The following is a 60,948-nucleotide window of genomic DNA, read 5'->3' on the forward strand; positions in this document are numbered from 1 at the left end:
CTATTATACAATGATCCTTAGGTAGCAATTCGAAATTCTCAACTTTGGAAACCAAAATGTTATTAGTTTTTGCAAAGCTAATAAGTGTTGCCTCCATCATTATGCCAATGAGTAATGTTAGAAGTTCATGTATCCTTCTTATGTCACTACAAAAATAATGTAACTTTTAAAATCACTACCGGTCCACTGGTCTTGTGATAGATACCATATGTTCAATTATAAACCATTTAATAAACAAATATCCATTTTGGAGCATTATAACATTTGATAAAATCATTAGGCTCATGACTCTTAAAATAAATTAAAAGTCTGCTCAGTTCATGAAACATATTGTATAGTAAAATAAAAAATGTATGTGTAAGTATTTAGTTACCTTAATCGATCATCTTCATTTTGACATGTCTTAACCTTCATGTCATTGTAATACATACCTTAATATTAAACATGCAGCACACTAAAACCTTTACCTATAAGCAGAACCCTAATCATGCATATAAACCCTAATTATTGGTTTATGTTTTGAGTCGATCATTTAATGCTCAAGGGTCAAATGTTTGATGCTTTGTAATAAAGATAGTTAGCAGAATCTAAATTGTAAACCTATTCTCAAACTTAAAGCACAACTCATATTGGTCCTAGAAGTCCTAACAATCATCATTTACCATATTACAACATGTTAAACACATGTATAATCATAAGCATCTAATAAAGATGTAAAGGATTCCAACATACTTCTTGATATTATTAATCCTTGCTAATAATCTGAGATAAGTGCATCAAAACAAAGTGTAATATGTATTAAAACATGGTTTATGAAGTAAGGAAATCATATCTTTAAATCTACAACTTTCATGCATGGATTCTCCCCCTCTGTAGAAATATCAATTTTAATAGTTATAAAAGTGGTTGAGCATATTATAATACAAGTTGTACAATAATAAATCATGCTTAAAAACGAGCTTAGAGGATGGGTTAAGCTTCTAGCCACAATGGTAGGAGCTTCTCCAAGCTTTGAGGAGAAATCTTCCAAGCAAATGTGTGTGTGTGTGTGTGTGCGCGCGCGTGCGCGGGGGGGGGGGGGGGGTGGTTAATGAAGCAAATGAGTATAAAAAATGAAGCAAGGGGCGAAAAGAATGAATATATAAGCTCAATGCACGTTTTTGGAATTGGTGTCCAAAAATAAACGATGTAGTTATTCTTGAACATTCCAAGTTGGATCCAACAGTCGCATCTCGATTGTCCAAGATTCCTAATTTCCTTTATAACATTTGAATTACCCTTGACCATTTTATTTTAGAGTATAATATTTTGAGTATTTGTTTGGAAATTTATTTTCTCACAAATAAATATTTATGGGTTTTAGGTTTTGGAATTTACCACTACTATTTTTAAATAAATTAATGTCATGTCTTGGTTGGGTGTTACACCGACAACATCAAACTGACTGACCACCGATGACGTCTATAGCACCCCCAATATTTACACAATTTATAAATTACCTTACAGCTCTACCACTGTACCATGATAATAAACACGTAGTAGAATTTGCTATAAATGCACCAAAGCTCTCAGGCTTAAACACCATGGCATTCCTCTATGACTATATACATTATAAGCATCACCATTTACAAATTGTTTATATATCATATTCTGTCATCATAATTATACAAGTTATAATTACATAATCAAAAGGCAACAATGTCATCTAACTGAACTTGTAGTCACTTCATGGCATTATTCCATTTTGGACCCAAACTATATACTCAAAATACGAAGGACCATGTCTAACATCTATTATTGCCCATCCTCTCTTTCAACTTTGTCGTCTGTAAAAGTATAATGCCCTTCAAATTAATTAACTCAAAGTATTACTCGTAGTACTCCTAATATAATTATCTAGTAATTAAATAAAAGTGATTCATGTAACGACAAATACCATAACAAAATGCAACAGAGAATGAAATATTGATCTAAGTTGAAAGACTAAATACCTTTAGCGTCATTTTCTATCATCAATACAAACTAGAGTCTCAAAGGACCAAAAAAATAAATAAAAATTACAAGTATACAATACCATCTCAAGTACATATATACACAAATAATATATATAAATCTGCTTCTATAAGACTTCACTCAGCGTATCAAGCCTTGCGAACAACCCCGATCCACCCTAATGGGGTAACACTGCTAAACTATACAACAAAGATGTTTTACAAGTGAAAAAGTAGTTGTGTAAGTACATGACATAATAACTAAATCGTGACTGGAGCCTAGCCCATGTAGTGAGCCAGGTTTAATTGGAAAGAAGTATAAGGAAATGGGCATTTTAGAATTGTTTTGAGATTTGAGTAAATTATGCTCATGATCATTATCTCCATAATTACACCAAAAAAAATAGTACATTTGTAATGCAATTAAGGCATAATTATGGGGACAACACATATAGCAATTTAATTGTGAAAATCATGCTAATGGAGTGTGCAATATACTATTCATATTGACTCACAATCCAATATTGTTCCATCGTGGCCTACCTGCTACTCTTATATTGTTAAAAGGACAAAATATTAGTCTTTTAATAATAATACTAGACTAATAGACTAGCAAAAATAAATACGATAATATTGCAGTGAGTACTTGAGTTATGAATCATCCCAACAATTTATGGAAGCTGTAACTATAATACCGACAAAGACCTTCCTATTTATTTGAAAAAAAAAAAAAAAAAACTAAGCCTTGTTATTTTATAAGAATATGATTATACTTTTGATATTTTGAACATATGTTAAAAAAAAAAAAAAAAAGATGTTTATGAAAATTTAAGAGTTAATGAGTAAACCCTAGTTATGTGAGTGGCATTGGCGATGAATCTAAATTCCATTTAGTAAATTGGGTGAGAATTTACACTCCAATAAACTTAGGTCCATTGTAAGTTATAAATTTGATTTAGTTCAATCAAACCCTTTTGGGAAAACTGTTGTTGAGATATGCGGTGAAATGAGAGGCATTATGGAGATTGGCGATCGAAACTAAATATGATTGTACAAGGGCTAGTTAATGTTCTAAGGAGGTGATGGAGTATGGTGACATTTGGAGTGGGAGTTTGGAAACATATTAGATAAGAATGGAACAAATTTTCTAAATTTGTTTGTTTTGAGGTGGGAGTTGGGTCAAGAGTTAGTTTATGACATGGTATTTTGTCCAGTTAAGATATGGAGATAATGCTAGATTAGGTAAAATGGGCCAGTTTGATGTGAAGTTGTTCTTTAAAGTGTTAAGTAGCCCAGATGGTTTTTCTTTCCCATGAGGAGTATTTGGCAAGTAAAGGCTCATTCGAGGGTGGCTTTTTTTAAAAAAAAAAAAAAAAAAAATTGGCATGGACAACAGTTTAGAGAAAATTTCTACGCTTAGTAATTTGGGAAAGAGGAATGTTGTAGTGGTTGAGTAAGGTTGCATGTGTAGGAAGAGTGAGGAGTCAATGGACCACTTATTGTTTCATTGTGAATTCGCGAGAGATCTAAGGAATTTTATTCTTAAATTGTTTGGTGTAAAGTGAGTTATGCCGAGACAGGTCATAGATTTGACGAGTAGTTGGGGTGGTTTGGTTGGGCGTGGTACCGTAAAGGAAGCATGGAGGCTAGTTCTATTGTGTTTAATGTGGTGTTTTTGACATGAGAGAAATGCTAGACACTTTGAAGATGTAGAGACATCGATGATGAATTGCGAGCTATTGTGGTAAACACGTTACAAATTTGGATATTGGCACATCATAATGTATTTGGTTCTACTTTTGTATATTTTTTTACTTTATGTTCTTCTCTGTCTTCATCTTTAGGGTTCTCTTGTATACTCTTAGTGTCGTAAGGTTATGCCCCTTAGCAATATTATTTATGATATGATATTACTTATACTTGGTTCATAGATTAGTTTGTCTAGATTTTTTGATTTGTATATAGGTTTCATGTAGATGGAGTGTTTAGACAGAAAATAGAGTAAGAGTTGATATGCATTTCAATTCTGTTGTTAAAAGAGTTTGGTTTGTAAGCTGTGTTTTGCAGCTTTTGATCCAGTTTTGTTAAACTGCGAGTGTTTTTGAAAATTTTGTGTTTCAGTTAGTAAAAAATCATCACTGAAAAAAAAGAAGAGCCATGTTCAACAAATACTGAGATGTACATTCAACAAATTTTTCACATGATCATCAAAGGATAGAACAAAGTTCAAAAGAGCTAACAAAATAGTTTTCTTTAAGTGTGCTACACCCTTTGGTTATTCCAAACACTTTAGAGTAGTGAACTGCATAGAATAAACATGTATGTGTCATAACTTGAGTGTTGAGTACAAAAAATTGGGCGTTACAAATTAGATAGTATCGAAGATCTCACGTAGTAATAAAAAGTATAAGCAGCTTTCAGGAATCTTTGCAAATAAAAAGAATGAATCATGAGGCTTAAACTAAATCTTTAAACCAACCCCAGCAAGCAACTTGGCAATGTTATTACAACGAATCATGAAACTAAATCTTCTTTTCAATTCATAATCCTGAGCACAACAGAGATATCATTACAATGAATCATAACAAATGGCATAGTTATGATATGACATTTCAATTACATGATGTAAATGAGTAAGGTAAGGCTGTCAAATTCACAAAGCTAGATAACAGATAAATGGTCAAAATTGCTTTCTCCTACTCTTCTCAATGATTCCTGTTAAGGTAGCTTCCTGTAATAATAACAGATAAAGTATTATGGGAGGCTTCTCAAAGCAGTCAAGGCAGCTTCCTGTAAAGGCGCTAGAGCATAATCTGTAAATTTTACCATGAATGTTTCTGATTGCAGTCTGCAGAGGCAATGAAAGCCAGAGCAATTGCCCATCCAACCCGCTAACCTGAGAGTAGCATACAAACATCGTAACAAAGCGGTTCTGAACAACAACAAGCAATAATTCAGCACCAATTGTTAAAAGGAGAAATATATGATATAGAAACTATGAGGATGTAGATACTAATTGCAAAAAATATGAAGAAAGAATGGCATTTCCAGCATGAGCAAATCTATATTAAAACCATTTTGGGTAGGATGTCACTTTAACATGTAACATTAAAAGTTTTAGATAAGCAAGATGTAACAATTTTCTACTCTAGCACTCTTGTAAATGAGGCAAGGGATATGTGTTTCTTATTGTCAAATTTTGTATGTACATATACCTGCAAAGACATTGAGAAAGTCAAACAGCTAATTTCTTTAGACATTAGAGAAATTGGACATCATCTCTCTTGTTTGTCAGCAGTTTCAGCCAAAAAAGAATTCAAGTACATATTGAAAGCAAAGAATGAATGGGGATTTCACTTTGCTGAAAAAGAATTTTTTTTTTAAAAAAAAAAAAGCCAAAAAACAAAATAAAATAAAATCTCAGTAAAGCTATTCAGGTTGTAAGTTTGATCCGGTTGTTGTGCACATTGCTTCTAACCCAGTGTTCCATAAGAGAACAAAGCACATTGAAGTTGCTTGTATTTCATTCAGGATAAAATATTGAGTTGAGATATTTCTACATTTTTTGTAAAATATGGAGATCAACTTGTTGATGTGTTTGCCAGGTCTCTTTGTTAGGTGACTAGAATTTATCTGTTTCAAGCTGGACTTGTATGATATTTTTGCTTCAGTTAAGGGGAGAGTGTTAAGAGTAAATTGTGAAATAACATGTAATTTCCAAAAAATATAGGAAGTGATGTGTAAACCTTCAAGTAGAGGTCATGTGTCCTAGTGAGTTGTCCCAATGGCTGTCATAGAATATTCTTACATTTTGGTTCTATTAATGAATGAAGGAAGAGGAATGAGCTACATAGAATTAGTAGCTCCATCATAGTTTTCCTTCAATTACAGTCACATTCGATTAAATTATTTTCAGCTTAGATCCCAAAAACATTTGTCTTAAAATCCTTACCCTAGGAATAATCAAAGGGACCTAGCTAATCAAGTCTAGGTCTTAGCACACTAAACCAAGTTCATTAGAGATATGTTGACTAAATTGTCTGCATTTATTAGTCTTTCTGGGAAGCAAATTGTTCATACCAATAGAAGTAAAAAAAAAGCACCACCCACCATCAAGGAGGTACTGGTGTTTGTGCTTTGACTTAGGTGTTCATGGTTCATTGCATTTAGAGTTTCATTCATCATCCTAGGGCATGTCATGTACACATGCATGTTCATTCATTTTGAATGTTTTTTATTTGTTATTGCATTTCATCTTAGTGTATTTTTCATTTTTATTTTGGATTGTTTTCAAATTCTAAAAAAAAAAAGTGTCTTTCTTGAATGCTCAAAACTCTATTTTTAAACTTAATGTGAATAATGTAAGAGGAGTTTTTTTTTTTCTTGGAGTCATTTTACACAATTGTGTATAAGTAGTGCAAAAGAGTAGCTATTGCTTGTATCTATTTGTGCACACCTTTCAAAATGAATTTGAGTTTAGTTGCACGTGTGAGTGATTAGTAGATAACCATTAGTGATGATAGTATAATCTTGAGGGTTAAATCGACCATAAACTAGCTGACCTTCGGACTTGTTCAAAATTGAGCTACCCCTATCATTAATGCACACATGAACTATAGAAAAAGTTGAACATTAGCATGACCAAAAATAAAGATTCATATGTTTCTATAGAAAAATATGATGTTCATGCTGATGCAAAAGGCAAACATTCAAACAAGAAAAATAATGTTTAGACCCCAAACACTATGACCAACAAATACAATGCAGTAATATATCTCAAAATAAAAATTCTGCAATGTTTAAGATAATCAAACCACCAAAAACAAATAAAACACCGAACACCAATGTTTTAGTTGATAAAGAGGAAAAGCTTTGACCCTTTAAAGGAAAACCTCTCTAGGATGGCCAAATCCAAAAAATACTAAGAAGAATAACTATACAGACAAGACACTTACAACCCCTGTAGTTCTAGACTATGCGCACAAATGAGCTCTTCATTCACCTTTCTGGTTTCTCAGCACTCTCATGTTCCTCACTGGTCAGACTTCTTATACTTTCCTTATTGACCTACTAGTAGACTTTCGTTGATGAATAGTTGATACAACAACACCATGGTTTGATCAAACTCCAAGAGTCTTCACTTCAAGTGAACAACCTCTTGTAACACAACCCTAAGCATCCCATGTATGAGTACAAAAAATATCAGTGCTTGGTAACACCAAATTCTCTGAACTCCTATGGAGCTTCGTGAAAAAAATGTAAGAGAGATACATCAAAGAATGAGCAGAACAACCTTTAAAAAAGACTTAGGTCCCGTTTAGTTTGAAGAATAGACTGAGGAATTGAATGGTTATTCTATAAAAATAGTCATTATTTCATTTAGTAAGGATCTATTCCTAGGAATAACTATTCATTTTCAAAGAATAATAATTATTCCTCCTAAAAATTAGAGGAATAGTTATTCCTAAGGGAATAGACCAAGTTTTCTAAAAAGATAAAACCTTATATCTGGATGAGGCGTAAAACATGGGTTTTACAACCTCCAATAATATGGTGACATCTCAGATAAAGCATAAAAATTGCACAAAAATATCATAGAACAAATACAACAGATTTTGGACTCAACAGAGAGAGAAAGAAGAGAAATAGTCGTGGGTCTGGCTTGGAAGAAGAGAGACAGCCAAAGAGACTGGATAGAGAGAAAGAAGAGAGACTGGCTAGACCCACGGCCAATGGGTCTGGCGTGACCCAGCCGTGGGTCACCCTCTCCGGCCTTAGGGTGATAGAATCCCTAAATGGTTAACCTTTCAACTCTAGGTTTTAGGTTTAAATCAAGAAACGGGTTTTAAGTCATTAGAAATGGGTTTTAGGGGTGGTGGTCGGTTGGGTGATGGGTTTTCTGTTTGGGTTCTAGTGGGGGTGGGTTTTTTGGCTTTTCTGGTTGGGTTTTGGTGGAGGTGGGTTTTCTGGGATTGGTTGGTTGGGTGATGGGGTCCAGCGGCATCTACCTTTCTCTTTCCAGCGGTGACTCCATGGATTCTGGCGGTTGCGTTTCGCCGGAGAGGTGAGGTGGTCTATGGGTGGGTGGGTTTGAAGGAGATGTAATCATGTGTGGTTAATCTTATTGTATTTTGGTGTTTTAAGTGAGGTGTCAAAGTTTGATTTGATGCTGTAGAAGATGTGCTTTAAGGAACGACCTGATAGTAAGGGCTCCCTTCCAAGAAAACTAATTTTTAATTATTTTTTTTTTCTTTCAAACTTAAAAAATAAATAATAAATTAAAAAATTGTTGAACGTGTGGGTGGGCACGCCACCCCCGATTCACACTAGGTGTGGCTGTGGCCACCCCTGACGACACTTGGGGGTGGCGACAACCAACTTTGGAGGGCTTTGGGGGTGGTTGTGGCCACCTCGGATTCTTACTAGGGGCGGAATGGCAGCACCACCCCCAAGGTTTGCTGTGGGTGGTTGGTGGCCACAGAATGTTCAAGTTTTATTTATTTATTTTTATTTTTAATTTGAGTTTTGGAAAAATAAAAATCATATGAGTTTTTTAGAAATTTTAGTCAAATTTCAATTATTAAATATGTGTGGCTACCAAACTAAAGAATATGAATAATTATTTTATTCCATCATCCTCCACTCTTAGTAATGACTATTCATTTTCCTAATGAAATACACATTTTGCAAATAAAACGAAGCCTTAGAAAATCGATTTTACATGGTGACGTCTGGACAAGTAAAAAACATGTCCGGCCATGATTAGGTTTTCAAGCCTAACATGCCTTCATCTCTAGAGAGCGACGCACAGTTTAGGAAACATGCACTCTCGGATCTCCATCATGTTCGAATATTTGACGGCCATGTTCGGACATCACTTCCAATGATGCTTTTTGACCTAGGCATGTTCTCTAGCATGTCCAAACATGTTAGACAACATGTACTCTCAGGTTTAGCCCATGTTCGAACACAAGTCTTCAATAATTGAGTATGATCGAATACTAGGGAACATGGCAAAGACCAAGCCCTCTCAGGTCTGGACAATGTCCGGACACCAACTGCAGTACTTATCTTCTTGAAGCATTCTTCACCATCTTCAACACAAACCCAAGTGTAGCAACTACCCGTGTCCCAATAAACACATGTATTGGACACCGAATGAGACAACCAAAGAACTTAACAAATTTTCTTTTTGACCATTCAGCGACAGAATTATGAGTTACAAATTTCCCACAAAACTCAAAAACTAACCTATCAAACCACAAATAGGTATGACGTAATCTTGACTGAAATTCTTGAAACACTGAACAAACTTATTAAGCGAATAGGAATAAAGCAAGTATTGAAATAGTTCAAAAAGTAAAAATTCAAAACATGCAGCAAAATTTCAATACCAACAAAAAAAATTGATAAACAAAATATTTCATACATAGATACACCATAATATAAAACATATAAATCTATCCTGTCATCCATAATAAATACACCAAATTGAATAATGTAAAATAACATTAAAACAATCAATCATGACAGATACACCAAAGAACAATTCAGATGAATAGCAGTTTGCACACACCAAGAAAGATATATCATACTCCATACTCCATCAGACGCCTTGCAAGTATGAAAACATTACCCACATGAGACTCATTATGTGAGATCTATTCAAGAAAATCAATTAGGAACTGATGAATAAAACATGTCATCTTATCACTAAGAACTTCAAAAGGGAGGTGTTTCAAAAAAAAAAAAAAAAAAAAAAAACTTCAAAAGGGAGGAGCACAAAAACAACAACACAAATTAGGATGCAACTGAATTGGGAAAATGCAGCAAACAACACAACACAAAAACATGCCAAAGGACAACCAACGCAACATGGCAACCATTCCTAGACATATATGGTGAACTCTAACTAAGTTCACAGACCCCAATGGCTTGCTTAAGAGACCCAAAGCGATGACCATCCAATGTTTGGGTAAATAGCTCAGCCAATTAGTTGCCAGTGGACACAAACTCCAATGCAATTAATTTATTCTCAACCAAACCACGAATAACATGATACCTAAGATCGATGTGCTTGGTCCGAGAGTGTTGCACATGATTCTTAGAGATGTCACAGCAAATCATCATAGTGTCTTGATCAAGTCCATAGTCCACCAACAGTTTCTTCATCCACATATATACTCTACTTCAACAATGGAAATAGAGACAAAGTTTTGCTTTTTGCTCATCCATGCCATAAGATTTGTCCATGCACAAAAGCATCAGCGAGAGTTGCTTTTCTTATCAGCAGCATTGCTAGCCTAATCAGCTTCTACATAGCCAACCATAATCAGATTGGTATCTCTAGATTACCATACCCCATAATTCACTGTGCCACTCACATACCAGATGATTCTTTTCACTGCAGCCATGTGAGATTCCTTGGTGAAAATTATAGTCCAAAACTCCAATAACACCTAGAAAGGGAGTTGAATGGGTGTTTATAAAAATAACATGAAATTTAAAAATAAGCACCCAAACAAACTTTCACCAAATATAATGAAAGAAATAAATCAATCAAAACAAGTAATTTGATAACGAAGTGGAAACTTTTTGAAAAACTTTTCAAAAGTAAAACCACTACAGGACAGTCAAACTCATGAAATAAATCCACCATATAAGATTGAAAATATAAGTTCACAATTACGAAATCTTTGAAGCTGACACTTTCTTGCATTAGACAAATGATCCACTTGTCTACTACCACAGTAGTTTCCCTAGAATGTTCAAAAAATTCTTCTACTTCCTCTCCTTTACCGAAACTCCGAAAGTCATCAATTATTATTGATGAACAGTTGTGGTTTACAACAAAGACTGTAAGATAGGAGCAATTCAAAGCAAAAAAAACCTAAATTTTCTCTCTTCGCATGTGAAAAAAAGAAAAGAAAAAAGGTTCTTTGTTCTTTGGAAATACTGCGTCCAATCCCCATAAAAATCATGCTCCAAAAGCCTTTAAATAGACTTGACAAAGTAGCCATAAAATCTTAAAGTTGGTTACCTTGTATTTTTTTTGCTCCCTTTCAAAATGTTTAATGCCCAGATTGAACAGGAACAAGTTATCTGTGATCCAACTTTCAGTCTTCTCTTTACAGCCGTTTTGACCCCTTCATCTCAGGAATTGGAAACTTTTCATGAAAAACAAACTTTTAGCATTTTGAATTAGCTTTCCAACACCACCAAGTTTACGCTCATCGGATTTCAAAATAAAAAGTTATGACTATTTTCCTCTAGCAGGGTCAGTGTTGGAACTACCAATTCGAACTGAAATAGGGTGCCGAATAGAACGGCCAAACTACATCAAAGTATTTTTGGCTCTAAATTAGCCAACACTAAAAACATAACACTTGGGATATTCCTAAAACCTCACACAAACTCTAACATATCTGGTCTACTAGCTGTGATAGAAAAGACTCCTCATCATATTCGATAAAGTGTTTGATCAACACTTTTATGTGCTAGTTTTGCACCAAGTTCAGTACTTGTTCTCGTGGGAGTGCGTGCATGGCTCATTGCATTCAATTTAAATCTCTTCACAAGATCCTTAGCATACTTGGATTGAGATTTTTTATTTTTTTTTATAAGTAATGTTGTATAGATCAAAAAAAGCACAATGCGCCTCTAAGTACACAAAAAGTATACCAAGAAAAACTTGCAAAAACCCACAAAAAGAAGACCATATACAAACCCTAAAAACCAAAGAATCCTCCAAAACCCACAAAAACCCAAAATACAATTGACCATACTAGAGCCACGACCTTTAGCCTCAAAATTAATGGAGCATTCCAAATTTTTGAACTCCCTCTTCCCCTTAACCTTTCGAACAGAAATGTCATTTTTGGGCTCCCACTCCTCTTCAATGATTGAAAAAATATCCAAAAGACTTTTCTTGTCACCTCCACAAGACAAACCAACAGTGGAAGTGAACTTTATCACATTGAGCACCACCTTGGAATAGCCCTCCACCCCCACCACCTTGGATTGGGATATGAACATGCCTTCTTTAGATTGCTTGACTTGAAGGCCCAAAAAGTAAGTCAGCTCTCCAATCATACTCATTTCAAATTCTTTCTTCCTTTCTAAAGCAAAATCATGAGCATGAGAATCGATCATGGCCCCAAACACAATGTCATCCAAGTATATTTGGGCAATCAACAGATGATTCCCCTTTTTTTCTGGGAAAGAGAGTTCGGTCAGCATGTCCTCTAAAAATCCCATGGTCCAAGAGAGGCCATGAACCTCACATACTAAGCTCGAGGCGCTTGCTTTAACCCATAAAGTGTTTTTTAACTTGATGGTGTGATCTGGAGGGTAAGGGTCAATAAATCCCTTTGGCTAAGCCACATGTAATTCTTCTTACAGAAGTCCATTAAGGAATGCGCTATTCGAATCCATCTGATACAACTTGGACTTCTAAAAGAAACTGGATAAACTCGAGCCGAGCAACTGGGGAAAACATCTTGTCAAAATCAATACCCTCTACTTTGAATGTATCCTTGCGCAGCCAAACGAGCCCTGTTTCTCACAATCGTACCATGTTCATCAGATTTGTTCTTGAAGATCCACTTGGTACCAATGATGTTGTGGTCGGTAAGCCTAGGTTCTAGGCTCCAAACGAGGAACCCCTTCAAGGCGAGGGCCGTTTCGTGTACCCATTCACGTCGGATCAACCTCAAACCCTTGCTAAGTGCCCCCTCCACACAGATTGGGTAATACTCGAGCTTCACTAGCAGGCTGGCCCCTAAAAAATTATTCACACTCAAGGGGATTCAAACCTTAGACCTAATGGGATTGGGAAAGATACCAAGACCAAAGCGCTTAACACTTGATCCAACCCCTTGGGGTTTTCAAATGAACACTTAAGAGTCTATTGACAAAATCCTTAGTTTCACTTAATTCCTTCTAAAGAATTGTGACCTTGTTGTTCATCAACAAAATGTTCACTTTGCAATGCATCACAAATCTCATGAGTTTTTTTTTTTAATCAGAGATCTAGCGTTCTCTCTCATGCCAATCTTTATGAGTTTTGTAAAAACTCTTTTGCTCATCTTTGATAATTTCACAAATAGATTGTTTTTGTAAAACTGCACACCATTAACCTCTTTAGAGTCATCCTTCGACAATTATCCAGAGTGAGAGTCACGAGACTCTAAGAGGTTTTTCAATGTTCTCCTTTTCATGCCATCGCTCACACCTAACACAACTTGCAAGGTTGATTCCATGACAACAAAAGGCACACTCAGAAAATTAATTTCAACAGAGTGCACTAACTCTGATGGCAATTGAAAAATATTGTTTAGATCCCGAACACTATGAGCAACAAACACAATGAAATAATATATCTCAAATAAAAATCCTGTAATGTTAAAGATAATCAAAGCACCAAAATCAAATAAAACATGAACACCAATTTTTTTTTTGACAAAGACGAAAACCATCGACACTTCAAGAAAAAACCTCTCCAAGGCAACCAAACCCAAAAAATTACTAAGAAGAATAATTACACAGACAAGCCACTTACAACCCTTGTAGTTCTAGACTCTGTGCATAGATAAGCTCCTCACTCACCTCCATGCTTCCTTAGTAGGCTTTAGTTCCTTACTGGTCAGACTTGTTATGATTTTCTTACCGACCTGCAGGTAGACTTTCGTTGATGAATAGTTGATGCAGTAACACCATAGTTTAATCAAACTCCAAGAGTGTTCACTTCACGCAAACAACCTCTTGGCACACAATCCTAAGCACCATATGTATGAGTAGTAGTGCTTGATACCACCAAGTACCTTGTCGATTATGCACGGCAATGTCTTGACATAATTAGGGTTTCATGCCTTCACGTCGCACATGATTGGGAACATGCACTCTAGGATCTCCACCATGTTCGGACATCACTTCAAGTGATGCATTCTGACATAGGCATGTTCTCTAGCATGTCTGGACATGTTAGAGAACATGTACTCTCGAGTCTAGCCCATGTCTGGACATCATCGGCCTTGTCCGAACATCAGTCTTCAATAACTGAGCATGTCCCAAACACGAGGAAACATGGCAAAGAACATGTGCTCTCAAGTCTGCACCATGTCCGGACATGTTTCCTCCATGTTCGGACACCACCTCCTATACTTGTCATCTGAAATCATTTTTCACCATCTTCAATACAAACCTAAGTATATTTTTGTGCTCAATGATAGGGGGAGTGATTTTATGTGTGTCCCTAGCTCTTAGTATTTTCGTTTGACTGTTGACCTTTGGGAAGTACTTATGTGACACAAATGATTTCATACATTAATATATGCAACTTGACCCGCACAAAAAATAAAGCTTTCAGCTCGCTCTTCGAAAGCGAAACACACTTCACACAAGCATTAGTTATGATTTGTAAACTTTGAATGTCACCGGCGTGAAAATTGAACCATACTCACTCCTTGAGCATTTAAAACATAGGGGAAACTTCACTTTCCCTCCCTGAACTTACGCGCTTTTTGCAAACTCCCTCCAATCTTTAAAGTCTCTCACTTTGGTGTATCGAACTTTCGTTTCAATTACCCCCCTCCGTTAGGATTTTTGTTAAATCCTAACGGAGGGGTTTGAAATTTCTAAAATGCCCTTATTTTTTTAAAACAACCTCTTGACCCGTGGGTTCACCGGTGGATCTAACCCACCTATATTGTAACCCACGGGTCATATTATTATTATTATTAAAAAAAAAAAAAAAAAAAACAAAAACAAAAACAAAAATGATGGTGTGTCACCTTGGTGACTAATCATGGGTCACCAAGAGACCCGCCGTGGGCCACAAAGTGACCCACGATGGGTCATTTTTATTTTTTATTTTTTAACATAATAGTTATAATAACAATTTTTTTATTTATAAATAAGGGTAAATTTGAAATTTTTAAAATTTTAGGAGTATAAAGGTCTTTTAGGTGTGAGAGTAAGGAGGAGATGCTTTCATAAAATTTGAGCATATTGTACATCTTTGTCTTAGACCTTGTATTCCAAATCATGTTATGTTCATGCATTTTTCTTTTTATTTTTTTTATTTTTTTATTTTATTTTTTTTGTGAATCTAGGTCTTCCCATGTACACTTAGTTGTGTTTCAGCCTAAGTCATTCTTAGTTGTGCTTAGGATTTGCATAGCTAGCTCCTTGCACTTTTTCACCACACATCCTGCACTCTGTTTCCTTTATGTTTCTTGGTGTGTTGTTCTTCTTCCCTTTTTGTTACTGTTACAACTTTCACCTCTTGATGTCTATCTCACCAACAATTAGTATTAGAGCCCATGGTTAGCTTCATCTGCTGCTCATACGAGTGTCTTGGTTTAACGCGTTTAGTTAGACTCCAATAAAGAGACTGTTGTTTGTCTTGGAGTGCTCGTGACACTCTTGTGCGAGGGGGAGTTGAGTCAATATGTAAGAGACATACAAGTGATGAGAGATTTGTTGTGCATGCACTTGTGAGTTTTGTGTCCCACATTGATAAAGTATAAAGAAAAAGAGTACTTAATATACCTAAGTGCACCCATGCACGTTAGCTTAGGCTTTTGGGCAAGAAGTGGTGTCTTAATATGTATATTAATTTACTTTTGTTTAACTCCCATGATGTCTATCTCCCCAACAAGTCCAATTTTAGCTCTTTTGTAAGATTGCTTTGTATTCCAGTGAGTTGTAATTTTTTTGTTTGTATTACGTGACAAAATTGATAAGGGGAGAGATTGTTGCGTTTTACATTAGTGTGGCAAATTCAAGCGTCAAAACATGGGGGTTTCAAGTTGTATTTTGTAGTAGTTGAGTTAGGGTCGAATCTGGTTCAACAATTCAACTTTATGAATGCAATCAACGAAATTGATAATCCTGAACCCAGCAGAACAGTTAGATTAAAATTGATTTAAAGGGATAGATTTTGTATTTCACAAAAAAATTTCAATTCCAATGTTTACTAGGTCAAAAAGAATTGTCAATCGAAACTTGAAAATCTGGTGTAGAGACTTCAACCGACTCCCAATCGATCAAACTTGTGCATCAAGTGTAACACTAAAACTTGAGAGTACGATCAACCACCGCTCTAGAAACATGCAGCAAATTGTTTCTCTCATAGCACGACTTTCCTTGTTTATCCCAAGTTTTACCCTACGTATATAAGCCTTGTTTATCACGATTTTCCTATACGGATGTGCAGCCATTCCATACCCTTTTGAGAGTGTAGCTATTCCGACCCTTTTGAGTGTTCTAAGCCTCATGAGCCAAAACAGAGATATCAATCTCACCTTGTTAGACTTAATCAAACAACAGAAAACCATCAGTTATCGGAGTTCCATGTTGTAGCGAGCAAGTTCATTCGTAGAAGAGGTTCCAAGAACCACTGCAGTGGGAGGCAAATCAGTCATTTGCTAGGGTTGCAAGCCTATGTCTAATTACAAAGGTTTTGTAAAAATAGACAGGCTGTAACAATTGTTCTTCTATAGTGGAATTCTTTTAGGGTTGGCTAACCTTTTTCGATTTTGGTTGTATACGTTTTGAGACGAATGAGATAGGCTTTATATAGTCTTCTCCATAAAGCGTCATTTAGGTGATACAATACGACACCTTTGTAAATTAATTTTTTAATTTTCTTTTTTCTTTTTTACTATGAAGCCAGGTCAGGTTGAAAGGCGGAACTTTTTCCCCTCTTCCACCTTCTGACCCAAAGTGGTCGGAAATTAGTAATCCCTTCAGCCTCTTGATCCGGCCTTGTCGAATCCAACCCACGCAGGTCGAATGCGGGTGTGGGACAGAATTTGGCTAAAATACACACCCCTAATCCCATGCATGTCCATGTAAATTGTCAAAAGTATCATGGCACGCAATTATGCTGAAGATAATAACAATTTATCACTAAAATAAAATGGTATAGCTTATTCAAGCCAACCTTTACTAATTCCATACACATACAACACATTCTGCTAGAAATATATAGAGAAACCATCCACCCTGGATCAAAGCATTGGGGCTCTAAATAATATGTAAATGATCTTCAGAAAAAAAAATGTACTAGATACTAAACATTTTACTGAGGAGAATTAGACTTCCCTGGCCCTAATGTAGAGCAGCTCACCAACGCAATTGATTAGGTGAAAACAAAATTTAAAAAAGAAATAAAACGTGAGAGACAGGTCACTGAAAGCTTCAATGATCAATAATTATTTTATAACATTATAATTGCATTTTTACAAAAGTTATGCCATTGGCATAAACAAATGTATGCCTATGGTAGAAGTTTAAGATAAACCAAAGTACTTCTTGAATCATGGAAATTCAAATTTTGTTAGAATTTTTTCTGACACCATTCTCAAGTTAGTTCAGACCAAAAAAGATCAGAGCACTACAACCCTATCTGCATTGATCAAATTACAGATGATGAGCAGATTGTTGGGAGGAAACGATCTGTCTTCAGAAGGATCTCAGATGAGCCTATTTTTATAATGAGAAACTTCTGCAAAAGGAAAAGGGAAGAAGCATCAGTACAGAGAACATGGTGAGCTAGTCAAGAGATATCAGCCATGGAAAAGCAGGAAGGACCAGGACTAGACACATAGGGAAAGGGTTGCAGCCATCCCTACGTAGACAAGATAAATGACATGAACCAATATGTTAAGCTGGAAAATGTGTTTTGGGAGGTGTGACGTAAAGGTGAAAAATATTTTGTATTTTGAGTTGTTTGTCAATGTATTTGTCTTAAAAATAAATTACAATCCTATGTAATTTATTATTTTGAAAAATGTGTCACTATCTTATGCAATTGTGACACATCATTTGGGGAGTAAATTTTGGAAAAAAAAAAAAAAATCGGAAGTGTAGAACTCCTAAAAAAAATTTGGGAAGTGTAGCACTTCTAAATTGAACTTTCTATTGAATTGAGATATTCACTTATTAATTCAAGATTGGGGCCAATCACAATTTTCAAAGTGTAATAGTTTCAAAGCTCTTCATACATGTCCCAAGTGATGATGCCAAAATGTGCATTACCAACTGCCGCATTCTTTCCCTCCGAATCCTTCCACTTTTGGGAGAAAAAAAGTGGCCAAGTGGCTTCTCACTTCCTGCTTTAACAATTTTAGCTCCCAACTGAGGAACTGCACCTACGTTTTCCCTCTTCCTATCACTCAATCCCTCCATCTCACATCAATTATGGCCTTTACTTGGTGCCTAAACTAAATGGGTGCCACGACAGAACCTTGTAAAAAATATATAGGCTCTAACATGTATGTAGATGCATCTGTTCAATATATGAACCATTAGCAATGTATGTGCCTTCAGATTTTGATATGCCCAATATCCATTTGTAATGTACAGGTTATTGTTTGTGGGTGACAACCAGCTAAATTGGTAGCAGCCTCTTGTCAAGAGGCTGGGGATTGAATCCCTCCTACACCAAGGGAGGTAGATTTTAAGAGGACTGTCTCTTGTTGCATAGTCCATACAATGGACCGAAAAAGGAAAAACGTATGGGCTTGTGTTTTGATACACTTAGTGATTCGATTTCTTAACAAGGATCAAAATTGGAATATATTCCTTGGATAAGTACAACGTAGACTGACCCTGTTCACAAGGGTCATTTAGGGTTCTCGACAAAAAGAAGCAATGACTGCAAAGTCCCATTTCATCCCACATTGTGTGCAGCTTAATGATTTTCACTTCTCATTGCATCTAAAACTTTGGATTATTTCTTAGTATTTCACCACTCCACAACATATTCTCTTTTAACAAAACATATTTTTCCAATTAAAAAAAATGACCTATAACTATGACTACAGGTGAGAGGTGTTAGTCTTCATTATACACTAATAAATGTAGTTATCTTTCACAGCCACAGTTATTCTCTCTCCCAATTGTTTACATAATCAATTAAGAATCTAGATGCAGCATAAATCAATTACTGATATTCTGACAAAGCAGGACATAATGTACAAGGTATAAACTTATTTCATGACTTGTATACCCAAACTAGAATCAAGCAAATCTTAAGGAAATTCCATAAACAAAGAGACATGAGAGGACAAAAAGATCTGATATAATGTTTGCTTACCTCTCTCATTCTCCTCTCCAATCTATTAATTCAGTGCGAGGTTCATATAGCTTTGCTGCTCGCTCTTCTGATTCAATGTCATTAACTACACCTCGGCATCTTGGGAAGCCACAATAACATGCTCATCAATTGCAAAAAATCTGTAATACAAAGATAAAAAAGTTCAGCACCTAAAGAAAAAACGAAAGAAAACAGCATTTGGACATGAAAAAAACCTATAATCATATATATGTGAGTTCCTCCCATCTCTTAATCTCTCTCTTTTCAAATATAATTATATGCTCGTCACCGTTGACACTTATAACTCTTGAATAGCAATTTGGCAGCACAGAAGAAAAAATACAATAGGTAAGCCAGTAACAATCTAAAATCCAGATCCCCCTACCAAAAAATATATATTAATTTGTGTGGCATTGCTTCCACTAAAAACTCAGTATACATGTAACATTAGAGCACCATAAAGTTCTTCATGACAAGTGAATGGCTAGACAAAAGTAAAGAATGAAAGCAAAGAATGAATGTGGATTTCACTTTGCTGAAAAAGAATTTTTTAAAAAAAAAACCAGCCAAAACACAAAATAAAATAAAATCTCAATGAAGCTATTAAGGTTGTAAGTTTGATCAGGTTGTTGTTCAAATTGCATCTAACCCAGTGTTCCACAAGAGAACAAAGCACATTGAAGTTGCTTGTATTTCATTCAGGATAAAATATTGAGTTGAGATATTTCTATATTTTTTGTACAATATGGAGATCAACTTGTTGATGTGTTTGCCAAGTCTCTTTGTCATGGTGACTAGAAATTGTCAGTTTCAAGCTGGGCTGATATGATATATTTGCTCCAGTTAAGGGGGAGTGTTAAGAATAAATGGTGAAATAATATGTAATTTCCAAAATAGAATAGGGAGTGATGTGTAAACCTTCTAGAAGAAGGTCATGTGTCCTAGTGAGTTGTCCCTATGGCTGTCATAAAATATTCTTGTATTTTGGCTTTATTAATGAATGAAGGAAGAGGAATGAGCTACATAAAATCAGTAGCTCCATCATAGTTTTCCATCAATTACAGTCGCATTTGACCAAATTATTTTCAGCTTAGATCCCAAAAACATTTGTCTTAAAATCCCTACCCTAGGAATAATCAAAGGGGCCTAGCTAATCAAGTCCAAGTCTTAGCACACTAAACCAAGTTCATTAGAGGTATGTTGACTAAATTGTCTACATTTACTAGTCTTTCTGGGAAACAAACTGTTCATATCAGTAGAAGTAAAAAAGCACCACCCACCATCAAGGAGGTACTGGTGTTTCTGCTTTGACTTAGGTGTTCATGGTTCATTGCATTTAGAGTTTCATTCATCATCCTAGGGCATGTCATGTACACATGCATGTTCATTCATTTTGTATGTTTTTTATTTGTTTTTGCATTTCATCTTAGTGTATTTTTCATTTTTATTTTGGATTAATTTCAAATTCTAAAAAAAAAAAAGTGTCTTTCTTGAATGCTCAAAACTCCTTTTTTGAACTTAAAGCTTAGATATCAATAAGTGAATTCCTTGCATGTGAATAATGTAAGAGGAGTTTTTTTTCTTGGAATCATTTTACACAATGGTGTATAAGTAGTGCATAAAGAGTAGCTAATGCTTGTATCTATTTATGCACACCTTTCAAAATGAATTTCAGTTTGGTTGCACGTGTGAGTGTTTAGTACCATTCGTGAGGATAGTATAATCTTGAGGGTTAAATTGACCATAAACTAGATGACCTTCGGACTTGTTCTAAATTGAGCTACCCTTATCATTAATGCACACATGCACTATAGAAAAAGTTGAACATTATTAGCATGACCAAAAATAGAGATTCTTATGTTTCTATAGAAAAATATGATGTTCATGCTGATGCAAAAGGCGAACATTCAAACTAGAAAAATAATGTTTAGACCCCAAACACTATAACCAACAAACACAACGCAGTAATATATCTCAAAATAAAAATTCCGCAAAGTTTAAGATAATCTAACCACCAAAAACAAATCAAACATCAAATACCAATGTTTTAGTTGATAAAGAGGAAAAGCTTTGACACTTTAAAGGAAAACCTCTCTAGGACAGCCAAACCCAAAAAATACTAAGAAGAATAATTATACAGACAAGACACTTACGACCCTTATAGTTCTAGACTCTGAGCACAAATGAGCTCTTCATTCACCTCTCACTGGTTAGACTTCTTATACTTTCCTTATTGACCTACCTGTAGACTTTCGTTGATGAATAGTTGATACAACAACACCATGGTTTGATCAAACTCCAAGAGTCTTCACTTCGAGTGAACAACCTCTTGGAACACAATCCTAAGATACCCATGTATGAGTACAAAAAATATAAGTGCTTGGTAACACCAAATTCTCTGAACTCCTATGAAGCTTCTTGAAAAACGTGCAAGAGATACATCAAAGAATGTCCAAAACAACCTTTAAAAAAGACTTAGGTCATATTTGGTTTGTAGAATAGACCCCAAGAAGCCATTCTTTCATTTTGTAAAGATCCATTCCTAGGAATAACTATTCCTTTACAAAGAAGAATAACTATTCCTCTAAAAAATTAGAATAGCTATTCCTAAGGGAATAGACCGAGTTTTCCAAAAAAACTATTTTGTTTTTTTTTTTAAGTTTTCTTTCAAACTTAAAAATTAAATAATAAATAATAAATTAAGAAAAATGTTAAACGTGTGGGTGGCCGCGCCACCCCCGATTCACACTAGCGGTGGCTGTGGCCACCCTTGACGACACCTAGGGGTGGCGCCAACCACCCTTGGAGGGCTCTAGGAGTGGTTGTGGCCACCCTGGATTCTTAACAGGGGTGGGATGGCAGTGCCACCCCAAGGTTTGATGTGGATGGTTGGTGGCTACCCAACGTTCAAGTTTTTTTTTTTTTTTTTTTTTGGAAAAATCAAAAATCATATGAACTTTTTAGTAATTTTAGTCAAATTTCAATTATGAAATATGTGTGGCCACCAAACTAAAGAATATGAATAAGTATTTCATTCCATCATCCTCCATTTTCAGTAATGACAACATGATTAGGGTTTCAAGCCTAACATGCCTTCATCTCTGGAGAGCGACGCACATGGTAGGGAACATGCACTCTCGAATCTCCATCATGTTCGAATATGTGACATCCATGTTCGAACATCACTTCCAGTGATGCTTGCTGACTTAGGCATGTTCCCTAGCATGTCCAGACATGTTAGAGAACATGTACTCTCATGTTTAGCCCATGTTCGAACACTAGTCTTCAATAATTGAGTATGTCCGAACACTAGGGGACATGACAAAGATCATGCGCTCTCAGGTCTGGACAATGTCCGGACACCAACTGCAGTACATATCTTCTTGAAGCATTCTCCACCATCTTCAATACAAACCCAAGTGTAGCAACTACCCATGTCCCAATAAACACAACATGTATTGGACACCGAATGAGCCAACCAAAGAACCTAACAAATTTTCTTTTTGACCATTTAGCGACAAAATTATGAATTACAAATTTCCCCCCAAAACTCAAAAACTAACCTACCAAACCACAAATAGGTATGACATAGTCTTGATTGAAATTCCTGAAACACTGAACAAACTCATTAAGCGCATAGGAATAAAGCAAGTATTGAAATAGTCCAAAAATTCAAAATTCAAAACATGCTGCAAAATTTCAATACCAACAAAAAAAATTGATAGACAAAATATTTCATACATTGATACGCCATGATATGAAACATATAAATCTATCCCATCATCCATAATAAATACACCAAATTGAATAATGTAAAAAAACATTAAATCAATCAATCATGATAGATACACCAAAGAACAATTCAGATGAATAGCAATTTGCACACACCAAGAAAGATATATCATACTCCATCAGACGCCTTGTAAGTATGAAAACATTACCCACATCAGACTCATTGTGTGAGATATATTCAAGAAATATCAATTAGGAATTGATGAATGCAACATGTCATCTTATGACTAAGAACTTCAAAAGGGAGGAGCACAAAAACAACAATACAAATTAGGATGCAACAAAAAACACAACACAAAAACATGCCAAAGGACAACCAACGCAACATGGCAACCCTTCCTAGACATGTATGGTGAACTTTAACTAAGTTCACAGACCCCAATGGCTTGCTTAAGAGATCCAAAGCGATGACCATCCAATGCTTTGATAAATAGCTCAGCCAATTAGTCGCCAGTGGACACAAACTCCAATGCAATTGATTTATTCTCAACCAAACCACGAATAACATCACACCTAACATCAATGCGCTTGGTCCAAGAGTGCGCACATGATTCTTTGAGATGTTGATTGCACTTTTGTTGTCACAACAAATCATCACAGTGTCTTGATCAAATCCATAGTCCGCCAACAGTTTCTTCATCCACATATATACTCTACTTCAACAATGGAAATAGAGACAAAGTTTTGTTTTTTGCTCATCCATGCCACAAGATTTGCCCATGCACAAAAGCATCAGCGAGAGTTGCTTTTCTTATCAGCAACATTGCTAGCCTAATCAACATCTACATAGCCAACTAGATCCATATTGGTATCTCTAGAATACCATACGCCATAATTCACTGTAGCCATGTGAGATTCCTTGCTGAAAATTATAGCTCAAAACTCCAATAACACCTAGAAGGGGAGTTGAATGGGTGTTTATAAAAATAACGCAAAATTTAAAAATAAGCACCCAAACAAACTTTCACCAAATATAATGAAAGCGATAAATCAATCAACACAAGTAATTTAATAACAAAATGGAAACCTTTTGAAGAACTCTTCAAAAGTAAAACCACTCCAAGATAGTCAAACTCATGAAATCAATTCGCTATAGAAGAATGAAAATATAAGTTCACAATTACGAAATCTTTGAAGTTTACACTTTCTTGCATTAGACAAATGATTCGCTTGTCTATTACCGTAGTAGTTTCCTTAAAATGTCTGGAAAATTCTTCTACTTGACCTCCGAGAAACTTCAATTATTATTGATGAACGGTTGTGGTTTACAACAAAGACTCTAAGATAGGAGCAATTCAAAGCAAAAAAAAAAACCGAAATTTTCTTTCTTAGCATGTGAAAAAAAAAAAAAAAAAAAAAAGGCTCTTTGTTCTTTGGAAATATTGCCTCCAATCCCCATAAAAATCATGCTCCAAAAGCCTTTACATAGACTTGACAAAGTTGCCATAAAATCTTAAAGTTGGTTACCTTGTAGATTTTTGGCTCCTGCTCAAAATGGTTAATGCCCAGTTCAAACTGGAACAAGTTTTCTGTGATCCAACTTTCAGTCTTCTCTTTACAGCCCGTTCTGACCCCTTAATCTTTGGAATTGGAAACTTTTCATGAAAAACAAAATTTTAGCATTTTGAATTAGCTTTCTAATGCCACCAAGTTTACGTACATCGGATTTCAAAATAAAAAGTTATGATTGTTTTCCTCTAGCAAGGTCAATGTTGGAACTACCAATTCAAATTGAAATAGGACGGCGAATAGAACTGCCAAAATACATCAAAGTATTTTGGGCACCGAATTAGCCAACGCTAAAAACATAACACTAGGGATTTGCCTGAAACCTCGCACAAACTCTAACATATCTGGTCTACTAGCAATGATAGAAAAGACTCCTAATCATACTTTGATAAAGTGTTTGATCAACACTTTTATGTGCTAGATCTGCACCAAGTTCGGTACTTGTGCTCATGGGAGTGCGTGCATGGCTCCTTCCATTCAATTTAAATCTCTTGACAAGATCCTTAGCATACTTGGATAGGGATATGAACATGCCTTCTTTAGATTGCTTGACTTGAAGGCCCAAAAAGTAAGTAAGCTCTCCAATCATACTCATTTCTGAAGCAAAATCATGAGCATGAGAATCGATCGTGGCCCCAAACACAATGTCATCCAAGTATATTTGGTCAATCAACAGATGATTCCCCTTTTTTCTGGGAAAGAGGGTTCGGTCAGTATGTCCTCAAAAAAACCCACGGTCCAAGAGAGGCCATGAGCATCTCATACTATGCTTAAGGCGCTTGCTTTAACCCATAAAGTGCCTTTTTTAACTTGATGGCATGATCTAGATGATAATGGTCAATAAATGATTTTGGCTAAGCCACATATACTTCTTCTTGCAGAAGTCCTTTCAGGAATGCGCTCTTCGAATCCATCTGATACAACTTGAACTTCATGTGACAAAAAATTGCAAAAAGAAACTGTATAGACTCAAGGCGAGCAACTGGGGAAAACATCTTGTCAAAATCAATACCCTCTACTCGAGTATATCCTTGTGCAACCAAACAAGCCCTGTTTCTCACAATCGTACCATGTTCATCAGATTTGTTCTTGAAGATCCACTTGGTACCAATGATGTTGTGGTCAGCCTAGGTCCTAGGCTCCAAACGAGGAACCTCTTCAAGGCGAGGGCCGTTTCGTGTACCCACTCACGTTGGATAAACCTCAAACCCATGCAAAGTACCCCCTTCACACGAATCAAGTAATACTCGAGCTTCAATAGCAGGCTGGCCCCTAAAAAATTGTTCGCACTCAAGGGGATTCAAACCTTAGACCTAATGAGAATGACACCAAGACCAAGGTGCTTAACACTTGATCCAACCCCTTGGGATTTTTCAAATGAACACTTGAGAGTCTATTGACAGAATCCTTAGTTTCACTCAATTCCTTCTCAAGAATTGTGACCTTGTTCTTCAACAAAATGTTCACTTTGCAATGCATCACAAATCTCATGAGTTTTTTTGAAAAATCAGAGATCTAGCGTTCTCTCTCATGTCAATCTTTATGAGTTTTTTAAAACCTCTTTTGCTCATCTTTGATAATTTCTCAAATAGATTGTTGTTGTAAAACTACCCACCATTAACCTCTTTAGAGTCATCCTTAGGCAACTATACAGAGTAAGAGTCAAGAGACTCTTAGAGGTTTTTCAATGTTCTCACTTTTCATGCCATCGCTCACACCTAACACAACTTGCAAGGTTGATTCCATGATAGCAAAAGTCACACTCAGAAAATTAATTTCAACAGAGTGCACTAGCTCTGATTCCAATTCAAAAATATTGTTTAGACCCCAAACACTATGAGCAACAAACACAATGCAATAATATATCTCAAATAAAAATCCTGCAACCTTAAAGAATATCAAAGCACCAAAAACAAATAAAACATCAACACCAATTTCTTTGTTGACAAAGACGAAAACCTTCGACACTTCAAAGGAAAAATCTCTCTAGGGCAACCAAACCCAAGAAATTACTAAGAAGAATAATTACACAGACAAGCCACGTACAGCCCTTGTAGTTCTAGACTCTGTGCGAAGATAAGCTCCTCACTCACCTCCTTGCTTCCTCAGTAGGCTCTGGTTCCTTACTGGTCAGACTTGTTATGATTTCCTTACCGACCTACAGGTAGACTTCCGTTGATGAATAATTGATGCAGCAACACCATGGTTTAATCAAACTCCAAGATTCTTCACTTCACACAAACAACCTCTTGCCACGCAACCCTAAGCACCATGTGTATGAGTACACAAAATAGCAGTGCTTAATACCACCAAGCACCGCATCGATTATGCACGGCAACGTCTAGACATAATTAGGGTTTCGTGCCTTCACGTCGCAAATGATTGGGAACATGCACTCTAGGATCTCCGCCACGTTCAGACATCACTTCAAGTGATGCATTCTGACATAGGCATGTTCTCTAACATGTCCAGACATGTTAGAGAACATGCCTTCTGACAGTCAAAATGCATCACTTGAAGTGATGTCCGAACGTGGACATGTTAGAGAACATGTACTCTCGGTCTAGCCCATGTCCGAACATCAGCCTTCAATAACTTAGCATGTCCAAACACGAGGAAACATGGCAAAGAACATGTGCTCTCAGGTCTGCACCATGTCTGGACACCACCTCCTGTTCTTGTCATCTTAAATCATTCTTCACCATCTTCAATACAAAACCTAAGTATATTTTTTTGAACAATGATAGGGGGAGTGATTTTATGTCCCTCGATCCTAGTATTTTGGTTTGACTGTTGACCTTTGGGAAGTACTTATTTGACACAAATGAGTTCATACACTAATACATGCAGCTTGACCCGCACACAAAATAAAGCTTTAAGCTCGCTCTTTTAAGTTGAAATAGATGTTGAAGGAGGAGATGCTTTCATAAAATTTAAGCATATTTACATCTTTATCTTAAGCCTTGTATTCCAAATCATGTTCTGTTCATGCATTTTTTTTTTTTTTTGAGTGAAGCCAGGTCTTCCCATGTACACTTAACATGTCCATACAAGGGAAGGGGGGAAGAGATTCAAACTAGTGACCTCCACTTCATGAGGTATGGTTCACAGCCGATTGAGCTACCCCTTGGGGACTATGTACACTTGGTTGTGTTTCAGCCTAAGTCATTCTTAGTTGTGCTTAGGTTTGCATAGCTAGCTCCATGCACTTTTTCACCACACACCCTACACTCTGTTTCCTTTATGTTTCTTGGTGTGTTGTTCTTCCCTTTTTATTACTGTTACTATTTTCACCTTTGTCATTTTGTGACAAAAGGAGGAAGTATTCATATGAGGAATAGGCTTAGGGGAAGATTTCTAGCTCATGTTTTATATGCATATTATTGATGTTATATTGTTTCTCCTCTGCATCTGTTCTTTATGCATTTAATGGTTGTGTGCATGTCTCAGGAAGATACGTTTGGTTCACCAACGTAATAGAAAGTAGTTCTGTTGTGCATGCACTTGTGAGGTTTGTGTCCCATATTTATAAAATATAAAGAAAAATAGTACTTAATATACCTAAGTGGACCCAAGCCCATTAGCTTAGGCTTTTGGACTAGAAGTGGTGTCCTAATATGTATATCAATTTACTGTTGTTTCACTCCCTTGACGTCTATCTCGCCAACAATTGGTATTAGAGCCCATGGTTAGCTTCCTTTGCTGCAAATACAAATGTCTTGGTTTAACGCGTTTGGTTAGACTCCGTTAAAAAGACTATTGTTTCTCTTGGAGTGCTCATGACACTCTTGTGCGAGGGGGAGTTCAGTCAATGTGGAAGAGACATAGAAGTGATGGAAGATTTGTTGTGCACGCACTTGTGAGGTTTGTGTCCCACATTAATAAAGTATAAAGAAAAATAGTACTTAATATACCTAAGTGCACCCAACCCCATTAGCTTAGACATTTGGGCTAGAAGTGGTGTCTTAATATGAACATTAATTTACTCTTGTTTGGCAAATTCAAGTGTCAAAACGTGGGGGTTTCAAGTTGTATTTTGTAGTAGTTGAGTTAGGGTAGAATCTGGTTCAAGAATTCAATTTTATGAATGCAGTCTAGGATATTGATAATCCTGAACCCAGCAGACCTATTAGAGTAAAATAGATTTAAATAGCTAGAATTTGTATTTCACAAAAAAATTCCAATCCAATGTTTACTAGGTCAAAAAGAATTGTCAATCGAAACTTGAAAATCTGGTGCAAAGACTTCAACCGACTCCCGATCGATCGAACTTGTGCACCAAGTGTAATACTAAAACCTGAGAGTACGATCAACCACCGCTCTAGAAACATGCAGCAAATTGTTTCTCTCATAGCACGACTTTCATTGTTTATCCCAAGTTTTACCCTACCTATATAAGCCTTGTTTAACACGATTTTTCTATACGGATGTGCGGCCATTACATACCCTTTTAAGAGTGTGTAGCTATTCCGACCCTTTTGAGTGTTCTAAGCCTCATGAGCCAAAACAAAGATACCGATCTCTCCTTGTTAGTCTTAATCAAACCACAAAAAACCGTCAGTTATCGGAGTTCCCCGTTGTAGCGAGCAAGTTCATTCGTAGAAGAGATTCCTAGAACCACCATAGTGGCAGGCAAATCAGTCATTTGCTAGGGTTTCAAGCCTATATCTAATTACAAAGGTTTTGTAAGTATAGAGAGGCTGTAACAATTGTTCTTCTATAGTGGAATTCTTTTAGGGTTGGCTAACCTTTTTCGATTTTGGTTGTATAGGTTTTGAGACGAATGATATAGGCTTTATATAGTCTTCACCATAAAGCGTCATTTAGGTGATACGACACCTTTGTAAATGAATTGTTTTAATTTTCTTTTTTCTTTTTTACTATGAAGCCAGGTCGGGTCAAAAGGAGGAATTTTTTCTCCTCTTCCACCGTCCGACCTAAAGTGGTCGGAAATTAGTAACTTCTTTGGCCTCTTGATCTGGCCTTGTCGAATCCAACCCACGCAGGTCAAATGCGGGTGTGGGGCAGAATTTGAGTAAAATACACCCCTAATCCCATGCATGTCCATATAAATTGTCAAAAGTATCATGGCACGCAATGATGCTAAAGATAATAACAATTTATCAGTAAAATAAAATGGTATAGCTTATTCAAGCCAACCTTTACTAATTCCATACACATACAACACATTCTGCTAGAAATATATAGAGAAACCATCCACCCTGGATCAAACATTGAGGCTCTAAATAATATGTAAATGATCTTCAAAAACAAGAGTACTAGATACTAAACATTTTTTAATGAATTTTACAGAATCTACATCAACGTATTTTTGACATTTAATTCCTTTATGTTATATGCAAACGAAAAATTAGATAACCTAACAGACCCACCCATGAAGCATTCAGTTGTGAGCATGATAACCAATCGCATTTCACATAGTCAAAATATATGATCAACACCTATATAAGATGAAGATAAATGTTTCAATCCATCCAAATTTACCAGAATTACTCCCAATAAGAAAAAAAGAAAGAGAAAAAAATCAGAGACAGAATCACTGAAAGCTTCAGTGATCAATAATTACTTGGGGGATTTTTTTTTTTTTTAATGAGGAGAATTAGACTTCCCTGGCCCAAATGTAGAGCACCTCACCTACGCAATTGATTAGGTGAAAACAAAATTTAAAAAAGAAATAAAAAGTGAGAGACAGGTCACTGAAAGCTTCAATGATCAATAATTATTTTATACCATTCTAATTGCATTTTTACAAAAGTTATGCCATCGGCATAAACAAATGTATGCCTATGGTAGAAGTTTAAGATAAACCAAAGTACTTCTTCAATCATGGAAATTAAAATTTTGTTAGCATTTTTTATGACACCATTCTCAAGTTAGTTCAGACCAAAAGAGATCAGAGCACTACAACCCTATCTGCATTGATCAAATTACAGATGATGAGCAGATTGTTGGGAGGAAACGATCTGTCTTCAGAAGGATCTCAGATGAGCCTATTTTTACAATGAGAAACTTCTGCAAAAGGAAAAGGGAAGAACCATCAGTACAGAGAACATGGTGAGCTACTCAAGAGATATCAGCCAAGGAAAAGCATTGAGTTGGAAGGACCAGGACTAGACACATAGGGAAAAGGTTGCAGCCATCCCTATGTAGACAAGATAAATGACATGAACCAATATGTTAAGCTGGAAAATGTGTTTTGGGAGGTGTGATGTAAAGGTAAAAAATATTTTGTATTTTGAGTTGTTTGTCAATGTATTTGTCTTGAAAATAAAAAGACAAAACATAGAAAACAAAAACACAAACTCCCAACACGTCCAGACGTTTACTGTGTATAGTTAATTACTGGCACAATAAAAATGCAAATATTGCTTCAAAACAAACTTCAACTTGGAGAAAAATGATCTCATTATTTTGAACAAATTTCAATACTTCTCCAGTTCAAATAATTTTGACTAGACATTTCCGAAGTAGACAAAAAAAAAATGCTACACTTCCCAAAACTTTTCTCCAAAATTTGCTTCCCAAATGATGTGTTACAATCCTATGTAATTTATTATTTTGAGGGGAAAATACATTTTACCCCCCCTGAACTATCCACCCATTCACTTTTAACCACAATGTTTAAAAAGTGACACTTTACCCCCCCCCCCCCCCAAACTTCCAAATTGTTGCAATTTGACTATTCTGACTTTTTTTTTTCCCAAAATACCCCCATCCCATGTTAAAAAAATTAAAATTAAAATTAAGGGATGGCCGGCCACCCCAGTTGGGCCTGAGGGTAGCTTTGGCCACCCCAGACCGGCCACCCCTTAATTTTTAAATTTTTTTAAAAAAATTGGAATGAGAGCATTTTGGAAAAAAAAAAAAAAAAAAAAAAAAAAAAAAAAAAAAAAAGTCAGAATGGTCGAATTGCAACATTTGGAAGTTTGGGGGAGGGGGGGGGGGTGGGGGAGGGGGGGAGGAGGAGGGGTAAAGTGTCACTTTTTAAACATTGAGGTTAAAAGTGCAAATAGGTGGATAGTTCAAAGGGGTAAAATGTATCACTATCTCATGAGATTGTGACAGATCATTTGGGGAGCAGATTTTGGAAAAAAACAAAATGGGAAGTGTAGCACTTCTAAATTGAACTTTCTATTGAATTGAGATATTCACTTATTAATTCAAGATTGGGGTCAATCACAATTTTCAAAGTGTAATAGTTTCAATGCTCTTCATACATGTCCTAAGTGATGATGCCAAAGTTGAGAAGTAGAAGTAGACAACTTCGCCAGCCAACAATAAGCTCTCCCTGACTAGGTAAAATATTGACATGAGTAGACCAAGGAGTAACTTATTCACATTTGAAGTCAGGGATTAAGTTAACACTCATATAAATATGTAAGGATAAATTTGTAAAACTCACTAAAATTTATTACTTACAAAATGAGTTTCTCACTAAATAAGGAAACAAGAAAGAACTAGGAAAGCTGAGAAAGCAAAGCATGTGAAGTACTTTTTAGTGGTGGCAACTAAAAGCCAAATAGAAATCAAATTACCATGCAGCACGCATGTTGATTTGGATCAAGCGCAATACCCACCGAGTGCAATAACTCTTATCTGGGCCATTTTAAATGACATAACTGTCATTTTCCTTCGCAAAAGAGAAGTTTGTGTTTTTGTTTTCTCCTTTGGGAAAAATATCTTGTGTGATAGAAAAATTTGGGTGTATAGGGGCTTTGGCTTCTCAATGATTTTCTTTTCACTATTTTGTATTCTATCTTTACTAGTGAATTTCTTTGTGGTCGTCTTCGCCAGTAAACGTACCTCACATTGAGAGAACCACATAAATTTTAGTATTTCTATGTGTGATTATTTTATCTTATTTATCATAATTATAGTCCTTTGCACAACAACTCATATCAGAGCCAAACTTGGTATTCAGATTGACGATACAATAAATATGGCAAGCACCAAGTATAGAGTAGAGAAGTCTAATAGCAAGATCAATCTCTTCTTGGCAAAGCAGGATGAAAAATCTTTTGATTCATCAATGAGTTTACAAAGCATTATTGGGAAATGCAAAAAAAAACCCAAAAGATGGATGATAATGAGTGGAAAGAGATGGATGTCAAGGCAGCCGATACAATCCGTCTTAATTTGTCAGATAAAGTTATTCATAATATGATTGATGAGGAGAAGGCAGAAATTAGAGTCTTTGTATGGCAAAAAATTTGACAAATAAGTTGTACGTGAAGAAGCAATTATATAAATTACAGATGGAGGAAACTATTTGATCTGCTTGAGCACCTCAACAAGTAAACATGTTGAATACACAGTTGTTAAACTTTGGAGTGAAGATTGAAGAGAAGATAAAGTAATACCACTTTCCCCTTCATATGATCACCTGGTTACAACATTATTGTTTGATGGGGTTGTAAGGACTAACTAATGCTAGATATGTTCCAGACCATAAAAAAATCCTAATATCCTTAGGCACATTAGATCATTCGGGCTTTAGTTATTCAGCCAAAGATGGAGTTATGAAAATAATTAAAGGTGTTTTGGTGGCAATGAAAGGGAAGAAAATTGGCAATTTGCATAAGTTACTCGAGATCACACTTACAGGTGGAGTTGCAACGTCCACTTCGTCAAAACCAAATAATAATGATTCAATTTTGTGGCATATGTGGTTTGATCATTTCGGCAAATGCAATGTGTTTGAGCTTCGCAAGAAGAATTTGTTGAATAGTGTTAAGTCAAGCAAATTGGGATTCTACAAGTACTATTCACTCGGATATTTGGGGACCAGTAGCAATATCTTCAAACGAAGGTGCATATTATTTTGTCAATCTAATTAGTTATGGTGGAGTCTAAATTTGGTAGTTCATGGGGTGAGTGGTGTTCCCTTGAGCCATCGTGAGCATTTGGGGTGGGGCGTTGGAAGAATATCAAGAAAGACTAGATGAAATTTTCATGTTAGATCAAATTTGAGGTAGGTGATGGTTCTAAGATTAGATTTTGGCATGACCAATGGTGTGGAGATATGGCACTAAAAGCAGCTTTTCCAGTATTATTTGGTATTGCTCGTGCTAAGGATGCCTCTTTTGCAGCTCATTTGGAGTCTTTGCTTCCTTTTCCAGGTGTTGCACTCGGCTAAAGTGAGAAGAAGTGAAGATAAAGTTGTGGTGGCTCTCTTCCAAAAGAAGGTTGTATCCCACATATGCCTGATTAGTATTAACCGCCTTAGATTCTCATTGATACCTTGGTGGGGTTGGGTCAGGCTATGGCTCAGTCGGACTTGAGGAAGTGCCTACGGTTCCCACTGTCTAGGCCCCTTTTGTGCGGCTCTCAGCGGGTAGGTGCTTCTATAGTCACGTCCAGATAGGATAGCCACAATCGATGTCCTTGACTTACCCTTTTTGCTTAGAAAAAATAATAATAATAAATATTTCCTTCTCTCTGGCATGCTTTGAAGGTTTGTGCTTCCCTTGAAAGAGTGTATGGCGGACTCAAGCTCCTTTGAGGGTGGCCTTTTCACATGGTCGGCAGCTCTGGGTAAGATACTTATCGTGGATAGCCTCAGCAAGCAGCATCTCATCCTAGTGGACAAATGTTACATGTGTAAGAGGTATGGAGGGGAGTCAATGGATCACCTTCTTCATTGTGACATGGCTTATGCCCCTTGTACTGCCTTCTTCCGTCGTTTTGGGCTGTCCTAGGTTATGCCTAGGCGCGTAGTCGATGGATCACCACACAACCCAAAAGCTTAAACCCATGAGTATGTGCCCAACAATGCCATATTAACCACTCACACTTCTTATATATTTCCAATGTGGGATTCTATTCTTTTTTACACTCACATATACTCAACAATCTCCCCCTTATGTGTGAGTTCATCACCACATTGGACCAACTCCTCCTTGCTCATGAGTCTTTTTTACATTTCCAAGAGCGTCATGCGTACAAGAGCTGCGGGAGCCAACACAACTCCAAACCAGACGCGTTCCAAACACCCATCCCAGGAAACTAAACTTGACCTTGATATCATGTTAAACTACAAGTTATCCCAAAAGCTAAAGCTGATAAGAAGAGATAAATTTAATCATTTAATCAACACTTTAACAGATTTCTCAAGTCGAATTATTTTGTGTTGACCGACTTTTGGTCACTATATATATATAAGTTGTTCTATTTGGCCAGTTGTTTGGGTGTGCCAAAGAGTGAAACATAGAAAATCAGGCGCAACACAAAGAGTTGTTTAGAGGAGCTGCGCATGACAAAGAAGAAAAAAAGAAGCCGAGACAGTGAGAGAGAAACGGAGTTGCAAGTGTCCCTACAAAAGAGAAGTTTGTATTTTTGTTCTCTTTTGGAGAAAATCTCTTTTGTGCGATAGTGAGATTTTTGTGTATTAGGACTTTGGGTTCCAAGTTTTTTTATCTTCACTATTTTGTATTACATCTTTCATAGTGAATTTCCTTGTAATTGCCTCTACCTGTGGACGTACCTCACATTTAGAGAACCAAATAAATTTTAGTATACCTGTGTGTGATTGTTGTAACATATCTAAAGAAATAATCTTTTTTTTTTATAAGTAATAATGATATATATCAAAAGCGCAGAGGGGCGCAACCCATATACACGGGAAGTATAAATAGAGAGCACCTAAGAGAGAGAGAAATGAAAGACGAAGTCAAAAAAACTAATTACTAAAGGATCTAGCCAAGCAGCCGTCAAAGAGTAAAGAGTAAAGAAGAAAAGATGAGTCAGTTCCTCTATAGTCCTAGTAAAGTCCTCAAAACATCTAGCATTTCTTTCAATCCAATACATTACATAAGACATAGAGGGATCATCTTCCATACTACCGCGCTTCGAGCACGTCCTCCCAACCACCAGCAATCGAACAAATCCCTCTCTGCAAGGCATAACCCAATGCAACCCAAACCGGCTAAAAATAGAATGCCAAAGAGTTCTTGCGGTTTCGCAGTGGAGAAGAAGATGATCTACTGACTCTCCCGTCTTCTTGTACATACAACACCACTCCACCACCACAAGGTTTCTCTTACGCAGATTATCATGAGTCAACTTTGCCTAGGGCCGCGGTCCACCTGAAAAAAGCCACTCGCAAAGGCACCTTTGTGCGCCAAATAGTCTTCCAAGGAAACACCTCATGGTCAAAATTAGACAAGGCCTTGAAGAATATCTAAAGAAATAATTAATGTTGCACTATTGCAATTTTAGGAGATTTGTTAAGAATCCAAGATATTCTTGTCATAAATTAAACTAAAACATCTAAACTACAAGGACTCAACATTTCATTCTTATAGTTCCCCAAATAATAAGTTTAAAGATTTTGGATTACACTGTGACTTGAAGAAACTCCATAACTTACAATTTTAGAAAAACCATGGGGACAGTTTTCATTGTTCTCATCTCAAAAGAAATATTGCCACGCAAATATGGTAACACATGAAACAATATGAGCACTAAACAAATTTAATTTTGTAGAAATTTTAATATTATCTGATCAAAAAAATTTACAGGATCAGACTTTAGAAATCTAGAATTAAAAAAAAAAAAAAGGAAAAGAAGGATAGGAGAATGGAGGGACAAGAAAGGGAAGGCAAGAAATAGAACTTTTCCCTGTTTGGATGATTGTGGAGGCTTCAGAGATGAAAGGAGATGAACGAATGGAGCAGTCATTGCATGGCTAGACAAACTATTCCCACTTTCATAGCCATTGCTAGAAACAATTGAGGACGGAATCTTTTTTGATAAGTAATAATGCATTAAAGAGCACAGAGGAGCGCAACCCAAGTACACAGGAAGTATACAAGAGAGCGACTAAGTAGGGGAGAAAGAAGAAGAGAACATAAAGAGAAAATCAGGAAAATTGACCACTAAAGGAGCAAGCCAGCCTGTAGTCCATGTGAATAAAGTGTACAAAAAGAAGTGAATAAGGTCCTCAAGATTCCTCGACACATCCTCGAAGTATCTCGCATTCCTTTCCTTCCAAAGACACCAAAAAAGACAAAGAGGAGCCATCTTCCAAACCACAGCACTACTCGTTCTACCGCCCGCCCACCAACTAGCAAACATCTCCTTTACGCTTTTAGGCATAACCCAACACATGTTAAAGCGAGAGAAGATAATATCCCACAACTTGCGCGTGACCCCACAATGAAGAAAGAGATGATCCACGGACTCCCCATCCGCCTCACACATACAACATCGATTAATCACAACGATACCTCTCTTCCGAACATTATCCAACGTGAGAGGTTTCCCAAGGGCAGCCGACCATGCAAAAAACGCCACTCTCAAAGGAGCCTTGGTGCGCCAAATGCTTTTCCACGGGAAGTGGTTAGGCACCTTAAAGGCAAGCATCCTATAGAAAGAGCGTACCTCAAACTTCCCTTTTCTTGAAGGGATCCACCACATCCGGTCCTCCCCTTCCCCCCGTGAGGACGGAATCTTAGGACAGCCTAGCTATGGATTCCTTAAGGGAGGCCACTGGCCAGTCACCGAAGGGAACACAATCAGAAAATGCAACCAATTTTAACAAGTTACTTGAATGCTGCTTAGGGCTTTTTTGTGAGTTCACTTGCTAAGTTACATAGTTCACCATCTCAAGTTAGCCTTGAACTATTTCTTCACTTAGAAGCAGCCTACAAGAGACTTAACTTACAAGTAGCATATAGGTCATTGCGTCTTTCAAGTGTAGTAACACAAAGATGTAAGGTCAACTTCTTTTAGAAGTTGAAGTTTATATATTAATTCAAGTTGAGCAGCTTGCTAAAGTTACTAGTTGGTTATTTTCCTCACCTCTGTCTGTGTCATCTCTACCTAGATGTCATCTTTCTCTAGTCTCTAAATTATTTTCTCTATTCTCTCCTTTTACAAAAACTTTCTAGCTCTCTGTGACACTAGTGTTCTCACCATCTTCATCTCTCCTCAAAAAATGGGGCCTAGCAAAATCAGATTGTTTTCATTTTGCATATCTATCAAGACCTTATAACCCTTTAATCCTTTCCAATGAAGCCCCACTGCATTCTTTGCAAGAAAGCCCCTTAATCAAAGGGATTCCAAACCCGTCCAGCATCAGAAACTTCAATTATCTTGTTTCATAGTCAATGAAGAAATGATATGTATAAGAGAAAGAAAGGGAATCTTTATTTCGTCAGTGTAACGTTAAAATGTGCATTACTAACTGCCGCATTATTTCCCTCCAAATCCTTCCACTTTTTGGAGAAAAAAAGTGGCCAAGTGGCTTCTCACTTCCTCCTCTAACAATTTTAGCTCCCAACAGAGGAACTGCACCTACGTTTTCCCTCTTTCTATTCCTCAATCCCTCCATCTCACATCAATTATGGCCTTTACTTGGTGCCTAAACTAAATGGGTGCCATGACAGATCCTTGTAAAAATATATAGGCTCTAACATGTAAGTAGATGCATCCGTTTAATATATGAACCATTAGCAATGTATGTGCCTTCAGATTTTGATATGCCCAATATCCATTTGTAATGTACAGGTTATTGTTTGTGGGTGACAACCAGCTAAATTGGTAGCAGCCTCTTGTCAAGAGGCTGGGGATTGACTCCCTCCTACACCAAGGGAGGCAGATTTTAAGAGGACTGTCCCTTGTTGTATAGTCCATACAATGGACCAAAAACGGAAAAACGTATGGGCTTGTGTTTTGATACACTTAGTGATTCGATTTCTTAACAGGGGTCAAAATTGGAATATATTCCTTGGATAAATACAACACAGACTGACCCTGTTCACAAGAGAAATTATATTTATTTAACATGAGACTCGAACCAAAATTATTCAAGGGTCATTTAGGGTTCTCGACAAAAAGAAGCAATGACTGCAAAGTCCCATTTCATCCCACATTGTGTGCAGCTTAATGATTTTCACTTCTCATTGCATCTAAAACTTAGGATTATTTCTTAGTATTTCACCACTCCACAACAAATTCTCTTTTAACAAAACAAATTTTTCCAATTAAAAAAAATATGGAAAGCAAAGTCCTTGTTTTCTTCCAATGCATTTTATGTTCACTTTAATCATGTCATCGATATTAAACCTTACCTTACTGATGCCAGGAAACAATAATTACAAAAATAGTAATCCACATCATATGACCTATAACTATGACTGCAGGTGAGAGGTGTTAGTCTTCATTATACACTAGTAAATGTAGTTATCTTTCACAGCCACAGTTATTCTCTCTCCCAATTGTTTACCTAATCAATTAACAATCTAGATGCAGCATAAATCAATTACTGTTATTCTGACAAAGTAGGACATAATGTACGAGGTATAAACTTATTTCATGACTTGTATACCCAAACTAGAATCAAGTAAATCTTAAGGAAATTCCATAAACAAAGAGACATGAGAGGACAAAAAGATCTGATATAATGTTTGCTTACCTCTCTCATTCTCCTCTCCAATCTATTAATTCACTGCGAGGTGCATATAGCTTTGCTGCTCGCTCTTCTGATTCAATGTCATTAACTACACCTCGGCATCTTGGGAAGCCACAATAACATGCTAGCTGTTCATCAATTGAAAAAAATCTGCAAAACAAAGATAAAAAAGTTCAGCACCTAAAGAAAATACGAAAGAAAACTGCATTTGGACTTGAAAAAAACCTATAATCGTATGTGAGTTCCTCCCATCTCTTAATGTCTCTCTTTGCAAATATAATTATATGCTCATCACCGTTGACACTTATAACTCTTGAATAGCAATTTGGCTGCACAGAAAAAAAAATACAATAGGTAAGCCAGTAACAATCTAAAATCCAGATCCCCCTACTAAAAAAATATATATTAATTTGTGTGGCATTGCTTCCACTAAAAACTCAGTATACATGTAACATTAGAGCACCATAAAGTTCTTCATGACATGCATGTGAATGGCTAGACAAAAGTCCCAAAGCTGGAGTTATCTTATTATTGCTATAAAATTATAACAGCCAGCATAACTCTCCCACAAGATTGTGTTAAGGGAAACTTCAATTAACTCCCCTAAATTTTCATCGCTTTTCAATCATCCCCCTAAAGTTTAAAAACTTTCAATTTAGTGTATCCAACTTTAAAAAGTTTGTAATGTCACCCCTACGTAGGATTTTTTGTTAAATCTTAAGGAAGGACTTAGAAATTCCCAAAATAGCCTTGCTTTTTAAAAAAAAAAAAAATTATTTAATCAAGGCAATTTTGTAATTTTATAAATTTTACATGGATATAAAGGTCATTTCACCCTTTTGCCACCTAATTTAACCCCAAACCCTAACGAGACAAGTGACGTTGCAAACTTTTTTATCGATACACTACATTGAGAGTTTTTTGAACTTTATGGGGGTGGTTGCAAAAGCGATAAAAGTTCTAAAAAAGTTAAGTGAAGTTTCCCCATTTTGTTATCAGAGACAGAAGACCAATACCTAGTGTACTCCTGCCCAAGCAGAGTCCTAGGAGGAGAGATCAAGATACAGTCCCAAGCATCAGTATTTTTGCAAAAGCAGTGACATATGACTTTGCATCTCAATGGTTAATGTGATTGGTACCATGTGAATGTTTACATGGAATTATCATTATTTTTTTTATTTTTTTTTGAAAAATGAAAAATTCTTCACAAGAGTGACAAACTTCATAAGCAAAGCAGGAGCAGATGATACGCACTTCACAAGAGTGGTTAATCAGATGAGCAATGCTTCCAGCCCTTGTAGCATCAATGACCCGTTCATCATCAATCCGAAACATATAAGTGCCAGCACCCTGCATGAGGAAATGTACTCAACAACTTTTTGGAGCTGCTTTATTTTTTTGTCATTTCATATGCTAGCAATGCAACAATTACCAAAACAAATAAATACATACATTAATATTCCTATTTCTATCTTTTGAACAAAAACAAATCTCAAGTGGAAACACAAGCACACCAACAAAACAAACCAGGAGAGATACACCTGATTGTGGGCTTCAAAGACATTTGAAAAAAAAGCAATTCGAACAATGCACATACACACACACCAAGCTATAAAAAGAAGAAACAGGTAAGTATGAGATTTTCTTCTTTCATTAATATATTCCTAATGCGGATCCTGCGCATCCACAATATTTTAATAATATAGGAAAAGTTTTTTTTTTATATAAGTGATATAGGAAAAGATAAGAGAAGCTATTGTGAAGTGTATTTGGATAGGGAAGCAAAAAGTAATTTTGTTCCTTAAATTTAGGAAAAATCAAAGAGAAACTGTTGCTAGTGCTTGCATAAATAAACTTATAATACTCTCATAATTTCCTTGAAAAAAAAAAAATTCCTCAAGTGAGTCAATTTCCTTTATAAAAGTTATTCTTTGCTTCATATCCCCCCTCATAATTTGTAACTAACTAAACACCTGATGGGCACTCCAACTTAAATGGACCACCAGGTAGAAAAGACTGGTCTGGTATCACATTGCACTTTGTCATTGTTAGAAAAGTTATTCGGGTTTGTGAGAGTCATTAGAGTTTGTGAGTATTTTAGTCATTGTTATATTTCTCCAAACCTATATAATAAGATGTATGGTAGGCTATTAAGAACCAAGAACAACAACACGGTAATGTGCCTTCACCTATTCTGTCTAAACCGTTCATGCAAATTACAACAAGGCATCAAAACCTTAGGCCTTGTTTGGTTCGCGGAATGTCTAGTCCATTGGAAAAGGATTAGCTACCACTGGAAATAGAAGAGTGTGGAATAGATTAACTATTCCTATTCATTTGTTTGGTTGTAACGCTGGAATAGACTAGCTAATCATATTCATTCGTTTAGTACAATACAATATGTTGATGAATGAAATCATATGGTGATCAATTTTCCTAAAATACCCTCTTATAATACAAATATAATTTATATTATTAAGGACTTTCATTCTTTCTTCTTCTTCTTTTTAAACATAAACAACTTTACTATAATTTCTTTTTCTTTTTTGTTTTTAATCATGTCAGGTATGTGGCCTTTTTTTTTTTTTTTTTTTTTTTGCAATTATGCTACAAAATTATTTATATAAAAAAATATATATAGTTGGAGAAAATAGAATCAAACTCAATCTTGAAATCAAAAAAATATAGTTGGAGAATGTACAGAGAATCAAAAGAAATAAAAAAAACATATTATATATTTGTATTTTATAAAAACCTTGCAGATTATGTTTCTTCGTCAAAGAAGAGAAAAAACAGAGAAAACAGAGATTCGGAGAAACAGAATAAAAAAAAAAAAATTAAAAAAAAGGCACATAAATAAAAAAACAGAGAAACGAAGAAAAGAAAATCAAAGAGAAACGGTACAGAGAATCAAAAGAAATCAAAAAACAGAATTAAAAAAAAATAAAAAAATAAAAACTAAGAAACGATACTGAGAAGGGAGACGACATAGAAAAAAAAAAAATTTCGTTTGCGCTTACAGAAAAACTGTACCAGAAGAATCAAAGAGAAAATAAAAAGAGAGATAGAAAAAGAGAGAGAATGAAATATATATATATATATATATATATATATATATATATATATATATAGAGAGAGAGAGAGAGAGAGAGAGAGAGAGAGAGAAATATAGAAGAATTAGAGAGAGAGAGAGATAACGGAATTTAATCCCACAAGTGACGTTTTTTGTGGCAATTTACACAATTAATTTAATCCCACAAGAAAGGATTAGCTAAGCCACTCAAAAACCTGTGTATATGGGATTAGTAGTCCCATGGAAATAGACTATTCCCAGGAATAGAATGTTACCAAACAAAGGACTAGCTATACCTAGTGTTAACTAGTCCAATCCAAGGGTCTATTCCGCAAACCAAACGGGGCCTTAGGGTTTAGATACATAGTCCCTTTGTTTGTAGTCTTCATTTTCTCTGTATATTTTGTTTTCCTCTCTAATCCCTCAATGTCTTGCAAAGTCTTCTTTGTTGGCACCACTACCCGTGCGGGCTTTAAAGCCCACACGGACAGTACCTTGGTATTGTCTTAAAAAAAATCAACTAAAGTTGATCATGGAGTGCCGTAGATGTGTTGTGGGTATGTGTATTGTTGGGTGTTCGAGTTGGTTGTCATGTGCTGCGCACAGTGGCGTTCAGTGGTTTTCCAGCAAAATCTGGAAATTGCCGGCGAGTTCAATGTTTACAAAGGCCTTATGCAGTCTTTTACGGTAAATTTTGTGTCACCGGCGACGGCTGTGGTGGTTGCCGTCACTGTCACAACCAGAAGCAGTGGTTGTAGGCATTGTTTGTAGCATTGGTGGTTGTTGGCTCTTTGGCAGTCATAGTTGGTGTTGCGTTAAGATCTGGTCGTTTCTAGGGACGTCTAAACGTCGCTGGCAAGTTTCCAGAGCGTGGTTGGAGAAAACGGTCTCTATTTGGCTGCTGGGGGTTGCTATTCCTTCTTGGGAATAAGGATATCCTAATTGAGGCTAAGGATTACTTTGGTTCAGCTTAAGTTGCATTGTTTCTAATCCGGTTCAGGCCGGTTGTCATGCTTATTTTCCAATTCAGAATTCAGCCAGTTTTCCTTGATTATTGGACAGTTCATACCGGTTTATGTTGTTTTTAAGGCGGTTCAGCACTTTTCTTATCCAGTTCAGTATGTTTGAGACCCGTTCAGCATCTTTTAAAGATACTTCAAGTGGTTTTTGTCCGGTTCATTCCGGTCCAGTGGTGGTTTATCCGGTTCACTTTGTTTCCAGTGGTGGTCATTGTTACCTTAGTTTGTGAGTATTTAGGTCATTGTTAGAAACAATTCAGAGGTGTTTTGTCCAGTTCCATACATTTCTTTGCTGGTTCAGTGGTGTTTTAGCTCATTTCGTGTTGGTCTGGGCTACATGGAGCTAAAGTTGGGTTTGTTGCAAGATCCAATCGACCTTGGTGTTTTGCTATGGCTTCCAACCAATTATTGGTGTTTTGCAATGAGATCCAACCGGCCTTGGTGTTTTGTGGTGAGATCCGATCAACTCTTAGTTGTCGGTTGTTGGTTGTTGAGATCCGACCAGCCTTGGGATTTTGCAGTGGTTTCCAACTAGTTATTGGTGTTTTCCGGCTTTTTAGCAAATTTTCTTGTTATTTTTACTTTTATAAGTCTTTGTATTGTGTGTTTCAAGTAGTTCCAACTTGAGGTGGAGTATTAGAGTTTTTTTTCTAGGTGTTTTTCATTTGCTTGTTTCTTCCAAGCTAGGCTTATCTGATACATATGCTCCAGCTTGAGGAGCGTTAGAAGAGTTATTAGGGTTTGTGGGTATTTTGGTCATTGTAATATTTCTCTAAACCTATATAATAAGATGTGTAATTGGCTACAGAAGAACAAAAACAACAACAGATTAACATGCATCCACCTTTTCTGTCTAAACTATTCATGCAAACTACAATAGTCATCAACAAGCTTAGTTATGTTAAGCACCCCTATTCATGGACTCCTACAGGTCAAACACTTAATTGCATTGGAACTCGTTCTCTTCCATGTATAACAAAAAGGACAAATTATTCAAAGCAGACAAGCATACTAAAAAGAGAGCCCGTATGGTCCGGACCAGGCGTAAAAGACCTATTTTGCAGCACCCAATACATTTTTGACACATAAGCTAAACTCAGCTAAGCTTATTTTATAGAATAAGATTGAAAACACAAGATTATTTTGCAGCCCCTTTCCTCTTCATCGCCGGAAACTCCATAGCCACGCTGAACCCATCTTCTTTCTTCCATCCAGTTTCTCTCTTTCTATCTTTTCTCAAGCATGCAAAACCCTCCTTTTCTTTCGTTTTTTACAGGGTAGAATATGGCATACAAAACCTATTTTCGTTTTTTACAGGCAAAACTCTTGGTCTCTATCTGCAAATATGGATCATATAGAAGATGCGCAGAATGTCCTTCGCATGCCAGTATGTTTGCTGAGTTTGGAAAATCAACGAAGACTTCTAGTATTGAAGTCAGAGACCGGCTTTACAACATAGTTTACTCAAAAATCAACCCTCCCAAAGAACCCAAATCGCAATACCCAGAGAAAATCTCAACAATCAACCCATTAAAATCCATCCCAAGCCCCATTCGGCCAAACCATCACAAAGAACATAGCACTACCCACTCGAATAAGAACACCCAAAATCAAATACCCAACTTCTCTGTCTCATCACTCACCGTGTCCCTCAAACCCAATTTCTCACTCAGTCACCGTCCTCCTCTCTCTCACAGTTCCCTCTTTCTCAGTCTCACCACTTCTGTCTCTCGCGGGCCATCCCATGGCCAGACCCAGCCAAGGGTTACGGCCAGACCCACGTGGGTTTTGAAGCCAAGCCTCCTTCTTTGGTCTACAGAGAAGACCTGCAATCAAACTACTACAGCGAGAAATGGCCTTGAGAAGAAAGTCTTGGTCTTTGATCCGGTGTATTTGTTGTATGGTATGTTTGTGCAATTTTTTTGCTTTATCTGAGGTGCCAGCATATTATTGGATGCTGTAAAGCACCACTTTTATGCCAGGTCCGGACCAAAGTTAAACTCTACTAAAAAACCAATACAATAGGGCTAGTGGATGTAATTAAACAATTATCTGGTTTCAAATTCAGCCAACCTTCATGAAGAGCAAGCTAAGGTAAATAATATTGTTTCTAAGTTGCTTAATCCCATCAGTGGCAGGCCAATCTAAATCGAAGGTGTAATATCTTAAAGGGTACTTCTTGGGTGGAAACTAGTAAAGGCCTAAATCTCTTGTACTCAACCTTTGTAGGAAATAGCTAATTCTAGAAGGCACATATATCAATAAGCATGTCAACGCAATAAAAAAACACTTACCACCAATGAATTGTATATAAAGCGCTCTCTCCTGTCAGCTATTGGAGGTCTAACAAGTTCACCAGTGTACTCAATCACCTACAGAAATTAAATGTTGGTCTTTCATTTCACATGCATCATGCTTTTATAAGGGATTGTAATCTAATAATAAGCAAATTACTTTACCATGTCTCCTGCTCTATGCGGATGCTTTGCGAAGATGCCAAATCCATGGATTCCTGATTTCCCTATAGTTAAAAAAAAAACAGCACACCACAAAAGCCAAAATCAGGCAAATACATTATTTATATTTATATTTATATGTATAGTCATTGCCTATTGCTTGTCACGTATACATAAGACTAATAATAGCAATGATACCAAATAATTTATTGCAAGACAAACAGATACACGATACAAAAGGTCAAATACCTATGTTTAAAAGATTCATGAAAGTAGATAACGCAAGTGGAAATCATTAAATTAAGGTTCAAAACTCAAGGACACTTAAGCAAACGAGAATGTCCACTTAATTGAAAATGTGTAAAACTATGACATGAAATTAGCAAAATTTCATGTGGGTCATGACTATTGGAACAATAAATGCCTAAGAATTGGGCCAACTAGACCAGGAAAACTCCATGAAAAAAATTAACAGTTGTATAACTGTCCAAAGAATTAATGGAACACCAGGTTTCTGAATTTTTTGACATGGTATTGGAGCATGATTGGTTATGAGACCTAGTCCATCTCACGACTATGGTAAGACACTGCTCGCTAAATTCAGCAGAATTGGATCAATGTGCATTATGTTTTTTAAAAAAAATACTATGTGGCATTATCTTCAATAACAATATTTGCAATTTTGGTTTCAGCCAAACAACACAATGGCAGAAGTACCGCTCACCGTATATTTTCATGGCATAAGTATCATTCACTGTATATTTTCAAAAAATTATAATCTATGGTGGATGAAAGCCTTAACAGCTTGAAAGAGAACAAATTCAGGAAAAATATAGACAACATTACCAAAAGCCCAAAAAGGTACATTGACAAAATTATTTTTTGGCGTAACATTGACAAAAGTGAGTCATTGGATGAAAGATAAGTTATCAGTGAAAATAAAAAAGAAGGAAATAGAAATGATGTAATGAATTCAGACAATATATTAAGAACACAAACAATAAGATACATGCAAAACTCAAGATGGCAAGAAAATATAAAGAGATAACATTGATTCTTGTGAAAGTTTGTTAGAAACAAAACCAGTTCTTACCAAATGCTAATCTCTTTCGGAATGTCTCCCTCATGTATCTATATTTCTCAGCCATAGAAAGTATATTGTTAGGAGCATCAAGCTGAGAGCTTTTCAGCCTCTGAAGGGTAGAAGAGAACCTCGAGCCAATGACTCCATATGAAGGCATCAAGTTGCCTGAAAATGTGTGTTGGCTGTAACCACTGACTAAGTAAGGCTGATTCTGTACAAACAAGCGCTTCAAGGAAGCAGCAGCCAAGGCTTCAGGCTCTTTCCGTCCTCTTCTACCAAAGTAATTGTAAGGCTCTGCCCAAGAATGAGAAAGAAAAATTACAAACCAAAATGAAGGGACTTTAACTAACAAATCCTGACAAACTAAATAAATAACAACAATTCATCAACCACGCATGTTGGACCTAGTTAACAGAAGAACTTTATGGAAAATGTGAGTTAAATGGCAGTGAGTTGGTGAAGAATAGAGGCAGCAGCAGTGGGAGCCACAGGTGGAGGGAGAATTTAAGTGCTAATATGGAGACATACACGAACTGATTCCATCAGCTTTTGACGGCTGACTGGTGGAGAGGATAATATAACCTCCATTTAATCACCAGGCAAATGTCAGAATATCAACCAAGGCTAACAGTTCAAGGAGTCAAATGTAATTTCCCCTTAATAAAAAGTAAAACAATTACCATAAACAGCCATAATTATTACTATTCCAGGCAAAGCTATCTGAAAGATGGAAGCTGGCACCACAACACACACACACACACAGAGAGAGAGAGAGATGCTACTTAACATAGAGAAGTAACTGCTTACAAGAGCAATATAATCACAATTATATTCAGACAAAGAGACAGGAGAGAAGTGAAATAACCATTCGTGAAGTGTATGTGGCAACAGTACTATAAATATAAATACACAAGAATACTGAATGTCTAATAACATACCACTGCGAGCACAGCCAGATGGATTAGATGGTGGGGTATAGTCCGAACACTGGCGAGCAACTCGCCCCAGACGTTCATCAGCAGCTGAACGATCATTAGAAGGCTGCCTATGCCTCTTGCAGAAGGAAAGTAGACGGATGCACTGATCTTCTTCATCATCATCTACAGCAAGCAGAAATAGTCTGTCCTCATCTTCAAGCTATGCAATCATAGAAAATAACTAAATGAATACATAAACAATATGCAAATGAACCATATGAGAAGCATCTCTTAAGGCATGTGATAAGGAGAGGAAAATATACCTCGACACACAAACCAGCAGCACGTGCACAAAGTGGATGGTATGCTGCATAACAAGTATTGTTTGAGCACTGTAAAAATAAAAATAAAAATAAAAATATTGGTCAGGCGTACTTTATATGTGATCCTGCATTCTTCATTTTGAGGGCAGCACAATCAATTAAAAAAAAAGTACAACTTTCTGGAAATATATTTCTGCATTAGAGGTAACTTTTGAAATAACTGCAATACTTTCTAAAGTAGGTTACAATTTCGTTATTGTGCAAAATTGTTATTCTAATTAGAGCAGATTGGCAAATAAAAGAAGAATATGTGTAGCAGATCCACAACAATCAAGTACATTAATCTGTTTTCTGAATAGAGAACAAAACAGGCACATTTCACTACCAGAGTATAAATCCAGATCTTGTTATAAAAAACTTCTCAAATAATCTAAAGAGCAACTACTATCTCCACCAAATAATATGAACGGGTGCAGGCTTAGTCGCGAGAGTTGTTTAAATATACAGTCTAGGCTAAGAAAGACGTGAAAATTGAATCCTGGAAGATACTGTTCAGGCATGGTTTTATTTTTCCTTTTATGGTACCTTCATCCACCAGTTGGGGCCTGGTCTCTCCTATATTAAGATCTAGCAATCTCCATGTGCAGAGTGAAACTTGGGTACACGATATAGTTTCTTTTACACCTCAGTTGCATGTTTTACAACATACCTACATAATTTGTGCATTCTACAAAGTAGATAATTTTTGTTAGGGTATACTAACAGTTTGAAGTTCTTTGGTCCCTCAACAAAGATGTCAAGAAAAGAAGGGCCTCCATATGATATCACTAAAACAAGAAAAATCGAAAGTAAAAAGGAACAATTTGAGGGACTCAGTAGTAACAGGTTAAGAATTTGATGTATTTGGAGTGGAGGAGTTACCACGGAAGGAAGCTAAACATGAAATAGAGAACCTTTGAAAATAAGCCTCACTATGATAAGAATAATGAACATACTTGAATGCAAGCTCCATAAGATACACCACAGATGCTACATAACAGCTTCCAGCGGTCCTGTTAGACATACAAATATATTAAAAAAATAGAATAAGTAAAGAAAGGACTAGTGCAAAAGGAAAAACACTTTGCTGACTGTTGATAATTAGACTGTTATGACTCTCAAGGTTCATGGTGAAGACTTGAAGAGTTCACCACAGCAATTCGCTTAATCCTTAGAATGAAAAGATCGTAAAGGTCATTTTCTTAATTGAAAACATTAAATAATAAATCTAGGTCATACGAATATGAAAACACGTGCAAAATGACAAAAGAGATACCTTATTGATTCTAGTTAGCCCATCAATAGGCTCCATTCTTTTGACATCAGATAAGCAAGTTTCTGCAGCATATTTGGTGAGTTAAAACACAATAAAATATCTGAATAACCAAAAATCTGAACTATTCACTCACGAACCAGGTATCCATATGGCACATGACAGATGAGCCCAACGCCCATCAGTTGTAGGCTTCATTGCACCCCCTAAAGGAAAGTCGTTTCACAGATTCAATATAGAATGATCCATGGCTTTACATAAAAGAAGTTCTAATGATATTTGAGTACCTATAACAGGACAAAGGCAGCAAGGTGGCGGAGGGTTGGGAGCCCCTGGTCGACATAAGTTGCATAACCATAGCACTCCATCAACAGGTTCTAATTCTCCGTAGCATCTAGCATGGACCTAAGCAAACAGTAAAGGCAAATATAAGTTGCATGGGCATTAGCATTTTTGCTAAAAATATGAAAGCAACCATAAAAAAGGTAGATTGGATGAAAGAAAATGACTCAAGAAATGAATAAACTAATAAAGCAGAGGAAGAATTGTTGAAAACAACATCACAGAATGAGCAAATTGTTTGACTAACTACATATATAATCTCTTGATAGATAAGTCAACTCACTCTTGCACGGGATTGAAGCAGTGACCTCATCCTCTACCCCTTATTTATAAGAGAGAGGATATTCCATTCAATATAAAGACTATTGGCACTAACAGAAGATATGATGGAACAATGTCTTATATTAAGCCCAACTGCTCTACTTGTATGATCCTAATATGCCATGAAAACGACATCACAGAAAAAAATAAAGAAGCCCTTACCATCATTCTGCATTTATCGCATTGCAGGAACAGATTGGTTTCATACTCCTATAAACAAAACAAGTTCAATCAGCCAAACCAAACCACATACAGCATCGAAATCATAAATAGGTCAACTAGAAAAGAAAAAAATAAAGGTGGAATATACTAATGAATAATCCCCACCAAAACAAACAAAAAAAAAAAAAAAAAGGCAAATACATCAGCTCCTAGAGCGAAACATGCTTCCAAAGATAGGAACCCATTTTTCAACCTCCTATTAAACTAAATAAAAATAAAGCAAGGACAGCAAACACAGAGTCAAAAGAAATGTTATGCAATAGTATCAATGACAAATCATGCTAAAAAAATTGGCTTTCACCTCATCCATGTGGCAAACACTGCACTTGTCAAGGTCTTTCCAGTCAACACGAACAGGTCTGTACCCAACAGGAGGGTCTTGATATCTTCTAGAGGCTAACTTGCTCGTAGAAAATTTTGAAGTCTGTCTAGATTTAGATAACCCCTGTAAATACCATTGACACTAATTTCAGACTATAACTTAGAGCATGTTAGTGTTGCACAACACTAAGTACAATCAGCATAGGCATTTTAAAAAATGGAAAGAAAAAATAAATAAATGACCACATTGGTGGCACTCAACAAACTAACTACAAAATTCTATTTAATGACTTTAATATTCCTACATTCCAAAAAAAAAATAACAAAACTTTTATGTAATTGAGAACCATTTTATCTAATTCCCAAACATAATACAGTCAGAAGAAACTTGATAGAGTTAAATCCATAGTTCAGCTTGACCTGAAAAACCCTCTTTCAGGTCAAATAATAACACCAAAATTCACCATTTCAAATAACATGGGGAAGTGGCAAAAACACAACCCCATTGAGGTATGTTTACACCCTAGTTCTCTAAATTTGGCAGTCCCAATTTTAAAAAATAAATTGATTCAGTCTGAATTTGATATAACTTTCATAGGTTTTTCATTTTTCAAAGAAAAAATGAATATTTGATTTGATCTCATAACTAAAGCAAAAACCTGATCTAATAAAAGCTTTTCTATTTTGAATGAATAGAATGCCGATTTGATCTCATACCCAAAATAGAAAATCGGATCTGAATTTCAACAGTTTTTCCCTTTGTCAAAAAATAGAATATTTCAACAGTTTTTCCCTACTCAAAGTAAAATCTGATTAGATTATTACTTTTTTTTTTTTGATAAGTAATATTATATATCAAAAAAAAGTGCATTGTGCCTCTAAGTGCACAAGAAAGTATACATAGGTAGCCCAAGTTAAACCCAAAGACAAAACCCAAGAAGACCCAACCCAAAAAACCCAACTAGTAACCACAGCCAAACGGCAAACCACAGGAAGAACCCAAAGACTAAAGCCCACAATAACCCACCACCAGCCCTGAAAAACCCAAATCCCCTAATGCACCTCTAGAGGAAAGGAAAATGCATTTGTGGTCCCTACACAACCCCGCCGGCGATGGCACCTCTCCGGATAAGGTCTCCCTCTAGCCTCATAATTGATAGAGCATTCTAAATTCTTCAATTCTCTCTTCCCTTTTACCTTTGAGGTATAGGGCTCCCGCTCCTCGTCAATATTCGAAAAGTTTATTTTGTAATAATAGAATATCTAATTTGATCTCATACAGAAAATAAGAATGAATCTTACTTTTAATATTCTTTTTTAGATTATGTTATTGCAAACTGATACAGTACTATTTTTTACTGAAACGGATGTCTTGTGATGTTTCGAATTTCATTGTGCTCGTGTGTAAATATATAATCCACATGTAGTACATATGCTCCCATTGTGACCCAAACTAGCATCGCAATTGGTACCACCACCCCAAGTAGCGAACCAACTAATGCTACCCGCATCATACTGTGTACCAAGCACAAGAGCATACCACATTCCTGTACCCATACCACAAACCCAAATGTACCATGTTCCAAGTATCTTAGTTCACAATTACAGATACTGTACCAATTTCAACAAAAAGGTCACAAAAATGTTCTCCCTCTATGGAGCTCCTAAATGTTAATAGTGTAAATAGATAACTATGAATTGAACATCACTTGAAGGTAAAGATTTATTCAATTTCCATATAATTTTTATAGCACAACAAACAAATTCACAAGAAAGGGGAGAATAACAAAAATACAGTAACACTTCTGGGGCTGACTCATTTCCAGACGTGGACATAGCAAATGTCCAATTGAGAAGAAAGGGAGCAAATGGAGTTAAGTGCAAACTATAAAAATTCAAGGGAAATGTTATTTAATGGTATACCTGTATAAGCTTCACAACTTCAGGATTGGAGAAGCCAAACATATCGGAACCAGATTTATAGATCCTTTCTCCACCTTCAGCACCTGAACAATCAGAGCTACTTGTTTGTATTTTTCTGATCCTTTTGTATATTTTATCCCAGCAGTCAGATGGAGTGGATCCTTTAAACTGTACAGGAGAGTAAAAAATAAAATACAGACATAGAATAGATATGTACGCAGACATATATGTTTACACATCAAACTATGCAGTAATGCAAGGGCAAGGATACATATACAAGGATATTGAAAAATGAAGAAACAAATTTTATGCTTTGGCCTAGTAAAAAGGAACACAATCTATTCAAATATTTGAAAGCGGATAGTGCAAAATGTCCAATGAAATAGATAAGAAAAACAACATTTTAAATGAAAACAAATTAATGCGGATTTATTAAATGTTTCATTAAAAGTTAGCAGTCATTTTCAACCCATTCTAATATCTACCCTTTTTCCTACAATACCACCCAAACCAAGAACATATGACAAAGTGATTGTCTTGCTAAACATGTGATACTGCGTATACAAATGCACAAAGTCAAATATCTAGTTCTAGAATAAAAAGAAAATCCTAAAATTCTGAAATACCCAATTCAGTGATGCTAGAGCCTATACACAGTCATCACTGATTCATGGAGAGCAAACTTGAGCTATAAAGAGGATAAACATGTGAAGAAAAGCAAAGAGATCAGAACAAGCATCGTCAAATGCAACAAAGGACTTAAGAGTGACCATAAACTCATATACAGGTTCATTTCACCACATTACACACTAACCTGCTCTCCATTATCTAGCGTCACTCTAAATAGAGGTCGAATCTTTGATTCAGCATCTCTCAACACTTCCATCTTATATAATGCGCACATATTGTGATCTGAATCCCCCAGCATCAAAAGCAAAAATGTTATAAAAATGACATCATAATGAAGATTATCAAAGAAACTTAAAATATGAAAAATTGCAACAGCACTGTGATAGGCAAAAAAGAGATGATCCACCAGTTATTGAAGTAAACTGCCTCACAGCAGTATATCCTTCAGGCCAAATGAATCTCTCATCCCGGAAATACTCCGAGTCCTTGACGATCTTTCCTGCAAGAACATTTCATATGCCCATGAGCAGAATAGCCGTCTCTGAACCCCATCAATCAAATAATTCAAATACTCTTCTCTAAATGCAGTTTGACAATTTTTAACTAGTTTGCTTTATACTTATCAAAAAAAAAAACAATTTTTAATAAAACTATCAGATCCTAGAGGGGTGATATAATTATCCAAACAAGTATGGTGTTTCCTGTCAAAAGATGTCAAAGCAAAAAAGTAAAAGAATAATGCCGGTGCTGTGTCCTGGATTCAACTCCCAAAGCTGAGTTCTCAAGGATAAAACTTAAGTCACAAATGCAACGTGAAATTGGAAAAATACATGAGACAAGCTTTTTCAACAATGTCTTAGCTTATAGGAAGGAGAAGTTCAAGTCTATAGAGAATTACCAAGGCTCATAATTTTCAAATCCCCAATTACATAGGGAGAAGTTCCAAGGCCCTCTAGCACTCCCTGAATCCCTACATCTTCTATGCAATCTTCACCTGTATCTGTACTCCCTCCATCAGATTCACTTGCACTTGCATTATCAGCAGTAATTCCATTTTGCAGCTGAAGCATTCTTCTAGGAAGCTTTTGTTCACTCAAATACCTGATTAAATCCAAATGATTGCAATAACTGGCATCTCGATTGTCAAGAAAGAGAGCCTAGTGGGCTCTTTTGATTCAAATGACATACAGATAGTAGCTAAAAATGCACAACAAAGGACTTGCAATTAAACCACATTTTAAAAATGATAGGACAAAGGTCAAACAGCCAGGACCAAGGAATATTCAGGGAAACCTTCACGCAATCAGAATACCTCAAAAGCTATGAGAAGGGACTAATATCCAAATATGTCCAGCTTATTCAGATTTTAAAGCCCAGAAGTATTTTAACAATCAAGAAAAACAATTAACTCGTGGAAACTTGCTTCCCAGGTCTATGTTCATATTGCACAACTTATTTAAACTGCAATTGCAAAGAGACACAAGCACAAGGATCTGCAATGATCATACAATAATCTCAAAAACCACATCTGATATAAGCATGCCTATATTGAAGAAAATTTGTGATGAAATGAACAAAGTTCTGGTAATATACTGATATATATATAACAGAGAGAGAGAGAGATAAATAGATACACAAACACAACTGAGTCTAATCCCTGAAACCTCTAGAGCAGGTTTGTCAATATTGTGAAAAATAGGAAACATTGAGGCTCATATGAAAGAAAAACTCATTGCGAAACACTTTCCCACATTGCTTAGGCTGAAAATGAACTCTAATATATATATATTTTATAAGTAATGTATATTAAAAAACGCGCAAAGAGGCACAACCCAAGTATACAAAAAGAACCCCTACTAATTAGAAAAATGAACTCTAATATATAAACTTACGTTTTCGCTTCTTCCAAGCTTCGAATGAAGCGAGGTTTCTTGCACTTCAGGTGGAAAGAAGAAAGAAGGCCCTTGAGAAATGAGATAACCCGTTTGACTTTAATCCTGAATAATGACAAGAAAATAGCTATTATGTCAGCTTAAAAGAGATAGATCCGACACATGCATTTAGTAAACTTTTTAGTGCAAATGACAAACATTAAATTTCCTTCAGACTTAAAGAATTACAGACCTTGCAAAATCATGTGTACCAAAAAATTGCACAGGAACTGATCTTCCTTTTGAAATTTTGCTTAAACCTTTATGATCACCTATGAGTGATTCATCCACAACAATTGCCGGCCACATAGCATGACCTGCACTAAAACAATTGAAATAAGTAGAAGTAAAAATTAAACAATTAAAAAGTGAATGTACAACAATTGTAGTAAGATTCATATTGCAAATCATGAACTGAAAATAATTTATAAATTAAACGCTGAAAGTGTACGATTGACAACCAATACCCAAACCATACGAAATAGGTATAATAAGAACCACATCATAAGAACTATTAGCAACATAGTGGTGCATAACAATTTTTTTTTTTTTGATAAGTAAGTGGTGCATAACAATTGACTGTACACAGCAAGTGTCACTGACTCAAAGAAAGTTCCACTGGACTTTTAGCAGAAGCAAATACCAATGCATAGACTACTATAAATTGCGTCTGCTATTAAACCCAACATAAGCTATAATTAACATCAAAAAGCAGTATAAGTAGTTATGACCACAAAGTTGCGATGCAGAACTTAAATTTTAGCAAAAAAATGCAATTGTTAATAGGTAACCAACTTATAATCAGCCAAGATCCAATTAATTCATAAGGTGTCAAAATGCAATGGTTTATACTTAATAACAGCAAAGGATATTTTCTCATTTTTATAGCTCATGAAACAAAAGGTGCAATGTCTATCTCAAAATAAAGTCTCTAGGCTTTTCTTTTCTATTTATCTTTGGTCTACATATTATCTCCAAGTTGCCCCAAAAAGTTAAAATATTCGAAAAAAGAACACAAAGATAAAGCACAGACCAGTAAGCTTGGCCCATATGATATCTCCAGGCTCAAGCTCTTGGCAATCATCTAAACTCGCAGCCAACACAACCATCTCATTGTAATCGTAGACATCGCCATCCATACTTTTAACACTGCAGCTCAAGTTCAAACGCTGCATCTCTTCATGAGAAATATAGAATTTAACTTTTTCGTTCAAAAGAATCAAATCTTCTTTATCGCCATCTTCATATTCTACCTGCATTAACTCAAATGAATGCCAAATACTGGTGCAAACTTCCAATAATTCAAATGGTCAAACAAGAAAGAAAAACTAGATATGAGAGCCCATACATTATGTCGATTAGCCTCAGGATTGTAACCCACAACTCGACCAGAATACCAATCAGCATCCAATGGCCAATAAACCTGAACTCAATAAACTTAATTTTATTCTATAACAATTGCAAGAGTATGACCAAATTCAATGATACACACACACACACACACACATATATTAAAAAAACAAAAACAAAAAAAGGCTTACAAAGTTCTTGCCTTGCATTGTAATCCAATAAATGTTTTTGGATCAACGCTGTCGAAACTCAACCTGTAAGAGACAATAAAAATTGTCCCCCATCAATCAAGATTTTCACAAGTTCTAATCGAAGAAATAAAACCCACAGGGAGAATTGCAGTGAATGCTTTTGCTAAAAACAAAAAGAACAAAAAAAAAAATGAAGGGTTGATGCTTCCAACACTCACCTGACCCATCTCATAGTGGAAGGTGAATCGGGCAAAACGTTGTCGCAATTCTGCGAAGAATTTCGCCTCCTTTTCCGCAAATTACTATTACTAACATTACTGTTATTGTGAATTCGGGAATCCCTCAATCGCGGCCTATCCAGGCTGCGCAAGACGCTGGAGTCCACCCCCAACTTCACCAGCTCACTGCTCCCAAATCTCCTCTTCTTCTTCTTCTTTTTGTTCAACAATCTCCCCCCTATCTTCGAGTCCTCGCCCTCATCAAACCCACAAGTTTCCTCGTCGCGAGAGATTAAAGAATCGTACAAGGAGGAACGGCGGAATCTCTTTGGGCGGCGAGAGTAGACGTGGATGAGAGGGGGTCTATGGAGGGCAGGGGATGGTTTGTTATTGAGATCGTTGTCGAAATCATCGACGACGAGCTTCCGGGCTTTCACTTTCTTCGACATCACGTTGGAGGAGCCGCTGGCGCTCACGCTCACGCTGACGCAGCAGGGTGACGTGGCAGAGTATACGTGGTCGAGGGGGAGATACCTGATGGGAGTGCCGCCGGCCGTGTGAACGTCGATGGCGGTGTCGTCTTCGCGGTGCTTCAGAGCCAATGCCATGGATATTTTTTGGGGCTAAGGAGGCGAGGAGGAGAGAGCAAAAGCACGAGTGCTTGGCTTTTACTTTTGCTCTCTCTCTCTCTCTCTCTACTCTCTCTCTGCTCTCTCTCTCTCAGACGCAGAACAGTGGAATGGACCAAAGCTTGAAAAGGAGGGTGAATTAGGGATTTAAAAGCGCTGAAGGACGATAAGGATCGGTTTTTGGAGGGAGGGTTTTCGCCAAAATATCGGTTTCCCGCCGTGGAGTACAATGGGACTGACGAAACCTGCTCAAAGGAGAGTGAAAATATACACCGGTGGATAAATGAATCTGCTTAATATCAGTATCACTTTTATTTACTCATAAAATCTGTTTGTTTTTGTTTTCCCCTCTTTTCTGGGTTTAAGGGTACCTGATTATTTCTCTTGGAATAGATTCACCTGTCACTATAATCTAAAAAAAAACTTGGTAAAGAGTCCATAATTTTTCTTGTATAGGAAATAATAGCATATCTTATAAAGGTGAGTAAATTTTGTGGGAAAATAGCTAAATTAGTTTTTACCCTTTACAAATATTTTTTTAGGGTTTAAAAAATGATAATTACTCCATGTGATACCCTATGGGATCATTGTAAAATTACACATCTATCCTAAAAATATATCCTTAAAAAAAAACCTGGTCTTTTTTCTTTTTTAATGTTTGTTTTCCTTTTTATTTTTATTTTTTAAAATGGGTGTCTAATTTCAGTCATATTGATAGAAAAATCTGTTTAAGATATGTATAGACAAAGTTGTTTGTCATGTAGCGGTACCCTATTGAGTTGTAGCTTTTTAAACCTTAAAGAGTTCTTTGTCAAAAGGTCAAATCAAAATGATTAGTTTAGTAATTGTCTCTGATTTTTAAATAATCAACCAACAAAACCATCAGATTGTACAGATAGCTGGCTAATGAGCGTTGAATATTGTATATTTAAGTTCTTTAACTCGCATATGTTAATTTATTAGTATTGTTATTTGTTTGATTTTGTGTTATTTTAATGTTTTCAGGTGTTTAATAAAGATGCAACAAATTTTATTAATTTTAGACTTAAAGCACACTTTAAAAAGACCTAAAAGATGTGATTAAGCTTAACCAATCATAATAGATAACTTATATGATGTGGTTAAGTTTAGTCAAATCAAGGAAATTATTAAATCAAAATTTTTCTTATTGTAGTTAAAATCGGATTGGATTAAATTATAGATTCTACATGTGTCTCAGTATTTTAACTATAACTTTCAGCTCAAGCATCAGATTAAGGTGAAATTAGCGCCATTGAAAAACTAACTCACAATTCTACAAATCATTGTTAAATAAGATTTTTTTAATTCAGACGTTTGCTATGCCAAAATCGTCCTGCAATATAAAAATGCAAATATGGACAAATCATATTCCGATTTGTACTAAGATTGCTTCCTAATTTAATTAGGAGATTGAAATACGATTTTTCTAAGAATTCTAGGACTTCTAGAGCTTGTTTCACACCCTATAAATATGTCTCTAAGCCTTGAATAGAGGTGTGCTTAGTTTTAGACATAAATTATCTTCTTGGAGGCTTTGAGAATTGAAAAAAAGAGTAACATGATAGGAGACCATCCAAACACCAGTATGAGCAACTAATCCGTAATAGGGCGTTGATGTAGCCATTTCCAAGTAACAATGGTTTAATTATATTTTAATTTAAGTGTTTTTTATATGCATGATAGTTGTATAACTGTGAGAATTAAATATTAAAATCTTAATATTCAATCATTATGAAATTATTCTCTTGTTTTAAAAAACTTTTTATATTAATTGAACTCAATCCTTCATATTTTCTATGATTATATGAATGATTATTATACAACGGTTTTAACTGACACATGATAAATAGGATTTGATAGGCCATACTTAGAGAAGACGAATTGTACTACACCCTAGTTTAGTGTAATTTAGGTAGACAGTTTATGCCAATCGAAGGTGGGTTATGTTTATTCATTGATTGTATGTAGCCTATTAATGAATTAGATAATCCATATCGAGAGAAGACGGATTATACGGCATCTTAGTGGTTAAGTGGACGGTCTGTGCTAACTGAAGAGGAATTATACTTATTTATTAATGATGGTCATTTCTTGACTACTTGAGTGAGACAAGCCCTATATCATGCATAATATGAATTTTTTAGATTAATTTATGATTGACTATTGTTATGCGGTTAGTGGTGAAATCAACCCCTTATTCTATCTCTTATAATTATTATCTTTACTTTTATGCATTTACTTTACAAAAACAAATCAAATCAATCATGTTTTTAAATTGAGTTATATTTAATTTTGAAAAGCTTGATAACAACATTCACGCAGTCCTTGAGGTTCGACACTCTCTATATAGCCCTATCCCACAAGGATTCTTTCTATTACGAGTGATATTTTTATTATTGATATTTTTGGATACAAAAAAACCACATCACTAGCACTAGGAGAAAACCTAGAGAGAAAAAACACATGGGAAGCTCCCTCCTCCTCTCCCCTCCCCCCTACTCCCCTCGTCTTTCCTCCCCCTCCCCTTCTTGTTTCTTTCTTTCTTTATTTTTTTCAGTTTATTTTTTTGGTTTTTACAACCAGTTTAGTTGCTCATAGCATCCCTTTGCTTATGTTGTGTTGTCTCTGTCCAACCTCCACCGTGTTACGCCATTCTTTGCCTCATCAGAATCAATTGGGCTTTACATCTAGTTTTTCAAATCTAGATATAGTCTCCTCAAATGGTTTCGCTCAGCCACACGCCGGCCCACCGTGCTTCCCATCTCCTTAGCTGCCCATCGGTGTAAATGGCTCCATCTCGTCCACCACGCGCCAGCAAGTGCGCTTCGCCTCCCTCGCTCCGGTTGTTGTATTGTGTTATTGTTTTTTTTTTTAATAAGTATTTGACTTCTCCTTAGATTTACTTTCATGAGCGATCTTTGGAGAGATGGTTTTTATTTTGGCCTTTGGATCGAGGAAGATAAGATTTGGTATAAGGGTTTTACTTCCATGGCCAAGAAAATAAAAATTGGGAATATGGGCTACATATGTATTAGACTGAGTCTGCCTATAGCAGATATGTTCTATAACTGTAAGTTTGGACATAGGTTAACAAATGTTGAAGTCATAGATAGGACTTTATTGTAAGATTTTTTATATTTATTACTATGACATTGTAACCTCATAGCTTTGGCTATAATTTATCGAGCTTTATGTTCTTGATCTTTTTTCAACGAATGAATATGAAAGATTCCCCTAAAAAAATAATAATAATAATCGACCAACAAAATAAAGTACAAATCAACATCAATCGGTATTTAACAATTTGACATGTTTGATAACCGTTGGGGTTGGACTAGCGACGAAGGCCCAAAGCCCAGATGCAAAGCCAAGAAATACCTAAACCGGTCACAAGGTCGAAAGCCCCCTTTAAATGGTTCATAATAATCATGGAGGTTTATTAACACTGACCCTCAAACAAGTCTTATACCGTTGGGAATTTGACACCAACTAATTTCGATCGGGGTTCCACTTATGAGGAAGCTCTACATATCTTCTCACATCTATCATGGGATGAGACTTGTGAATATAGCAAATCTTCGAACAATCTGCAAAGAAAAGATGAAGTTGGAGCACAGTCACTTCACTTACATCCTTAAATAGTGTACTGTCCAAGATGTTTGATAAAAGTTTTAATGCAAAATTAAATTAATCAAGTGAATAATTCGGATGATGAAAGCGAAAAATAAAACACACTTAAAAGATTTAGGAGAAACTTATTTTAGACCGGTGTTTGGACATGACATTTATGTGTCCAAACATGAGTCATAGAGGACCCATCCTTTCATGTGTGTCC

The 60,948-nt window shown here is 36.1% G+C and overlaps 1 protein-coding gene across 5 annotated transcripts; it reads right to left on the reverse strand.

Annotated features, from left to right (window-relative positions):
* Window positions 1-17,181: 17,181 nt before the first annotated feature.
* Window positions 17,182-57,335, reverse strand: ATX2 (trithorax-like protein 2). Of its 5 annotated transcripts, none has more exons than XR_009439857.2 (27): window positions 56,464-57,335; window positions 56,257-56,308; window positions 56,053-56,127; window positions 55,738-55,957; window positions 54,898-55,021; window positions 54,666-54,770; window positions 53,672-53,874; window positions 53,180-53,272; window positions 52,958-53,055; window positions 52,144-52,311; window positions 50,201-50,344; window positions 49,840-49,887; window positions 49,302-49,419; window positions 49,155-49,220; window positions 49,018-49,079; window positions 48,698-48,754; window positions 47,703-47,771; window positions 47,401-47,599; window positions 46,472-46,756; window positions 45,382-45,443; window positions 45,217-45,294; window positions 40,085-40,180; window positions 39,056-39,159; window positions 38,834-38,980; window positions 22,663-22,702; window positions 19,096-19,235; window positions 17,182-17,502 (listed from the first exon to the last, which is right to left on the reverse strand). XR_009439857.2 is itself a non-coding variant. In XM_059591297.2 (25 exons), the coding sequence occupies exons 1-24, from the start codon at window positions 57,069-57,071 to the stop codon at window positions 38,839-38,841; spliced, it is 3,276 nt and encodes a 1,091-aa protein (XP_059447280.1). In that variant the 5' UTR covers window positions 57,072-57,335; the 3' UTR covers window positions 30,115-30,429; window positions 38,834-38,838. The 5 variants fall into 5 exon arrangements, 2 of the variants coding, with proteins under 2 accessions (XP_059447280.1, XP_059447282.1); XR_009439855.2 differs by having other exon boundaries at window positions 22,659-22,702; XR_009439856.2 differs by lacking the exon at window positions 22,663-22,702.
* Between the last annotated feature and the right edge of the window lie 3,613 nt (window positions 57,336-60,948).

This window comes from Corylus avellana, chromosome 4 (assembly GCF_965113065.1).
Source record: "Corylus avellana chromosome 4, dhCorAvel1.hap1.2, whole genome shotgun sequence".
NCBI lineage: Eukaryota > Viridiplantae > Streptophyta > Magnoliopsida > Fagales > Betulaceae > Corylus > Corylus avellana.

Coding starts and splice junctions, on each gene's coding strand:
- ATX2 (XM_059591297.2), bottom strand. CDS start 57,071: ATGGCATTGGCTCTGAAGCACCGCGAAGACGACACCGCCATCGACGTT. Junction 54,771..54,897: donor GGTACACATGATTTTGCAAG/GTCTGTAATTCT, acceptor GTCATTATTCAG/GATTAAAGTCAAACGGGTTA. Junction 49,420..49,839: donor GCGATAAATGCAGAATGATG/GTAAGGGCTTCT, acceptor CTGTTTGCTTAG/GTCCATGCTAGATGCTACGG.